Consider the following 72,089-nt stretch of genomic DNA (forward strand, 5'->3'; position numbering starts at 1 on the left):
CTTTGACGTCTTAATAGCTATTTTTATCGGGTAATGACCAGATCCAATATGTTTCATATGATAAAATATCAAATATTTCAAAACCAAAAAGTGACCTAGGAATTTGTTAGAGACAGTTTCTTAAACGGTCATATTATATATATATATATATATATATATATATACAGAAGAGTGAGAGATATATATAGATATATATATATATAGAGAGAGAGAGAGAGAGAGAAAGAGAGAGGGATTGATCATTCACTTGAAACATATTCAGTAATCCAGAAAACATAGTTTTTTATTAAGATGCGGCAACATACTATAACACACGATATGTCATTAAGCAACAATATTATTATGGATGAGAAAGACTTTCTCATAAATACTGCTGTTATAATGAAAATATTTTTAATATAAGTTTTTTTTTAATTCAAGCTCAATGAATGCTTTTAGAATGGGTTTAGAGTATATATAGTATAATATAATAATTTTCCAACTTCCAAATATCAGGTTTTCTTAGTTGGTCATTCATTACTTTTCAAAATGCTGTCATTACCAGATTGATTCGTACTGCGACTAACAAGTCTGTAAAATTATTTTATTGCTGGATATTTAATCACGTAATCATCCGATGTTTACCTTAAAAAAACTTGGAATGAAAACACCATTATGGATAATTTACGTGGTTCATGCAACCGATACCTCATGCCGTCCTTTTTTTTTTGTTTATTTCGAAGTATATGATTGTGCTGTATTATATTCAGTTATATCATCTATTTTCGTATGTTTGTGCATTATTATTGCTATATTGTTATTTTCAATTCATCTAATTAATTAATATAAGTGTATCTAATTACTTATCTATCTAGCGAAGTAAATAGCAGAGTATTATCGTAGGGAAAGAATGAGTTGAGCGAGCATGCAGTTGAAGAAACGGTCAAAGGGTAATGTGACAGGTATCAACTGGGTGACAGTCAAGTTGCACCGGAAGGTATGCAAACGGAAACCGGATCTGCCTTGCCAAGAGTTCTAGTTTGAATAAGCAGAGTTTTTGTTTTGTGGCTTGCTTTTGACACGTCCAAGAGTAAACATGGGTTAAACAGGTCTCCCTATAAGGGGACGACCGTTTCCAAATGAATGCATAGAAACCATAAGCTAAAGATCATCATTAACCCCAGTTCTGCCGTGATACAATACATAGGAGTGAATAAAGACTATATATAAAAACATACAGCGTCCTGTGTCTACCTTGTATGCAGTTTGTTATAACAGAACAAACTCCTCCAAGGCGTTGCCTAATTTCCTCAGTAGGAGCAGCAGATAGCCATGTCTGTGTGATGTAAATGTACTGTAGACTATACGTTCTGACACACACACTCACGACCACTAAATGAGTCACAAGCCGTTAATACATTCTGGATACGAGAAGAACAGTTAAATAGACGAGTAAGATATACAAATAGATACATACGAAATATACAATATAAGAGAAGACGAGTAAGATATACAAATAGATACATACGACAATAAAAAACAAAAGGAGATAAGACGAGAGACATTGTATAAAACACCGAGCTTAATAGAATTATCAGTGTATCGCAGTTATCCCATACGCATATAAAATAACGTGTTCATTATATTTGTGTATTTAATTATAGAAATTGTTTTTCAACCTTAATTCTAAATGGACGAAAAAATATAATGTACTTCCATATAATAATAATATAAATCTGTTCTATTATTTATTTCATTGCGTGTTCTATTATGATATAGCAAGCTCTGATTGTAATACTTTATTTATATTATTTAAGCGCTATTTCGAACTGTGTATGCTAGCTAATTTCTCTGTGCAAATTGTAGTATCTGTTCTGGTTCTAAATTCTATCATTTCCGTCAACGATTAATGATGGAGAACCCTTTTAAGTTGAGGCATGTTTTATTTCCGTACTGATATAAAAAGATACTTTGAAAAGATAGATTTCCCCACTTTCCAAACTGACGTTGTTCTTAGATTTGGCACGTCAAGTGCATAGATACTAAAGTCTATGTTTCGTGTAGGAGTATCATGATTGTAGAAAAAGGGAGTAAATCAAACTGAACTTCAGTTCAACTAAATTTGCAAATATTTCCAAGCAGCATAAAATCATTTTCATATGTCGAGTATATTTGAGAAATTGCACAAAAAAGAGATGAGACGTCGATAGCGTACAAGCATGGTCATAATAGGGTGACCCGGTGCACAACTACGCACAATGATTTTTTATAGAGAACACGATGTTTTTTCTTCTCGCATGGCAAGGAAGAAAAAGAAATATAAACAAGCCTGAGTCACGTTTTATAAAGCCACCAACAGTTTCAGACTTTCCAAAGTATAATCTTGCTCTCACGCACATTGGAAGCAGGAGGTTAAAGAAAGAATATTATAAACAATAAGACAAGATAATTACTATTTCAGAAAGACTTAGCAGGTTTTGAAGATGTCAAAACTATCTTCAAAAACGTGTCTGTTTATGTGTATGTATGTATACATACATACATATGATGTATATGTATATATATATATATAACATATAAACGCTTTTAAAGAGTGATATATATAAATAAAGCTATATATGTATATATATATATATATATATATATATATATCAGACATTAATATAGTTTTAAAATATATCTAAATTCAATTTATATATTTAAAGATATATATATATATATATATATATATATATATATATATATATCAGGATTTCTAGGCGATGGTTGTACAGGAAGACGGTCATATATCACATGTGAAAGAGAAGTTCAGTTCTCTGTCTGTTCTGGAAAGAAAAAAAAATTCATCGTGAATTTTTTTTTCTCTCCAGAAGAGAAAGAGAACTGATCTTCTCCTCTTTCGCATGTGATATATATATATATATATATATATATATATATATATATATATATATATATATATATATATATATAACTACTTCATTTACTCACATAAAATTACGATACGAAAGTACAAATTTATGCGTAAACTTGAGGTATTTACTTCAAAAGTGCTCAATAAATAGGTAGAGCTAGTTAGTAATGTAGAAAATATATATGGCGATTAAGCTACTCTGAATATTCCGCGTTTCATCCACTGTAGGACTCTTCAGGCTTATGCACGAATTTTGTGGTTGTCTGTCGTTTATATACGCACCTGATTGGCTAACTAGTCCTAGAGTGGATGAAACGCGGAATATTCAGTGTAGCCTCATCTCCATGTATATTTTACCTTAAGCAAAATATGATGAAAGTAAAGATAATTTTCGCGAAAATATATTTTTTATATCAACTTTCTTTCCATTCGTAGCCAAGAGTGACCTACAAAATGATGTTTCCTTACAAAGAGAAATTTATATATATATATATATATATTATACATATACAAGAAATAAATGTTACCATAGGAAAAGTTCATTGGTTTGTATTTTTAAGTAACAATTTTTTTTTATTCACGAACCGGTTTTAAAAAATCAAAATTGCAGCGACTTTGAAATGGGGAGCCCCGTTTTTAATTTGAAACAGGGGCACCTGAGCATTCTGTGTTAACAATTTGAGAGAGTTCCGTCAACGTAAGGAATATTTATAAACATATTTTAATGTTTCTCGTAATTTTGTGCTTGAAGAATATTCGATTATGGCATGTGTAGTTTGTATAAACATTCATTTAAGTAGTTATCGCCTCAAATTTCGTTTTAATTTCGCGTCGCTGAAATTATTTCAAGTAAAAAGCATTAAAATCTATTTCAAAACAAAAAAAAACATGAACTGAACTTTTATTGACTATGGTAACATTTATTTCTTGTATATTCATTTTTCAGGTAGTCGTTTGTTGGCTTTTCTGCTAAACACTCTTACTAAATAATATCGACGAAATATCGAAAAAAAATAACAACAAAAACAGTTTGGAAAAATAATGAAGCTTTATTTACGTTAGTAAAATAATCCGAAACAGCAAAATGGGATATTAAAATAGTAAGCACGTAATTACTTTAGTTTTTTAAAGCAAAGAATCGATATAAATATGAATAAGAAGAAAATGGCGCCCTTTTCTAGCAGAACAGCTTCGTTTTAGTTTTACAATATTGAACGGTGTAGTATTGGGCCGTCGGATTCAGGGTTGTACTATTGTAATGTAAAAAACACGCAGAAAGGGTTGTAATCAACTGAATCCCTTCTAGTACACTGACAAAAAGCTTAAACAGATATATAAATAAAAATAAAAAGTTTATGTAAATGTTTTAAAAAGATGCGCAATCACGTGAGCAGTATTTTTTCCTTCTTTGGACACGACACCAAGAAGCGTACTAATTTTTTATTATTTATCTATTTATCTATTTTCAAAAGAGTGCCCCGATCAAGTGGAGTAGGAAGAAAACAGAGTTATGCAAAATTTGTGTCGAGAATTGTCTAAAGTTCCGACTTATTTTTTGGCTTTCACTTTAATAAGAACGTGAATTTATGAATTTAATTAATTCGACACAATATGATTCGACTAAAAAAATAAATAAAAGCTAACCTGAATCAAGATTAAAGCTTAAGTGTTATTGTTGACCCTCACCTCTTTTATAAAACCTTGTTAAACTTTGTTACATATTTACATTCTATGGAGGTCAAGCGCGAACGAACACCCAATAATTTTATTATACCATATTTCTTCAAACTGAAAAATAATTATCAAAGTATACTTACGCAAATAGATATGAAAATCTTTGTTAATGTTTGTGCAATATTTCTTTGGAGTACAGGCGCGAACGCAGACACCACAATGTTATTATACCATCCCTATATAATTTGAAACATACTTATCAAAGTATTATTATGTACATCTTTATCAAAAACACTTGTAAACGTTTTTTTTATTTTTTATTTCCATACTTTGGGGGCCAGGCGCGAACTCAGACCCCACCATTATTATGTACCTCCGTTCTGCCAGATCAAAAATACCCATTACTGATCCTCGATACACCTTCTATCATTATATTTAATCAGTTTTTTAAAATAGTCAACCATATAGTTGCTTATTCGTGACCAGACACACACACATACGTTCAGCTTTATATATATATATATATATATATATATATATACACTATCATCGATATATATATATATATATATATATACACTTTTCATCGATCTTATACTTATAATAGATGATACTATTTTGTCTGCGACTTCAGTGATGATAAATATATTCCAAACATAACAGTCACCGAACTACTAATCAATCAACGGACCGACTGACAGAACCTCACACAAATCGGTTAGGATGCGATTTTCTTTAGTTATTCAATTGGTAAGAAATAAATTAGAAATGACTTATTTTTCTAAATTTTGTCATAATAAACAGGTGTTCGTTGGCCTGTGGTCCACGGCGCAGCAGAGCGCCTGCAGACGTAATTATACGTGTCACGAATTTATCAGATTTTATTGCAGGTTGTATACTTACGCAATTAGTTATGAAACTTCTTTGTTAAAGTTTGTACCATATTTCCATGGAGTACAGGCGCGAACGCAGACCCCTCAATTTTATTATACCATCCGTATTTAAGTTGAAACATACTTATCAAAGTATTCTTATGTACATCTATATCAAAAACCCTTGCAAACGTTTTTTTTTACATTTTTTTGTTTCCATACTTTGGGGGCCAGGCGCGAACGCAGACCCTCACAATTTTTATGAACCACCGTTCTGCCAGATCAAACATACTCATTCCTGATCCTCGATACATCCTCTATGATTATATGTAATCAGTTTTTTTTTTAAATAGTCACCTATATAGGAGCCTATACTCACTTCAGCAGACACTCACACATACGTTCAGCGTTATATATATATATATATATATATATATATATATATATATATATATATATATGAAATAAGAATTACACTTAAGTTTACAAAGTTGTTCCAAGCTAGCAAACTTAAAATAGATTATGCATATTAAATACTTAACATTATAAAACATATCTAACCAGATGTAAAAGCTCATTAACACCTAATAGGAAATAGGGCTTATAATTAAAACAAAGAATTAATAAAACATGTTTTAACTTGTCTTAAAGTGTTTTAATATGTTTTATTTATTCTTTAGCCTTATATATATATATATATATATATATATATATATATATATACATATATATACATATACATATATATATACATATATATGTGTGTGTATATATATATACATATATATGTGTGTATATATATATATATATATATATATATATATATATATATATATACAGTGCCCCGCAAAAGTTTACAATACACATTTAAAACTGTCAGTTTATTATGAATTTCTAGCTTCCAAATGGTAGTGAAACTTTTTATAAACATAGAAAATGTATTGAAACTAAGATAGGAATAGTGAGAAAAATAAAACAGTAATAATTTTACACAACGCAAAAGAAAACTCAATAATTAGCAACGCAGAAGTTTACAACACATTTACAAAATAATACCTTGTATTTTGTAGAATAACCACTATTTTCTAAGTCCTTCTGCAGCTCTCCAAGAGTAACTGTAGGGGACTTCATAACCTTCCTTGTTTATAGCCTTTCAGAACGTTTGTTATTTTTTAAGGATGACCTGATCTGGCCAAGGGAAGGGTTGATTTGTTAGACTTCCATTGCCGAATTATTGTCCGACAGAATTCAATAGAACAATCAAAAGTTTAGATATTGCTTTATATCCTAATCCACTTTGATTAAGACGTCCAATTGGTTTTCTGAGCGTCTTTTCCAATCTGTCTATTTTTTCCCATTATGCGGTTGCTTACAATACGGTTATTAAATAAAGAATGACGCAATACTTTTACTAATTGCTTACTTCGACGTCTATTTATTGTAGGGCTCAGCTGGGTCCATAAGAACAACGCGGGAAACCAAGTAGTAGGTGGTTAACAAGTGTATTAAGGAAAGGTACAAGGACATACAGAAAAATAAAGAGAATATTATTAGTTGCAGGTATCAGTAACATCTCGCACGCCGAGATACAGTATTTGTTGAGATCTCGCCCCACCGTACCATCCTTCGGAGCTAATTATATAGGATCTGGACGAGTCCATGATGAGGTGAGGACCAGTCTCACAACACTATCGCATATTCCTGAACAGTCGAGAAGCTTCTAAGCATTTTACTATGATAAACCGTCTTAAAATTATTGAGGAATCTTATGGATTTGATATGTGTTGTCAACTTTTGCGGTGCTCATTATTGAGTTTTCTCTTCGCGTTGTGTTAAATTGTTATCTATTTATATTTTCCCACTGTTCCTATCTTAGTTTCAATATATTTTCTATGTTTGTGAAACGATTCATTACCATTTGGAAGCTATAAATACAAAAACTGACAGTTTCAAAGGGGTACATTAAACTTTTGCGAGGAACTGTATATACTAACAGTAGCTTGGCGTTTTCCGTCGTAAAATACGTTTAAATATGATATTTTAATTCATTAATATATAGTATTATATCATTAGAGAACATTTTCCTCATTGAGTATTATGCTGTACCCAACATATTGTAATGGTTAAAAACTATTAAACAAATATTAGTGAGGTTCTCTCAATAAAATTGAAAGCGAAATATATGTTTATTAAGTTCTAGCCTTTCTATTATATAAGAACTTTTAAATTTGTAAAATGTATGAATATATATTTGCGCGTGCGTAGAAGAGAACTTTATTAGATTTTAACCTAGCAAGTTCTATTTTTTAATTAGTTGATAAAAGATTAAACTAAACCAAGATCAAACAAATATTAACCAAGTAAATAATTCCAACACCATTAATATATTCTATTGCTACCAGGTACACCAAAACTTTAAATCAGATGAAAAGGTACTGAAGAATAAAATACAACGATATACATCCCTAGTGATAATAATAAGATCAAATTTACAACAAGAAATTAACTGCCTTATAATAAAAAATAACACTTCCCGGACAAGAAAATAAGTTGAGGAAACCGATGTAGTCTACAAATTCAAATATCTCCAACAAAGGAATCACCAATAGCTACATTGGACACACAACTAACACGTGGTCGAAACGCCTTTCATATAAAAGCTCCATTTGGCAAGACTTAAAAAATATGGCTGCCCACATTCCCAATCGAGAAAAATTCTAGTTGAAAACACAAAAATCATTACATCCAAACGTAAAAAAGACTACAATTACTGGAAGCAGTGTATATAAGAGCTAAACAATCAAAACTTAGCAATGTACGATAATATATATATATATATATATATATATATATATATATATAGATAGATAGATAGATAGATAGATAGATACTCGGGGTTTTTTTATATTCAAAAGTAATGGACTAATGAATTCAACGAGGTTGTTTGATAGTGCTCAATAAAAAGAGCTGATAATACTTGTTTATTGTTATATAAACATGCTCACATCCCGCTGCTACAAATAGCCACTTGTTTCAATCAAACAGCAGATATCATCAGGCAGCGACTTGACTATTCAAAAGTTTAATGAATAATGAATTCATTGAACTTTTGAATAGTCAAGTCGCTGCCTGATGATATCTGTTGTTTGATTGAAACAAGTGGCTATTTGTAGCAGCGGGATGTGAGCATGTTTATATAACAATAAACAAATATATATATATATATATATATATATATATATATATATATATATATATATACATATATGCGTTCGTGTTTTTGTGTTTGTGCATATATAGTAACATGTGTATATCTATATCTATATATATGTTTTAAACTAAATTCATGAATTAATGAAATAAAAAGCTGTAAATTCAATACCATTTTGTAAATCAGACTTGTAAACCATTCTACATTTACTTTAACCATGATCTGTATAAGTTAAAACATATTTTTGCACACGAAACGCCTCACTAGTTCAAGTAATTTAAATGTAATAGGAATTAAGCATATAAAAGCATAAACGATAAGTAATAAAAAAAAAACTGCCCGAAGAAAATAATTTGCAACTATTGCAAAAAAAACAAAAAAAAAAAAACACGAAACCACTACGGAACGTTCTTTTACAAATTCGACCGATAAATAAGAATGGCCATTCGAAAAATTACAAAAAAAGATCATTAAGCAAGAGTGCTTCAGCCATTTAACACTCCCTGCCTGAATGAAAACATGCTGCTTAAATACACAATATATATATATATATATATATATATATATATGAAATATGCCTTACATATATATGCGTATATATACCCTGTATATATATACATCATGTATATATATATATATATACATATATATATATATATATATATATATATATATATATACAGGCTATATTTCATATATATATATATGCATATATATGCATATATAGAGAGAGATAGATAACTATTTTTTATTAAAAAAGTAATGTAGATAGCGTCGTCTTGTACGAAGTCATTCTTGAAATCTGCTGTAAAGATTCCTCATTGACTGCTGCAACATCTCAGATAGGTTACTGTGAAGTGCATCTTGAATTCTCTGTTTTAACGCATCTAGTGTTTGGTCGAGTTGTAAATAATGTTTTCCTGGAATAGCTTCATGAGAAAAAAATCAAAAACGGATAAATCTGGTGATCTAGAAGGTCAGCTCAAGTCTTGGGATTACACGGTTACCGAACAATTCTTGGATAGCCTCCATTGATTGTCGGGCATTGTGTGGTGTCTCTCAATTCTGTAGAAACCAGATGTCTTGAACATGTCGACAATGTTTGAATTTAGCTGTAACTAATGATTGTTACATCCCCATGTAACAATTCGCATTGGCATTGACTGGAATCTCCCATTCATATTTTTTTAAGATAAGTTTCTATTATCCCATTCAACGAAACAGCACATTATACTGTCACCTAACTAGCGTGAAAAATGGCGCTAATAAACTTCCTTGGGATTTTGTCTGCCTGGTAACGGTAGTTTTGCTTATTCACATAACCTGTGAAATGTCAATGGGGCTGATCTCAGATCCAAAAATTTCTTAGAAATTCATCATAATTGTTTACTCTTGTTATAATTTACTTGCATATATGGATTCCTTTCTGGTAATTGACATCTTTCAGTCGCTGTACTATCTGCAGCTTGTATGGTTGAAATTTCAAATCTAAAATAAGAATTCTACGACCATTCACTTAGATCATTCCAACAAACGCCGTGGTCTTCATAAGAAACACTCGAGTACAACATTAATTTTCTGTGGAGTACAAGTTTTCTGGGTCGTGCAGTTGGTTTTTATTATTTTTATTTTTTTCTTAGGAACAAATCGAATCTCTTCCAAGTTATTAATCCAACGTTTTACTACGTGTTTTCATAGAACAACACCATTACTGTCTAGGTTATAAAAACGCCGGAACTTCCTCTGCGCAGCTGTCAAACTCTCATCGTTTTTATAAAACGGTTGTATGAGAAACGCACACTGTTGTCCGTATTTATGAATACTAAAATAGCGAAATATTTATTTGTTCAAGGTCATTTCTTGCAGTGTTGCGACTTTCGCATGTCTAGCAATACGCCATTCAAATATTCCCGTTATTTTGGTACCTCTCTCTCTCTATATATATATATATATACGCACACATATACGTACACACATATATATACGAATAAATATACAAATATATATACATATAGATACACATGTATGTATACAAATGTATATACATATATATATATCCTCACACATATATACATACACACATATGTACGTACAGATATATGCATATCTATACATATATATATATATATATTTCTGTAGAAAAAATATTTTCTTATTATATATCAATCCTTATATGAGAAGCTCAATGTAGTTACAGAGAATAAATGACAAAATGTTATATTCCAAAATTAATGATGTTGACTATCTTATAGTTTATTCCTTTAATTAAATTGGCTCATACAATTCAGGACAGTATTTGTTTCGTAGCGAAAAATCAGATAGATAGATATACATATATATGCAAATGTTAATATAGAAATATGTATGCATATATATATATATTAATACATATATACAAGCATATATAAACACATATATACATCCACAGATATATAGACATCTATATATCTGTGGAAGTGTATGTCTCTCTGTCTGTCTGTGTGTGACTGCCTGTGTACATTTCCCTACCAAATAACTCTTTAAACTTTCAGTCTACGGACTCGAAATTTGATATACATGGTTTTGATATTTGGGAAAATCTTAGCAATCAGTTTTCAGCCAGAGATGTGACTGTTAAAGGGTCAAAGTTCAACGATTTGACCATTGAGAACTCTACCAAAATCCTCCGGCAATTTTTGGTATAAACAATTGTAATTTTTTGATATAGGTTCCTTGGACATGGATCTAACTTAATCACTGGATTTCAGCCCAAAACAATAAATATTAAGGGATCATAATAGGTGTCAAATTAAAAAAAAAAATTGACCTCTGCGGTCTCTACCAAATTACTCAAACAAATTCTGGTCTAAACATTTGAAATTTTACATAATGGGTATTCAGAGATAGGGCAAGCTTTTTAATCCGTTTGGGTAGAAAATTTGAGCTACCAATATATAAATGTATGTATGTTTGCATGTCTGCCTAAAACTTTCGACAGATGCTACGGGTTTTTTTAAGTTCGACCCTTTAGACGACAAATACCGAAAAATTGGCTAAAAACATTAATTTCTTTACCTTCAACCGGGTACTTTTCTATCAGGAGGAGTCGCTTTTTGCACCGATATTTTCGAAATTCATCCCCTTTTGTCGATTGTGTAGCCTTAATTTAAACCTATGTCACTTCTGGTTTTCTAGTGGTCGTAACAGCATAGATGTCATATTTTCCCGTTCTTTTCCTCCTTTGCAGCACGGGTTCGAGCTGCCTTCCTGCTACCACTTTTTTTGCTCAACACGCACCTCACGACAACCGTGAAACGCTGGACACCCATGCTAGTATATATATATATATATATATATATATATATATATATATATATATATAGATAGATAGATAGATAGATAGATAGAGAGATAGATAGATAGAGCTTAAAGTAAAGAGAATGCTCAATTCCACAAAGGAATATATACACATACGATCTCTCGTTGCAAGATTTACAAAAACCAACGTCATTATATTCGCTTTCGGAGATATATATGTTTCCACGAAACGTATTACCTCGGATAAAGGCGGTTAAACTAGCATTAGATCTAGTGCTACATTTTCTTTTTATTTCATTCATTCATGGATGTACATAAGATCAAAATTGCCTTATTGAATCCACATATACAGAAAAATGTTTCAACAGATCAACATTGGTATCTGTTAGTATTTCCCTGGAGCCAGACTACAACATGTTCAATATCATAAATAGAACAGTTAATAATCCAATAAGGAAAATCCAAAATATCTTCTAGAGTGGTAACTTGTTTGTTTTTTATTAGTGCTCTTGAGTGCTCCTCAATTTTATATATTCTTAATATATTATGTAAAACGGGTAGTAAACCAAGCGTTAGTAAATTTAGATTGAGTACTGCTCGGGATCTTTATAGACGAAGATTGTTTAAATACAACACCCTAAAATAAGTGTCTACCGTTCTGTTGCTGTTGTCCAGGAAGCTATAATCAATAGTTCTTCATTCCATCAGCGACCACGTATAAATGCAAAATTGCAATAAAAAAAATATATACATTTATTTTATACAAAAGGGATGATTTTTTTAGTTTATTTGTGTCACACATATTACACGCACTATTTAACATCTTTGATTCATAAACGAATGCCTGGAAGACCTGCTATTTATAAAGTTTAATAAACTTTGATCGGGTTTCAATTTCAGTCTTTTATTGTTTATTTATTTACATAACACAATGCATATGTCTCTAATATATAACACTTAGTATGTTTCTACGTTGTAATCTCCAATATTCAAACTGCATCTCGCCAGAGATACAAGATCGCAGAGTAGCGCGAGGCGAATCAAATAATAAAATAATATATATTTTATAAAACAGAGTAAAATGTCTTCAAGAAAGTGTTAGTATGATTTATTTATATATAAACTCTTAATATATATTATACATCTATAAATATAAAAGCGAAAATCTATGTATGTGTGTATGTGTGTTCGCTTTTTCTGTATGTCTGCAAAAGGCTTTTTTCAGAGAAGCAGTCGGTCGCCTAACAACTTTTTAAAACTTTTTATATCACATGTAAATCGTAATATCTCAGAGTTAACAACGGAGCTCGCCTGTCTATTTAATTTGCCCGACTTCGGGAACATAAATATACAACAGTTTTCTCTCGCTGCATGTAGGTTAGGCCTTTTCCTATAATAAAAGCGACACTAATTATCTAGGTATTTTTCCGGTCTCGATCGCCGGAAATGTCCGAAAGCAATCAGCTTTACTCAATGTGGAAATATTATTTCCTTATACCAGAAGACAATTGCTATTCAATTTGGACAAGTGGAGCTGTTTCCCCCTACCCCCACCATCTTGGAAAAAGCGTTCCGCACTAAATGATACCCTGCAGTCAAAAGTTGACCTCTTAAAGTCATTAAAACCTGCACCTGCTAATTTAAGTAATTAAATAAATTCAAACGTCTTTCCGTTAGCATCTCGCGGTGGCTCAATGGTTAACGTCGCACTCTTTTTTTTTCACACTTTAATTTCCAAATTTGCCTCAAGGGTTCGGGTTCGATCCTCATACTTACCTACCAAAACATTTTTTATTTTAACCCCCCCCCCGTAGTTTTGATTTACCCAAAACCACACACACCTCCAAACACCCGGGCAATTCCGGGTACCTCTCGCTAGTCCATTAATAAAGGCAAGTTAATGCATGCTGAAATACATAAAATTGTTGAATGACGGCTACAAACTCGTTCTAACACGCTAAAAATTTCCACAACATATATTATGCATGACTTTTTTAAGCAAAGGTTTTGGATACAAAATGACATGAATTAATTTTTTACAAATTTGTTTCATTAGGGCTTAATATAGCGTGGTATTTTATCCCCATATCATCTACTAAAGTATATTGTAACATCCATAGGATGCTTATCTAAACATCTAGCTTTAACTGAAATAGGTTTCTTGCGGGTTTACTTGTTTTCTTTTAAAATTTTTCATGTGTAAACTTTTATGTCACAATTTTCTAAAATTGCACTCATCGAGTTTTTAATTCTAATCTCTGAAATATTTCTCAGATTTTGAGTTCTTCTTACGGTTTTACACGTTTTCTTTAAAAAAATTTCATGCGTAAACTTTTATTTCACAATTTTCTAAAATTTGCACTCATCGAGTTTTGAATTCTAATCTCTGAAATATTTCTCAGATTTTGAGTTCTTTAGAATATTTTAGACGTTGAGACGGAGTATAGGCACAAGCTAAAAGTAAAAAAAAAATTCGAAGATTTGACAATTGAATTAAATTTAATCCAAAATGGTTGTGTAAGTTTTAATTTCTTAAGGATCTCCACATTTAATACGTAAATTTGACACAATTATATGATCAAAATCACGTAAAGGTTTTAATAAAATTTAGAATATTGTTTCAAGATTTAGAGTTTCGTGATTATAACTTCTATAAGGTAATACAAACTTCTGCAAAAGTTCTCTTATTACACACCAACATTCTCACTTTTATAGATAGATATCGTTTTAACCATGTTACTAGCAATATAATAACACACTAAGCTACAATGTCTTTAGAATTTTCACATTTATTCTGCTTCATTTGCTTAGTCTTTGATTACTCGTCGGTCAATTAGTCTTTATCAATGCGCTGGTCAAATATATCCTTATTACACTTTCAATTCAAGTAGGATTTGTTTCCAATAACTGCAGGCCATAGTATTCCGTCCTTGAATTTGCATTGTAGTTACCATATATTATTTAAAGCCAGCAGCATAAAATACCATATTATACCGTAAATACGATTTAAAGACGACATTTTTTCTTTATTAAATCTTAAGAAGTTTTCTCCGATGATGGTATTAATTAAGTCAGTATAAGGTATTATTGAAATACTCAAGTAGAAAACAACATTTTTTCATGTAACGTGGGGTGTGTTTTGCTGAAATCCAATTAATAAAGAAATCTTATTGTGTACAAAGAATTTCAAAAGAAGAGAAACTTCAGTGTTATACTCAGTGAACTAGTGACCTACAATCAGTGTTGCGTTCTTCTCGGACTGTTCGACTTATTTGTAGATGAGAAAACACCGAAATCTCATCTACATCAAAGGGGAATAATTTGCAGCAATCCAATTTCCGGCATGAAAGGTCATTGGGTGTAAAATAGGCGACAATCGAATACAATGTATACATAAATTGATTATTGACAAGACTTTATAACTTATTTTTTGTATTGTCCGGTTTAAATACTTTAGTTCAATGCCTTTACGATTTCTTTGAAGTGATCATAATTGGCTCCCTTTCCATTTCGAGAGACAATAGATAGCCAATGTAAGGGTGACTACGAAAAGGGACTTGACTAAATGAAATGTTAAAACCGTATCCTGTCTGAAAGGATATTGTATGAATCTAGTGACGGGGAGTCAGAGACAACTGGAAATAATACCGAACTAAGCTTGGTAAAACTTCACATATTTTCTACAGGTAAGTCTTATGAGGCAAAATATAGGGATTCATACACGCCCAAGAGTATTTCTACTATCATATAAAAGATAATTTGTCCGTGTTTGTTTGTTTGTGTGTGTGAGTTCGTTTCCTATGGAGATGAAAACGGTTGAAGTTATTTTTATGAAATGTCACACGTAGATATTTTCTTTGCTTGGAAGTGTTTTATATAGGTTTTGTATGAGAATGTCTTCAATAAGGGTCGATCATGGAAACAATCGGATGAGAGAAGGAACAGGCAATTATGAAAAATTTAATACCACACAAAGTGAATTTCTGAAAATGTATTACCACACAAGCTGAAACACTTCGACATATTAAATCAACAGTAGGCTCTTCAATGAGATAGGAGACCATTCGAAATTAATGTTTCTGTTCTGTTTAAAGCACACTTTCATGTTGATACTTGACTTTTTATTTCAACTTAAACCAAAGCTATTATATCCGCACAAGCAGTAAGGCATAAATATTCAACAATTACTTTTTAGGGACGCGTCTGAAACTGTTTAGAACACAATTGAAGTATGATATCTGCATTTTGCATTTTTAAAGTTATTTAAAATCATTATATATATATGTATGTATATATGTATATATATGTATGTATATATATGTATGTATATATATGTATATATATATGTATATATATGTATGCATATATATGCATGTATATATATGTATGTATATGTATGTATGTATATATATATGTATGTATATATGTATGCATATATATATGCATATATATGTATATATATGTATGTATATATATGTATATATATGTATATATATATATATATGTAGATATATATATACTAGCATTTTGGCCAGGCGTTGCCCGGGTATTTGGATATGTCTATTGAGCAAAAAAATGTGATAGTAGAAAGGCAGGCTCGAACCCGTACCGCAAAAGAGGAAAAGAACGGGGAAAACTCTGACGTCTATGCTATTACGCCAAACCGGAAATGACATTTTTTTTAAATTAAGGCTATACAATCCAAAGGAGAGGATTACTTTAAAAATATCGACGAATAAATCGCCCCCCCCCTTGTATAAAAGAGCCCAATTGAAGGTGAACATATTAATGTTTTAGCCAATTTTTTCGATATTTGTCGTCTTAAGGCCGACCTTCAAAACGATACTGATCTTGTGAAAATCCGTAGCTTCTCTCGAAAGTTTTACGTAGACATGCAAACATACATACATACACACATTTATATATTGGTAACTAAAAGTTTTCGACCCAAACCGATGAAAAAGCGTGCCCTATCTCTGAATACTCTTTATTGTAAAATTTCAAATGTTTAGACCAGAAATTGTCTGAATAATTTGGTAGAGACAGCATTGGTCAATTTTGTTTAAATTTTACCCCTATTATGTCCCCTAAACATTTATTGTTTTGGACACACATCAACTTATTAAGTTAGATCCATGTCCAAGGAACCTATATCTAAAATTTCAAGTGTTTAGAAATATATATATATATATATATATATATATATATATATATATATATATACTAGCATTTTGGCCCGGCGTTGCCCGGGTGTTTGGATGTGTATGCTGACCAAAAAGAAAAAGCGGTTATTTTTTTTAACGTTGGCCCCTATTATGACCTAACATTTATTGTTTTGGGCTCAACTGAAGTTATTGAGTTAGAGCCATGTACAAGGAACCTATATCTAAAATTTCAAGTGTTTAGACCAACAATTATCGGAGGAGTTTGGTAGAGTTCTCAAAAATCAAATCGTTGAACTTTGACGCCTTATCGCAAAATTTCTGGCCGAAATCCGGTCACATCGATTTTCCCTAATCTTACTACCTGCATATAATATTTCGAGTCTGTAGACTTAAAATTGAGAGAGTTATTACGTAGGGAAATGTATACAGACACACCCACACACAGACACACAGACAGACAGACAGACAGACACGTTCACTTTTATAGATATATAGATAGATATAATATATATATATATATATATATATATATATATATATATATTAAATTGTAATTCAATGAATTTCAAAAAACTCTCATTGAAATGAAATGAAGTGGTTGAGTTTCATATCCAAGAATTTTTATTATTCTAAGCAAGACAAAGAATGCTTTAGAAAATTAATCTCCTTAACCTATAGGGTTTCGATGTCTACCATCTCATCAGAGGAGAGAAAATATTAGCAAATAGCTATAAAGGTATGCACCCTATTTGCTAAAGTCAGTGAGACATGGAAAACTGACTTTAGCAAATAGGGTGCATACCTTTATAGCTATTTGCTAATATTTTCTCTCCTTTGATGAGATGGTAGCCATCGAAACCCTATAGGTTAAGGAGATTAATTTTCTAAAGCATTCTTTGTCTTGCTTAGAATAATAAAAATTCTTGGATATGAAACTCAACCACTTCATTTCATTTCAATGAGAGTTTTTTGAAATTCATTGAATTACAATTTAATTTATTTGCTCTGTCTTGCATATCGAGCAATTTTTGATTTAGATGGGGTAAATTATAGAATATTACTGCCAGTAATATTTTGTAAACCTACAATCTCACGTTTACATAACCACAGATTGTTAAATAAAAACTGTTCCGAAGTATATATATATATATATACATATATATATGTATATATATATATATATATATATATATAATGTTAAAAGTCAACGTATGCTTCAAGGATAGTGATTTAAAGTATATGAGGGGTTTTTGAAGCATGAAAAATGATGTTACTTTTTATATTTTATATTTTTATTGTTATTTTTTATATTTCAAGCGGACCTCCGCCGTTGTTCACAAACAAAGTATCGAAATGCAAAAGAAAAAGAAAAAGAAAGCATTGAAAAAACTGAAATTTGTAGTGTGGATAGCGTTCATCCCTCGCAGTCATGTCAGAAAAAGTTAACGTTGATTATTTTAGCTATTTGTGGAAGAAGATTGTATTTTAATTTATTTTTTATTTTCATTTTTTTTTAAACTATGCAACGTAATAGCTTCAATCCAAACGGCAAGAGTGAGACGCAGTTGGTCTCAATATGTATATTGGAATTGAAATGAAACTGTTAAACGGTAAAAATAATGTAATACATACTTTTGATAATGAGAGTATAGTAAAATATTAATATCACACGTCATAGTTTTAAATAATAATAATAATAATAATAATAATAATAATAATAATAATAATAATAATAATAATAATAATAATAATAATAATAATGAAACTCCCGAAGAGGGCAGAGTTAGAAACAATGTCGGCTTTTTTAATCTCCCCTCTGTAAAGATGTCAGACAGGATAGGTACGAAAATAAATAATAATAATAATAATAATAATAATAATAATAATAATAATAATAATATTTAATAATCAAATGAGAATAAAAATAGTCTTGCTGCTGAAGGAAAATTTTCTCAGTCCCGAAGGAATTCTCATACATAGACCGAGGATAGTATCATATATATTAGTCCTCGCGTTTTAAATAATATTAATAATAATAATAGAATAACAATAACAAAGACTTTCGCTGGCGAGGACAACTATTTACCGTAACCAGTTACACAGTCCTTTTGAAATTTTCGTCTCTATTTTTCTCGTTATGTACTGAATATTTGGAAATGAAACCTATATGAAATATGTTCCTTATTCAATTTTTAAGATTTTCTATTCTGAAAGTAGTTTTTAAAATTTAATCTCAAAAAGTTCTTTTAAAGTTTTTGTTAAAAAAGCATTAGATTTTCTCATTATTCAGACCTGTATTACAAAGAAATCGTTGCAAAAAATGAGTTGTTGTGTAAAGAGAAATACAAAGTGAAACAGAGAGAATATTCAGACCTGTAACAATACAAATATTGGGTTGCAAAAATGAGTTGTGGTGTGAGGAGAAATACAATCTGAAATAGAGAGGAGAGTTTTAAAATATAATCTTCAAAAGATAAGATACAAGTTAGAAAAGCACTTCATCATGCATGAAAATTGTTAAGGCTTTAAAAATAAAGGTACAAAATTCAGTTTGAAATCTATTTATCTTCAAAGTTTAATTTTATAAATTTTACAAAATAAGGTATAAAAATTGAATTTAAATTGAATAAAAACATTACCTGGGATTTATTTTATGTAATGCACATTTTGTTGCAATTTAAAAACGTTATCTTTCATCTAGCAATTTAAGGTATAGATATAAAAAGTTCAATCATTTTTTTAAAGTGCAACAGAATGTACATTACATAATATAAATCCAAGGTAATGTTTCGATTCAATTTCAATTAAATTTTTATACCTCACTGTAAAATTTTAAAAAGTGCACTTTTAAGATAAATAAATTTCAAATTGAATATTGGACCTTTATTTTTAAAGCTTATCGTAATAACATTTTGTTTAACAATTTTTATGCCTTGGAGGAAATGCTTTTCTAACTTGTGTATATATATATATATATATACATATATATATATATATATTTCTGTAGAAATATATTTTCTTATAATATATACCAATCCTTTTTTAAGAAGCTCAATGTAATTGGAGAGCAATATAGAGAAGAAATTACAAAAAGTTATATTCAAAAATTCTTGATGTTGACCATCTTATAATTTATTCCTTTAATTCAGTTAACTTATACAATTTTTTATAGTATCTGTTTCGTAGCGCAAAACTAATCACTTAATTATTATAGCAATTAGTGAATCTATTAACCCCTTAATTCATCAGAAAAAATAGCAACAATCAATCCGTCAAAAGGAAATGAAGTGTGATTTGACATGATTAAAATCCGAAAATTGGAAGAGAAGCTGCATATACCTTTTTTTTATTTTTCCATTACGCCATTTTGAATTTTATCAAACAATGTTATTAAACCCAACTATTCGTACTAGCAATCTACATTAATTTATGAATATTTTTGGCAGAAGATTCATAAATTAATCAAGCACTGCCTCGATACGAGTCCGAAACTAGGAGCTTGCCTTTTCTACAAGCTCCGGCGTGAGCTCAGCGAATACTCGACGGATGCCAGGCATTAGGCTGGCTTAGGTGTTATTGGAGGTTTTGTTGGTGATCTTCCGACGTATGACCAAACGAAGTAGTCTAGCGAGTTAAAGTCGGAGGAAGATAGGGCAGTGAGAGAAGGGTAAAAAGTTGTAACACTTTTTATTAAACCTGGGTCGCTTTGTACTTGGGGGTCTGCGCAGCGTCCTGTTGCCACACTCAAAGTCTACTAGTGGCGATCTGATTGCACCAGTGGATCACTGCACTCTTCAACACATCCCGGTACACTTCAGTGTTAACTTGCAAGACGACTTCGAAGATGATAAGTGACCTCATGGTGTCCTCACTTCAAACCACACCAAAGATCAACACTCTGGCCGGATACTACGTTGAGATGTGCCCTCAAACGTTGAACCGTCAAGATTTACATTTTAAGGGTCCTGAAAATGGACGTGTTGTCGAAAATTTATTCGGGAGAGAGCATAAGTTGTACAGCAGCGTATTTATGATCTCGCTCGTTAAACACTGTGTCTTTTTCAGACATGATAGAGTGCTCCTATCGCTCTTGGGATTTGTAAACTGGGTAGTAGTAGATGGTTTGCAACAATAAAAAACGGTTTTCAAAAAAGGGAAATGGAATCATGTCGTCTTTTCTAGAGCGAAAATGATATTGTTCCATACTATATATATATATATATATATATATATATATATATATATATATATATATATATATATATATATATACTAGCAGTTCAGCCCAGCGTTGCCCGGGTGTTTGGAGGTGTATGCTGAGCAAAAAAAAAAACAGTGATTTTTTTAAAATTTGACCCCTGTTATAACCCCTTAAAATGAATTGTTTTGGGCTCAAATAAAGTTATTTATTAAGTTAGATCAATGTTTAAGGAACCTATATCTAAACTTTCAAGTGTTTAGACCCAAAATTGTCGGAAAAGTTCGTTGAACTTTGACCCCTTAAAAGCGAAATTTCTGGCCGAAAACCGATCACATATATTTTCCCAAATCTCAGTACCCTGTATATAATTTCGAATATGTAGACTTAAAATTAACAGAGTTATTTCGATTGAAAATATGCACACACACACACGTTCACTTATATATATATATATATATATATATATATATATATATATATATATATATATATATATATATAATTTTTTTTTAGAAAGTATATTCTGTTCCTGGATTCATATATACATATATATATATATATATATATATATATATATAAGTGAATATACATATATATTATTATTTTTTTTTAGAAAGTATACCCTGTTCCTGGATTCATATATATATATATATATATATATATATATATATATATATATATATATATATATATATATATATATGTATATATATATATATATATATACATTGAAATCTAAAAATCAAATTGTAACTGAAAAAAGTTTATTTATAACATATACATACAATAAACTTCCACATCTAATTTAGAAACAACTCTATTTCTCTTTCGTTATATATATATATATATATATATATATATATATATATATATATATATATGTATATATATGTATGTATATATATGTATATATGCATATATACATGTTTATATATGTATATATACATATGTATATATGTATATACATGTATATATATATATATATATATATATAAGTTGTGAAAATATATTTCCATAAATCAATCACACAAAAGGGCTCGCATTCCATTACAGTATCGAATCCTCTGCAAATGTGCATTGAATAAAGTTACTAGTTGGTTATAGATATCCACGTGCTGTTTAGTCAAGTAAGCTAACAAATCCGATTCGTTGTTATTGTAAGGGGAAGCATTACCATAATACAAAACAAAAAGTAAAAGAAGAATACCTCAAGTAAATCTTAGTTGACATTTTGTTTAAGAGAAATCAGTCATTGACTAATGATAATATTAACTCGTAAGATGGAAAAGCAGCGAATCTAATTAGTTCACTACTTTAACTAATGTTTACGCTGGTACATAAAGATAAACAAGTAATACGAATTTCTTGTACATAGTATAATAATTGAATAACTGCTAGAACATATACACATCCATACAGTTTACTTGCCATAATTATATTTTCATTACGTCATTCCTTACTGTACTGACGCATCGAGCATTATTGAAGTAAAAACTGAAACTATACAGAAAACTTTATGTTTACTTATAAGTGTATAGTTGAAACAATATAATGCATATAGATAAAATAATATATGTCCGTGTATGCCTAACATTTTTTCGATAACATTTCTGCACAAATATAAGAATGCATGGTTTTCAAATACATATCTTCCATATTTTCTTTTGACACACGATGTCATTTTGAAATCAGAAACATCGATTGCCTCGGTCGTGTTCTTGATTTGTCACATAAATGAAGCTGTTTAATTTTTATTTTTATTTTATGAGTGTCTCGAAGATGCCATTTCTAAGTTGTAAATGGGAACATCGTTCATTTCTATATGTTGAAGTATTTGTTAATTTTGTAAAAAAGAATCCACATTTTTAAATTGAATGAGTTTTAAATTGTTTGATCCGGATTTTGTGTTTGTGCCACGTTAACGAACTGGTTTATGTCAGAAAGAAAGCCAAAAAACGGAGTTATGTACCTCTGTCAGGTTGATAGTGAGACCAACCTCGCGAGGAATGCAGACGAAATATTGGATTTGGGCATAATTTAAGTATTTAAGATAACATTATTCTTAGCAATGATCATTATGTATTCGAGTAAGAACTAGTCAACTTCTACAAACTCCTGCAGTAGAAGAGTCTCCATAGTTTTAATTAATGATAGCGACTCTGGTGGATAATATAATTTTGAAAGATATAAATAAGACTGATATAGATAGAGGTAAAATAGAAATCTCTATTATCATATAAAAAAAAAAATTTATGTGTTCGTTTCTTATGGACTCAGAACAGCTGGGCCCATGTTCTGGAATTTCATACATAGTTACTGGGTGGATCTGGGAGTGTACTTACATAGGTTTTGTATCGGAATGCGTCTGATATTAATGATCGAAAAATCGATTATGGAATTAAGTCTCATTTTGACCCACGTTAACACTTTTACACAACATAACATTACAGGTGTATGAGAAGTTTCATTACTGTCCAAGCAGAAAAGATCAGTCTATAATAGCAGGTGTAGATTCTTTTGTAAGATAGGGGCGCGTTTGAAATGAATCTCTTTTTAGAGCACAATTGAAACATGATGCTTGCTTATTTTACATTTAACGTTATATTCAGTTAAATAATTAAAAAAACAAGAGACAGTCGGTTCTTGGATAAGACAGGAGTGCGAAATGAGTGGAAATCGTTGTTTCTTGTTAAATAACAAACATACTATGATATTTGCCTTTTGCATTTTAAACTTTACGCAAAACTTTTATTTACAGGTAATTTTATGAATTCAACAGTAGTTTCTGTACAGCACAATATAGACTAAAATTTAATGTGGAAGAAGGCATGTACGAGGGCCGTGCAATAATGAATGCCCCTGACCAACTTCTCATAGGAGTAGAGCAATGAAACCTGGCACAGTTATTAGTCTTTCTCTACATAGGAACCACCCAGAGTTATGCATTTCTCTTTTCGTTTGATGCAGCTCTGGAGACCGTTTTTGTAGAACACCCCAGGTTGGTCCTCCAACCACGACGTGACTTCAGAAATCAAGGCTGTATCATCTGGGAAACGCTTTCCTTTCAAAAACAACTTCATGGCTGGGAAGAGGTGAAAGTCAGAGGGTGTAAGGTACGGAGAGTAGGTAGGATGGGGAAGGATTTCATAACCACACGCCCGTGCCTCTGATCTGGCGACATACGAGTTGTGGACCGGAGTGTTGTCTTGCAGGAGAAGGGTACCTTTGCTGATCTTGCCCTGCCTCTTGATTTTGATGGTTTTCCTCAAAAGTGAAGCATAATAAGCTCCTGTAATTGCGGTACCCTTTGCCAGAAAATCTGTCATCAATACTCCCAGAAGACTGTCAGCATGACCTTGCCAGCGGAAGGCTGAACCCTTGCCTTCTTGGGAAGTGGTGAGTCCAAGTGCTTCCACTGCATTGACTGGGATTTTGTCTCTAGATCATAGTGATGGACCCAGGTTTCATTCTGTGTGATCAGTCTTTTGAAAAACTTTTACTTATCTTCTTGGCACATCTCCAAATTCATCCTCGAGTACTCGACGCGTTCTCGCTTCTGGAATGGTGTGAGCAACCTGGGAATCCATCTGGCAGACACCTTATGTATATGCAAATGGTCATGAGTGATAGTTTCCACAGACCCTGTACTAATCTTGACATCTTGAGCTATTTGACGAATAGTAATGCGCCGATCTTCCAAAATGGAAGCCTCAACTTGACGGACAGATGCTTCATCAACGGTAGAAGGGGGGCGACCAGGTCTAGGAGCTGTTTCCACAGACTTCCGGCTATGTTTGAATTCACGATGCCAAGGCCAAGGTCATATGATGGGGTATCATCACCATCAGTTTCTCTCGTTTCATCAAAAGTCTCCTGTGGTGTGCGTCTTTTCAAATACAAAAACCGGATCACTGCTCGACATTTAACAGGCTCCATTTCACATCTGACTCAGTTCAAACACCTGTAAAACAGAAACCACAATTAGTTCATAGCAGTAATTTGCCACATAACCCGTAGAGATAGAAATCATTGCACATGTAAAATTTCAGCTAGATCAGACAACTGAAAGTGGGTCAGGGGCATTACTTATTGCACGCCCCTCGTACAGCTTCCTTCCGGTAGACTGCAGAAGAGGGATCCATGGCTAGTTTAGACAATCACTCGATTTGCTTACAAAATGAGCGTATTGACCGATTCCGTCGATAATCAAATTTTGGAGAAGTTGAACATTTATTGCCGGATTACGTTGGGTGTCCCACTTAGTAATTCGTACGTGATATAATTATGTACATCCCATCGCCGATGATCGTATGTATTAAAACAAGAGTTTAAAGCATCGATATTCCATAAGTAGCTTTATTTGTGCTTTAGATCACAATGTATTTATCGTATATTTCTGTTTAAGTGTAGTATAATTTTAAGAAATTTCAAAATTCTCATGGTTGGTTGTTTTTGTTTTACGGCATATCAACCTATTCCAGGTTATTTTATGCCGAATCTAGTTATTTTGAGGAACGATTTCTAATGGAGTATATTTGTTTTTTAAGTCGGACTCTATTTAACCCATAGTTGGGACCCTAACAGATACTACCACTCCGGGTCAGAGTGGACCTGGGAGCAATGGCAATTAAAGGGTGGCTCCACACTACCCAAGGCCCGCAAGGTGGGGCCTCACCATCGGATATAGTTTTAGGTCATATCCAGAACCTCAACATTCTCAGTCTTTGAATAGCCAACTTCAAGTATTAGCCGAGGGTAAATGATCATTGCGCTTTTGCATAAACGAACCACGGCTCTTTAATAGCAGTCCAAGTTATTAATTGGAATAATTGTTTTTAATATATATATATATATATATATATATATATATATATATATAAAGTAAAATTAGTTTAATTAAATAGTGAAAATATTGTACTTTTTCAAAGACCTGCAGAAAAATTATGAACCCTAAGTTTCTTTGTTTTCCAAGTAGACCACATTTCGTTTTTACGTTTTTAGTTGTGTCTTGGCTTCTCTTCGAGACCGTTCGCGATCTGTACGGCTGCCAAGCTTTAGTTCAAAAGATTATTTCAATCAATATATACTAAAATTAAGCACACACATGTGGATGCACTTACACATCACCGTTAGGTAATATGTTCGTCAAACCATCTTTTACACTTAAGCTGAAATAAAATTTATATTTATATGTTTTGTCTTCTTAAAATTGTATTAGCATTATCAGGCTTGTTCATATTTCAAATAGGTCTATCATTTCATCTAATATCAAAGTATAATACCTGTTCTGACACTTCATTTTATGTCTTCTTACATAGGTGGGAAAAATCCTTTTTGCCTACAGTAATTGTTTGTTTCATCTCTATATACAGTGTTTCGTTTTAAAAATTAATTTTTTGCTACATTACCAACCGATATTGTCTCTAAATGTGTCCTTGTAGGAAGGCAAGTAAAAAGTGACTAAAAATAGTATGGTGCCTAATTTGTTTATTTTTTGTTTATAATCTTAAGAAACAAAAAATGCAATCATTGTACCTGCCCTTACACAATAATAGAAATATCGTTTAAGGTTTAAGCGATGTTTATATCTGTTACAATTCAGGGAGAAACTCAGTTTTCTTCACATTAAAAACGCGAAATTATGTCTAACTGTGACACCGTTTAAAGGCAGATAACTATAGACGAAACACGACCGCTAACATAATAACTTTATTCTTACTTTTTAAGACAGGAATACCGCAGTGTGTACTATCTGTTCTGACATTATAGTTATTTTTTTCTGTCTTCAGTCAATGAAAAGAAATCGTTCTCGACTTAGGCAATGTTTATATCTCTTTAAATTCAGAGTGCCTAATTTTGGAGAAGCTGCTTTTCCTTCTCAATGAAAAATAAGTGTTTTCTTTCTTTGAAAAAATAAAGACCAAATCAAAAATGTTGAGGAATTCTTTTTTCTTTCTTTTACATTTATTTTTCTTAGCATCGTGTTTGAAGGATTTTTTTTTCTTTTTTCTTTATATAACAGAAATATGCACACACACACACATATATATATATATATATATATTTAGAGAGAGAGAGAGAGAGAGAGAGAGAGAGAGACGGAGACATATTTCTTTGCATTTACTAGAGAGACGTTTCCTTTCGCAGAGTAAACGGGTGTACAGGAGATGCCAAGGTAATTATTTAAAATAGCATTTTTAAATGCTTTCACGCACCTCTTTTAAACACCCCCCTTTCTCTCTCCCTCTCCTCCGACATCTCACGCTGAAGTTGAATGTAGTATTTTCGTCCATAAACGTGTAAAAATGATGGATGCATCTTAATTATTTGTGCTTTCGTTATAATCTTTAATGTAGTTTTCGATGCATTTTATTTATTGATTGCGCATATCATGTTTTACTCGATAATCAAAAGTTCATATCATTAAATTTGTTTGTTTGTTTTTTTTTCTTACTGCGTCTGCATTATTATTAATTCTGATTATTTCCTCGGGGGGTGTCATAACATTTGTCGCATGTTTCTTTTTATGACATCCGTTCCGATTGCTGCTCAGCGAAGTTGTATCTCCACATAATTATGCATTTCAGATGAAACATTTTTATGAACACACACGTGCGGCAGAATGCAAGCTACTTGCAGAATTTGATTTTATTTCTTGGCTTTCTAGCAACATAGTGTTGGGACGATTAATCGGAATCGGAATCGGGAATCGGAAAAACAGGAATGTTTGGGCGTATCGGAATCGGTGTCGGAATCGGAAAAGCTGATGTCTATTTTCCGATGCCAAAACGATTCTTTTAATTGTCATTTTTTATTCGATTTTGTTTAAAGTAAAATCTTCCAATGCTGGTAATAATGATAAAATAATGAATATTCATTGATTTTAAAATACCAGTAAAGCTAAAATCGATAGATCATTCTCCACAAGTGTATTTTGATGCTCAGGAAAATATCTGCATATTTAATATGTATTTTTATAATGATCGGGGCAATTAACAATCTTATAGTTAAATAATTAGAGATATATAAAGAATCGGAATCGGTAATTTTATTGAAATCGGGAATTTAGCACGGAATCTGTAATTGTATCGGAATCGGAAATAAATATTGGAATCGTCCCATCACTATAAATATACATAATATTTATATTTGTATATTTTTTAAGTGTCGTGATTTAGATATAATTTTTGAGGAACATGCACCTGCTCGTATAAAATGTAAAATTTAAAGAAAAATAAAATATTGGTTGTTTAATTTACTCTAAAAAAAAAAATAAATGTAGTTTATTTTTTTTTTGTTTTATAAATTTCCATAGAATTTTGATCGGCTTTAATGCGAAAACTTATAATGAAGAGTTCATATAGATGCTTTTGAAGAAACCATTTCCGAGAATTACGTAATTCGTATGAAATACCTGCGATGCAGAAAGATGAACGTGTGTCAGTCTAGAAGTGTTGAACCTTTGCTCTCAAAGAATAGAGTAGATATACGATCAAACTTCAATATCATCAAAAAACAGCTGAGGTTCAATAGCTGTGAACACAGTAAAATCACATTATTCTCTTAAATAAATTTGTTAATGTTAAATTTTTTCTAATATCTTCATTTATGCTTAATAACATGTATCACGTGCCCTATTACAGCTTCAAATGATCTAGTATTGAGTTTTGACTCTCAGTCGAAACGTTAACTTATAATAGCATGTCAACTCAGCTGTCGACAGAGGAATATATATATATATATATATATATATATATATATATATATATATACTACAAGTAAATAAATGCAGCATTATCTGTGTGAGTTCGTTCCTTATACACCCTGAAACGGCTGAACAGATATTTATTTTTAATTTACAGAACGTAGGTGTCTAAGTCTAGTTAAGTTATAAATAAGTTGTTTACTCTAAGTTATAAATAAGTTATAAATAAGTTGTGTTTCAGAATACCCGCGCTAGCTAATTACCGATAATTGATCATCGAAACCGTTATTTTAATTTATCTATCATCGGCAAGGTTATGTTTCCATGTCGTCACTTAGCAACAATTATAGAACCACGGGCTGTGAAAATTCTGTTGTGGATAAGTTGATAACATGTTTTGAGGTTTTGAGGTTTGTTTGTTTTTTTGGTGTGTGTGTGTGTTTGTGTGCTTTTTGTTTATTTTTTTTTTTTTTTTGCATGATGTGGTCTGTAGGTTAAAACTCCGCACGCAAATGTCTACTTTTTTTCATTAACTGCAAAGAATTTATAAGACTGGAAAATTTACATGTTTTTGTTTTTGTTGTTGTTGTTGTTGTTTTTGCATGATGCATTCAGAAGGTTCAAACCCAGCACGTAAATTAGGTTATGTTTTCTTTTTCGTTAACTGGAAAGAAGTTTATATGAAGTAATTTTAAAAAAGAAAAAGTAGGTTCTCTAAGGTGCAATGTGGAATAACATATATTTTGGACGAAGTTACTGCAAGGAGGCATGGGAAGCTTCTTCCCGGGCGTTTCCGCGGATTTCGGTGACAATAAAAATATAGGTGTGCGATATTTGTTGATCAACATTTATACTGAGCAACGTCGGGTCCCCCTGCAAGTATATATATATATATATATATATATATATATGTATGTGTGTGGGTGTGTGGGTGTGTGTGTGTATTAAAAGAAATATGAGGAATATAAGTTATTTTTAACTTTATTAAGTTTTCATAAACATTTAATGAAAAGTAACGGGGACATTAAGAAAATACCTTTTCAGGCAATCATATTTCGAAGCTGAATGATTCTCAGAACAGCGTCGAAATGTCATGGCCTAAAGAGAGTTTTTTTTAAATTAATTTTCTATTTTACTTTTCCTTATTGTTCTAATGATATAAGAAAGATATTATAACTTGTATTTCTCATTATTAATTTAATATATGTGTTTCTCTTTATATTGTTAAGCTTTTCTTATCTTAATAAGTTTTGCTTTCTTTCTTTCTTTATTATTTATTCTTCGATAACATTATATATGTATACATATAGATAACCACACACACACGCCCAAACACACACACACACACACACACACACACACACACACACACATATATATATATATATATATATATATATATATATATATATATATATATGAGATGACAATAAATAAAAATAATATTCCGACAAGATGGAGAGATGGAAATGGCATCATATTTTTTTTTAACTGTTTAAACAGGTATATGACCTTAAAAGAATCTCATTCATTCTACAACGCTATAAACTGATTGAAAGGCCAACAACTTTTTCTTTCTGAAATGGAACAAAGACTTCTTTTTTTTGTAGTGGTATTAATCACCCTAGGTATCTTGAAATAAAGGCAAAAAGTGGATTAAAATATAACCTGGTTTGTTACATTTATATATATATATATAATATATAATAATTTTTCATAATTTAAAAAAAGAATTTGCTACAATTTAACTCAATTACACAACGTCACTTGCCAAATAAACACACACTCACACACTTATATACATTTATATAAATATGATATATATTTATATTCGTATTTATATATATATATATATATATATAAATATTTATATAAATATAATATATATTTATATTTATATATATTATTATATATATAAATATATATTTATATATATACATATATATAAATATATATATATATATATATATATATATATATATATATATATATATTACCAGTTATACATACTAGTTGTGGATCAGTTGATTAAGTACCTGGTGAAATTCAGGTGTAAAAGTTAAATACCTGAAGATTGAAGGTTTGCATTTCAGTGCAGACGACCCCAAAATACAATCTTGAATTACTTTGCAGCTTTATCGAGTCATTTCCGACGGGACGAAAGCATACTGTTTATTATATAAAGGGTCCTGTTCGAAATTCTCTGAATATTTCAAGTTTTACATAAAAATTTCCGAGTTCGACAGAAACAGTCGCCACTTAAGCAAAATACACCTGAAGAAGGTCAGACGTTACATCGATTGAAACGCTGGGCAAATAAAACTCGAGATGAGAACAGTAGTCTGAAGAATATAAATAATTCGAGCATTAGCTTATGTATCTCAGTATTCTGCGCAAGTTAATACCTACTGGTACATAAGAATATATCAATTTTTAACATTTATACATCAATTTTTCAGAACCCATCACGTCATTATAAGAATTTAGTAGTTTTGTCTGTCACGGTTCAGTTTAGAATAGTGTTTTTGACAGAATAGTACCAGTTTAAAATAGTGTTTTTGACAGAATAGTACCATTTCATCCTTACCGTATGTCTTACTCGGAAATTGCGAACCAGTGTTAATCTAGGAAAAGTTTGCAATTATATTGAGCCGGGGAGTTTGGCACAATGTTTTTCATTCATCATTTATTAATATGAATTATGCGTTTGTTACATTGTAATATGAGTATATTTGTCTAAAAATTAATAATTACCCTATTAAAAACATTATTCATAACAAAAATATTTCCATTACAAAAAAAAGTTTTATTCGATTATTTATAAAAGATATTTTAAAAATCATTTCAATCATAAAATTATTTTTATTTGCTCATTTGTGAATAATCAAAATAATTGTTGAAATCAAATCATTGTTTGGCGTAAAACATATCGTTCACATTTATTTGAAATTTATTTTGTTTAGAACCGGTTCGCAGTTTTTATTTTACTGCGTTTTTATTATTAAAAAGCTGCAAGGACTTCCAAAGCGCATATTAAATTAGAAGGCGGGAAAAGTACATGTGTTCACTTGATTTAATCAAAAATTGTAGATTGACAAGGATTTCAAGCAGAGAAAATGAGCTGATAAAACGAACAAAATAGTCCAAATAACTGTTACCGAAGGCAATAATATTGTGATACGGTTAAAAACGTTTTGGTATTTTTGTGGTTTTGGGTTTTGGGTGAGTTATATCATTATCGATGTTTTTAAACAAAAAATTATATATATTATTTAATTGGAATTCCTTGATTTATTAATGTTATTCATTGCGAACAATTATCCTCGTCTTTTTTTTATTAGTTGCTTCGGCCAGAGGAAAAGTTGGTCGAAACGTTGTGAAACAAAAGATAATTGTCCGCAATAAATGAAATTAAAACAATTCTATTCCCTGAAAAGAATTATACCAGCTGCTTATTTTTTTTAAATTAATTCCCCCCCCCAAAAAAAAATTATTTTCCATGTGGGAGTATTTTTCTCGTTTTAAATGTTGATTATTTATTTTTCCAATTAAAATACCATTTCGTTTTCATTTTGCCATCTGTTTATTATCATTTTCTGGCTGTGGATATAATTCTGCGTCGGTAACAATCGGTTTTATATCGTTCAAAGATTTCGTCCAGTATTTTATATAATTCCTTATTATAATTATTCAATTGATTTATTAGCAAGTTTTATAATAGAGGTAAACGTTTAGTGGATTGAACGTTTCAACGGAGGAAGAGAGAGCTACTGTTTATTTAAACATATCTATTCATTATTAACGTTTTGATCGATCAATTAAAACATTAGATTTTATCGATGATTTACTGTTTGCATTTTTTTTACATGGTGGTCAGCACTTATCAAGGCCCGGATGCCACTCGGGGATAAGGGCTATTGTGTGTGCAGTAATCAATGGGACAATATCGTAGTAATCGTTAGTAATGGAGATCTGATAAAGTGCCTTACTTAAGGGGGCGGTTCATCAGGAATTTGTTTATGTTGGACTTGAAAACATCCAAGTTGTAGTCAGGGGTGAAACAGGCTAACGGAAGAGAGTTGCACAGGCGTGCACTTCTAAGAAAGAAGCTTTGTTCATGGAATCAACGTTTTGATTTAGGCACAGATAAAGAGTGGGGAAAATTACTGACAATGGTCTCAGCTAGACGGATGTTTTTCACGAACGATTGGCGAGCGGGACCAGAAATTAGAGCTTAAATGAACACTTCCCATGGAAATAACAATAAAATAATGACAGGCTCGCAACGTCCTTTCTGTGGGAGAGAAGTTGCAGGGAAGAGAAAATGGCACCTCCCAAATACGGAATATATATCAGCCGCTCCGCGTGTCAGCCATTGTATTATTTGGATCCTTTGAAGTAAGGTTCTCACCTTCTGCGTAATTTTCAAAACGTTTAGGCTGATGTAACCTGCGATTTGTTCTGCAGTCCGAAGAATCCTCATCTAGAGGAATCTGAAACGTAAGATGGCATCTTCACTGCCCACATCATTTCTGATTAAAAATAACCGTGTTTTCTGTGTCTCAGAGTAGAATGGGCGATTACATTCGTATCAGTAACGATACAGGCTGTAATGCATATCTTTATTTCGTTTATTTTAATTTAGTAATGTATATTTAAAGTGATCATATGCGATCATTTTTTTAATTACATTTTCACCCCAAACAAGGCGATTGCCACTTTGATGTAGGGGTTACTATCCGGGACATAAGCTACAGGGGTACTATGTAGGGAGTTGGGCAGCAAGATGTCGGTTCACGTTACACTTGAACTTCTGCATGTCAGTACAGTTGGGGAAGCAGAACCCGGAAGGAATTCCAAAATCTAGCGGTTCAAAGGAAGAAACTACTGGAGTAGATGGCTCTCGTACATCTAGGGATCTCTATTGTGAAGGGGTGGGATTTTGCTGCTTGTCGACTTTGTCGGGGGTATTTACGTCGAGGGGATACAAGTGCGTGCAGTTTATTTCTAAAAAAGTTATTTAGTCATTAACACCCATGTTCTGATTTTCGTCTAAGTGCGTAATATTTTTCATTAGCTGCAACTAAAAGTCAAATGATTTTCTTTTCTTTACATAATAATCTAATTCATATAACATGTGCTTAGAAGAATAATACAATTACCAGAAGAGAGTTGCTAACTTTTGAAGAGCATATCTTTATTTTATAAACGTTTTTTCTGGATATTTTAAAAATATTTTCACTGCTGAGTTTCCATCCCGGAACTAGTATCATTTCGCTTGTAACATCGTCAGACTGCAGTCAGTGTTAGTTCATTAGCTGACAGTTAAGAAGGGAAATTGTATTTTGTTTTAAGTGCATAGTTTTATTAGTATTGTTTTGTTTTATCGTTTTAAAATAAAACGTAACAAGACCTGCTATTTACTTTCGACATAAATCTGTCTTAAAACCAATCCTATTGGTTCTGCCTACAGTATTTAATATTTTAAATAACCAAGTGTCCGATGTTACATGACAAAGTTTCTGATAGCGTTCTCATTGCTAACCGCACATATTGAATAGCCGTATCATAAGAAACTCAGTTATTGTTTATTCTCTCTCGATAAGTCAATTGTAGAATATTTTTCTTCCATTTTGAATTTTCTCTGTTAAAAATCATTTGGCCTTGCGCAATGACGCATGCGCCGTTGGCGTCTTCTAGTTCAATGCAGGAGCAAGAAGTGAAGTAAAAGAAAGACATTTTTTTTAAGTTGAACGTCGGAAGACAAATGTACAGACACGTAAAGAGAAGAGAAAGAAACAATCAAGTAATAAAATTATAGACCATCGATATTTGTTTTGCGCTGTATAAAGAATTCAAAATTACTCGATTCTAACTCCGCTTTCTGCGTTTCTGTCGCCAGCTAAACGCAGCTACACGTATGGACAATTTATGTATTTATGTATGAGTTTTTAAATATACTTCAAAATAAGCCTATAACCGAATGACAGAGACAGCAGAAATGTATAGATTCAGCTTCAACTTGGAAATGAAATAAAGTAATGAAGAAATACAATAGTTATTGTTTCTTGTCTTTTTTTTTTAGAAAAAAAAGAACATTAAACCGAATAAAACTAAATAAAACTGAAATAAGAAAACACTACAAATCAATTGTGGCTTATACCAATTCACTGGGGAATATATGAGCAATGGAAGCAAAGAATCGAACATTGTCCAGAATCAATAGATATATCAAACAACAGAAAACCAGAGAAAGTAATAACTCTGCAAACAAATAATTTCGTTTAAAGAAAATATATTTAAAACATAATTGACTTACCAAAGTATATATATATATACGATTTTTTCTGGAAAACAAAGCGTTTACATGCTGATAGTTGCGACGTGAACCGTGTACGGTGTATGCACTGAAGCGAGCGGTGTCTAATTCTTTATTTTTTCGTTTCATTGTTTTTAGTTTCTGTTGTTCTCATAAATCAAGAGGCCCCATCCCTGGGGCTTTATCTTTATTTCTATAGAACATATATAGATATCGGTATATTCCATTATAGTTCTTTACAACTCTAACACTTATTGTAGAACATAATTTCCTTCTTTCAAACTGAGCATAGAAATATAGTCTGTCTTTCTTATTTTGTAGTTTTACTGGATTCCAGGACAAGAATTTATCTTGTCTGATTGAGTAGCATTCTACATGATGTTACATGAGACAACATCACTTGTGAAGTATGTGCATTATTCCTCGACGAAGCTAGTGTGGGTTTGCCATACAGAGAAGATCTTATGTAGGCCGTGATTACTATGTGATTTTGAATATGAGGTCAGAGTTTGCTTGTAGAGAACACTACCCCCATGCCAGATTGTCCTACCACACCACTGCATAGATATACCTTAGGCATCCGAGAATAGTGTTTAGAAGGCTTTCAAGTTCGTTCCAGTAGGCAATCAAGTTTTCTCCAGTAGACATTTAAGTTCTATTCTGTAGGTATTCAAGTTATATCTAGTAGACATTTAACTTCATTTGTTTACGTCAGTCAAAGTTTTCAGAAATCAAGAGGCACACTACCTGAGGCTAAATCTTGAGCTCTATATCAGATATATAGATATTCGAATGTTCCATTTAATTTATTTATCTCTCAAGCACTGAGTTAGTAAAGAAATTGAGAACATAAATTTCCTCCTCCCAATTAACCATTTTCATATGTTGTAGTATATCTTCCGTTTTGGTCTACTGGGCTTACTAGGTTTCAAGACAAGAATTCATCTAGTATAGTGGAGTATCCTGATTCGTGCTGCTACTTCAGGTAACATCACTTAAAGAAGGTGCACCATTCCTTGTATTAGCTTATATAAGTTAGCCATAGCGAGATCTTATTTAGGCAGCGAATACTATATGATTTTGAATATTTTCTCAGGGTTTACTTCTAGGGAAAAGTACCCTAATGTCTGGTTATTCTGGCAAATCCCTGTACAGAGAGACTTTAGGAACTTAACGACAGTGTCTAGTAGGCATGATGACGTTATATCTCCTACAAAACGAATTCTAATAATTATTCGGAGTCACTACCAAGCTATATCCATAAATCTACCTAGCTAAAAGTAATAAAAATCTTGTCAGCGCTACAACTAGAAATATTTAACACATTTTGTATCATAAATCTGTATTTTACCCCAAAATATAGAACATATTATAAAATAGAAAATATAAAAATGTATATGTATTCACCAAATTATAAATAAGTATTTTATTGAGTAGTATATAACAAATACAGTAGAAAATTCTAATTGATTTATAGATTTTGTTAGCCTATTTCTATTGTATTCATAATATCCGTAATTGCTCCAATCATTGCTCTTCGTCCTAAACATTCACAATAAACGCTCGACTGCTTCAACAATAAAAAAGATGTTTCGCTTTCCTAATTCCTTCCCCCCTCTCTCTCTCTTCTTTTCTGTTTTTATTTTTCTCATTGTATCAAGAACGAAACGGAACTTTCAAAAACAAAGTACTATATTTTAATTTCATCAAAAATTTGGCCAGCATATATGTATTGTATCCTAGTATTCGTGGAAGGTTCGTAAGTCGGCTTTAATCATTGCACACGTTTGCAGAACGTCTGGCTATATACAATAATAAAAAATCATACCGTCCCGCTTCTCTCTCTCTCTCTCTCTCTCTCTTTATATCTCTCTCTCCAATGACTATATAGAGTTTCCTTAAATACATTTTATATTTTAGAAAATGAAATTAGTGAAACAAAACTGAACCAGACAGTCCCTAACTATCTACAAAATACTTCTCTTCAAGTCCAATGTATATAAATACTTACCACTTGGCATTCTAAGAAAATAACGTCTTCTTAAGAACTTTGCCCACACACTAATGTCGACCCTCCTATGTCGGCGACCAACATCCAACGAGCAATTTAATGGCCATAATGTAATTGTTTGTGCGATAGCACTTAAAATGATGCTGAGTTGGGGCAGGCCCTTACCAGGAACTCACGTTTATGACGATGTTAAAGTAAACTAAGATACGCATGTATATAAAATGTCGTGTTTATTTTACTTCTGTACACGAATATGCAGATTTAAGGAAAGTAATAATATTATTAAAATTCAATAAGGAACAGGTAACTTTATTATAAAAGAATAAGCTAACCATTCGGCATAAGTATCCATTTAAATGAAATAAGAGTTATTGACCTTTAACTGATAACATTAAAATTCTTTCAATCAAGAGATCATTTCAGAAAATAATAAAAATTGAAAATAAGTATAAAGTAATCAGAAGCACATTACAAATAAATGTAATTTTGAAAAAAAGTTAAAAACATATTTAATTTTAAAAAAGAAACACAAAATAAGTGGATAGTCCTTAATCCGCGGAGTTTCGAAGAAATACTTTCCTTCTCATCACAGGGTAGGATTTAGCAAAATGCGGGATCGGGTGTTGCTTGCAAAAGTATTTCATGAAACTAAAAGTAAGTCATAGATCTTACTTGGTAACAAACAGTGAAGCAGAGGGAATAGGGCGAAGAAAAAGATGATTTCACGTGAATGGATAGTTTGGTGAAGGGTAAAATATCCAATAGCGGTAAAATTCAAAAATCCCAAAAAAAGTTGGTTAAATTTCCATTTCCACAAGTAAAATCCAAGGGAATAACGTAATTGGAAGATGGTCCAAAGTAAGGCAAGAGGCAGAAATCGGTGGAATGGTTCACAAATGTGAACAAGGAAAAGGGAATGAGTTCAAATAATATTATTTAAAGAAAGATAAGATGCATGTAGAAAAACAATATATATATATATATATATATATAGAGAGAGAGAGAGACAGAGATAGATAGAGAGAGAGAGAGAGAGAGAGAGAGAAGCAAGGAGACCAACTTGCCCTGTATTGAATAATGATCAACAAATGTTTTACACTGCTATGTTTTAATTGTCTTCAAAAATCGTAAATACTGCTTTTTAATTGGGGACCTAGTTCAATGTAAGGAAACTTTACATGCCTCCTCGCAGTGATGTAGTCCAAAATACAATGTAGTCTATATTGAACGGTAGAGAACCTATTGTTAATTTTATAAAATTATTTTATATATAACTGCTTAAATAAAAGATTAAAATACAAAAAAACTAAGTGTCATGCTTTAATACGTTTAAAATCATCTTGTTTAATCTTATTTAGTCATAGCAAATAGCTGCCATCCAGTATTCCATTTTTACAGCCATGTTGATGCTGCTGAGTCTTGGTTAAACTAAAAACGTCTTATATACGTACTATATAAATCTATAGTTTAGCACTATTCAGAACCTACATGTAAGGAGCGGTATATACTTGAATACCTGGTAGGTTCTAAACTGTGATTACTTTATATTATTTAATTGGAATTCATTATTGAGATAAGTACTATTTATTAATTTTTATTTATTGCGGACTATTAATAACTGGCGCTTTTAAGTAAGTTAACAGTGAATGTAATTCGATTACCTAATTCCTTACATTCCGACCAACCTAAGATTCACAAACAATTAATGCGTAAGCCGAAAGGTTGTTTAATATCTTTAAATATATTTAAAGAATAATAATATATATATATTTGGTGTTCTAAAAAATTAAATATATATATATATGTTGTTTTGAAAAAAGAAAAACTGAATGTAATATATATATATATATATATATATATATATATATATATATATATATGGGCGTGTGTGTGTGTGTGTGTGTGTGTGGATGTGTGTGTGTACTTATACTGGCACTCACAAGATAATACATTCGACGGTATAACATCAAGCTCCCAATTTCGATATACGATTTGAATATGTATATGTATGTATATGGAGAGGGACAGAGAGCCGTACAGAAAAACAGACAGCCAGATAGAGAGAAGGTGAGATAGTATGTACGTAATATCGTAATTGCAAGAGAAAGTTTCTTACAGAGGAAATCAGTTTAAAATAAGGAAAGTTTTTATATCGTTTCAAATGTTGACAAACCTCGAAGATTATGTATATAACTATATCTATCTATATATATATATATATATAACTATTTCTTTTACTCACATAAAATTAATATACGACAGTATAGATTTATGCGTAAACTTTAAGTGTTTACTTCGAAAGTGCTCAATACGTAGGTAGAGCTAGTTAGTAATTTATAAAATATATATGGCCATATATATTTTATAAATTACTCTATATACATATATATATATAAACACTGTATTTTGTATACATGACTATATATATATATATATAAACGCACTTACAATTAACTATATTCACACACACACACACACATATATATATATATATATGATGTACTGGAATAACCTAACATTTATTCATAAATGAAATGAACTATACCCTCTCACGTGACTGAGAGAAAAAGAAAAAAACAGGAAGAGACGGAGAAAATATGTCGAGTAACCCCTATGTCACCTGTATTCCCTTGTAAATAAAGCCTTTCACCCATAACCCCGTGTTTTTTGCTGTATTCTTATTTAAAGTAATGATATAACAAATGGCGACAGGATTCGAATCCACAAAAAGGAAATTTAAGGCCAAAAACATATTGGAAAACGAAGAGAAAAAATCCTGCACGTAAAAATTCAACTACTGAAAAAAAAGCTAAGACACACACTTAAAGTAAATTATTTTTTTATTTCACGAAGCATTGAAAGAAACACTTTTTAAAGTGTCCATTTTAGATTTATTTTGTTTCATAAGAAAAAAATACATCGGAAAAGAACGCGTGTATGCTGTGTTTCAGTGTCAATTTCGTGTGCGTTGCAAGAACCTTGTCTACAAAAGAATGTTTTTTTGCGGGAAAAAAACAAACTATTCAATGAATTTATTTAATACTTTGTGCAGGTACTGTTAAGCTTGTGTTTTATTACTGTGTTTTTTTAAAAAAATCTTCAACATAGAACAATTAGCCGAGTTTGCAAAAACGATACAATTAGCACTGGCAGCTCAGCAAAGCCAGATTGAATTTTTACAAAAAGAGCAATTAAAACAAAATGTAGTATTAAAAACAATATTAATGAAACATAAAGTAAAAAAGGGTTGTCGTTTCACTCCGGAGGGAATTGCAAATTCGCTGACAGAAGTTTTACATGAACCAACTAATGGCTTAACGTTTCCAGCATATCGTAAATACGAAAATATTTTTTTCCAAACGATGTCAGGCCTGGTCGGATGAAGAAAAAATATTTTACTGTTGCAAACACTGGGTTCCCATGAAAATACCAAGTATACCAATTTTATATTCCCAAGGAAACCCGAAGATATTTCTTTTAAAGAGACTATAGAAATTTTATCGAACATTTTCGGGGAACGCGATATCTTATTTTATACTCGTTGTAGGTGTTTAAATATTTTGTAACAAGATGATGAAGACTTTATCGCCTATGCTGGGAGAGTAAATGCCCAATGCGAGTTATTTAAGTTGAAAGACCTAAAAGAGGACATGTTTAAATGCCTGATTTTTATGCAAGGGTTAATATCCTCGAAGCATAAAGAGATTCGTTCTAGGATATTATCCATCATGAACCAAGACATAGAAATAACCTTACAGAAAGTTACTGAGGAAAAACAGAAACTGTTAAATTTAAAACAGGATAATACTAGTATTGAAGAAAAAATGTTGACAAAATACAAAGGGTAAAGCAGGTGACCACTATGTAAAAAAATACTGTAAGACGTGTGGAGGAAAGGATCACTTCACAGAAGAGTGCTACTTCAAAAGCAAAATATGCTATAAGTGCGGGCGTAAAGGACTCAAGTCAAAAGTATGCAAAAAGGAGAAATACTGTAAGCCTGAAATAAAGACTATTGATTCTAAAAAAGAGTCCACATATGGTAAAAAAGGAAATATATTGAAGTTAGATTGAATGGCCGGAAACTAAATTGTCTTTTGGATACTGGAAATAACGTATCCTTAATTGATGAAAAAACATGGAAGAAAATTGGTTCTCCAAAGCTGCAAAACACAAAGAAAATTGCCAGAGGAATGTCTGGAAATAGATTAAAATTTGAGGGTGAATTTTATACTAATGTGACTCTGAATGAAAAGACGTTAAAAACTAAAATGTATGTGATACCTGAAAAAATTCTAATCTATTCGGTATAGATTTGATAATACTTTTCACTTTATGGGGAAAACCAATAAACTCATTTTGCAAAAGAGTAAATATGACAGTATCTGAAAGTCATAATCTGCCAGGAAGATTTGGTGGGGATTTGAAGAAGGATTTTAAAAATGTATTTTCTAAAGGTCTGGGTTGCTGCACTAAAACGGAAGTGAAGTTTGAAACCACGCGAGATCGCAGAAATACCTGGATTAGAACTCAGGCGCGGAGCAAACCCTCGCAGTGGTGACGGACCCAGTAGATCTTTCCAGATCATCCGTCTAGGAGAAGGAAAACTCTGAAACTAAACCAAAGAGGAGGAAGGCCTCTTCAGTCTTGGATGACAACCTTCCTAGAGCTGGTGACTCAAACAAATTATCGGTTTGCAAACCTAAATTGCTTAAGGAGTAGATAGGTCCTGCCTATCGCCCGGCTTCCATACTCCTTCTTTGCCTATTAGTCAGGCGCGGAGATACTATCACAGTGATTCGACAGAAACACCCATTGGTAGATCTTGTTTCTTGTCTAGGGCAATGAACGCCATTTCCCCACTCCCGACACACCCCACCCCTAAAGCTGGCTGCTGTTTCCGACTGGTAGTACAGGTGCCCTAACTCTTTGGTAGCGCTTAGAGCGGCTGCTCCATCAACAGTTGTATAATATCGGGATGTTTGCAGTGCCATGGCGCGCATGGAAATGGCCCCTGCACTCATCCCCGGTGGGCTTTCCTGAGGCCACAGTCCTAGTTGATGGAGGTTCAGCTGATGGTCTACTTGCGATGCATGTGTGATATTCTGCATAACCTCCTGTTCGGCTTCCCCTAACCTAACTGAAATTCGTTAAAAAATATGATGACAGTACAATCTAAAAATAAGCTTAAACCAGGCTTAGGGTCAAACAAATCCAACTTGCCTCCTCCCTTCAGGCTTGCATTCACAAATATCCGTGGGCTTAGAATTAATTTAGCTGATGTTGAAGCATTTCTCCTAACAAATACCCCGGATATCTTAGCACTAAGTGAGACTAACCTACACTCCTCCATCCCCTCTAACTACTTTAACATGCCTGGATATCTCCCACTCTGCCGTAAGGACTCTGACAGACATATGCACGGACTTGGAGTTTACATTCGTAATACCCTTCCCTTGACTAGAGAAACAAACCTAGAAACGGATGATCAAGCCTTTATGTGCTTTAGACTAATCATGCAACACAACATTAGCTACTTTTACTTTCTCTACCGCTCTCCCTCGACCCAAGACTGCACCATAATAAACAAAGTATCTGACAGCATAGACACAGCACTCTCCTTCGACACTAGCGCCCAAGTACATGTATTTGGTGACTTTAATGTCCATCACAAAAACTGGCTTGGATTCTCTACTTACACAGATGCATCAGGCAGCGCAACACATAGCTTCTCTGTATCTCACTCCCTATCGCAAATTGTTACTTTTCCAACCCATTTCCCTGATCAGGAAGAACAACACGCATCACTGTTAGATCTGTTTTTGACCACAGTTCCTTATGAGTGTGTAACAAAAGCCGACAGCCCACTTGGGAACGCTGATCATGCAGTGATAATGTTTGGAATCGCCCTAAACTCTAGACCCAAAACTGAAGAGCCAGTGCTCAAAACAACGAGATATTATAAAAAGGCTGACTGGGAAGTCATCAGAGATCTTATCAGAGACGCCCCATGGGGAAATATTTTTTCTCTTCCTCCTGAACAGTGTGCAACCGAGACCACTGAATGGTTCAAAACTGCAATCGAAGCGCATGTTCCCATGCGGAAATTCTATAGCAAGCCCCACTCTCCCCAATGGTTTACTTCGACTTGCGCAACTGCCATTGCTCAAAGGCAGCATGCATTCCGCAGGTTTAACCGACATAAGTCCAGTTCGAACAGACAGAAGTACATAGAAGCTAGAAATAACGTTAAGAAAGAAATAGAGACAGCTAAGAGGGAATTTACGGAAACCACTAAAAAACGCATCGAAGCACAAAAACTAGGAACTCGTGACTTCTGGAAAATATACAACAGTGTAGTAAATAATGGGCAATCAACAATTCCCCCGCTAACCAACAATCACGAGGTTCTTTGCTCAGCAACCGAGAAGGCTAACATGCTTGCCAGTCGGTTTGTCTCAAACTCCACACTGGACCCTCTAAACCACCCCCTACCTCAATTTCCTATGCGGACAGACGCCACGCTAGACGATCTGATAATCACCCCTGCTCAGGTGCATGCTATCATAAAAAACCTTGACACTTCAAAAGCATGTGGACCCGACCTTATCCCAGCTGTGCTATTAAAAAAGTGCTCAGCCGAAGTAGCTCCAGTTCTCTCAAAACTCTACAACAAATGCCTTAATGAATCTTGCTTTCCAGGCTGTTGGAAAACTGCTTCTGTGGTACCAGTATTCAATAATTCTGGTGAAAGAACTGACCCATTAAATTATCGCCCTATTAGCCTCCTCCCACTTTTTGCCAAATATTTGAGACCTTAATTAACCATGCTCTAGTCCAGCACCTTACAGATGCTAAACTTCTGACCGACCAACAATATGGATTTAGACAAGCCCGTTCCACGGCAGACATCCTCACTGTAATCTCTGAACGCATATACCATTCACTGGACAAAGCGGGAGAGAGCAGAGCGGTAGCTCTAGATATATCTAGGGCTTTTGGCAGGGTATGGCATGAGGGTCTCCTCAGGAAGATTAGATCATACGGTATCACTGGTAGAATACTTAACATAATTAAATCCTTCTTAGATGAGAGAAAAATCTAGGTTGTCCTCGATGGTTGTACATCTAAACAATATTATATAAATGCGGGAGTGCCTCAGGGATCTATCCTTGGACCTCTGCTGTTCCTGATATTCATAAATGACCTCCCCGACAAAATTGCCTCTGAGATGGGTATATATGCTGATGACACCACACTCTATAGCATGTACGACAGGAAAACAAATGAACATATATCTAAAGTAATGGCAGAAACACTAGAGGATGACCTCCAATCAGTAGTGGAATGGGGACAAAAATGGATGGTCACGTTCAATGCCGCCAAGACAAAACTGGTTTCATTCAATAATTACAAGAAACCCTCTCTACCACCTATAGCAATGGCCAACGACTCTTTATCTGAGAGTACGTCTCTCAAGCTCCTTGGCCTAATGTTCACAGGAAACATGAGTTGGAACAATTACATCGAAGGCATTGCCAGGGCCGCTGCGAGGAAGGTGGGCTCTCTCTACCGTGCTAGAAAACTTCTAACACCCGAAAGTATCCTGTACCTCTATAAGGCCACTATTCGCCCATGTATGGAGTATTGCTGTCATATTTGGGCTGGTGTATCTGCTACTAGTTTCTCGCTCCTTGACAGGGTTCAAAAGAGAGTTGCAAATCTGATAGGCCCTAAACTGGCATCTAAGCTTCAGACCCTGTCCCATCGTCGAAACGTTGCAACCCTCTGCCTGTTCTACAAGTATTATAATGGTGAATGCTCTTATGAAATGCAAGCACTTGTGCCCCCACGACGTGAACACCCTCGACAGACCTGACAAGCTGCAAAATCCCACCCCACACTGTAGAGATCCCTAGATGTAAAAGATCTTTCTACTCCAGTAGTTTCTTCCCCAGAACTGCTAGACATTGGAATTCTATTCCAGGTCACTGCTTCCCCAACTGTATTGACATGCATAAGTTCAAGTGCAACGTGAACCAACATCTCGCTGCCCTAATCCCTACATAGTACCCCAGTAGATGTTTCCCCTGATAGTAGCCCCCTACACTAAAGTGGCAATGTGCCTTGTTTGGGGTGAAAATATAATTTTAAACAAATTTAAAAAAGCGAAACTGATGTTTAAACCCAAAAGAGAGGTTCTGTATTCGGCATTAGAAACAATCGAGAAAGAATTAAATAGACTCAAAGAAATCGGAGTATTAAAAAAGTGGACTACTCTGAATGGGCATCAGCTACAGTTTATGTGAAAAATAAAAAATAAAAAATTCAGGATATGCGTAGATTTTTCGACGGGACTTAATGATTCCTTAATGAATCATAACTATCCACTTCCTACCCCTGAGGAAATATTTTCTAAGTTAAATGGAGGTAAAATTTTCACAAAAAATTGATTTGTAAGAAGTATATTTGCAGGTCAAAGTCCACAAAGATTGTTCTAAATATCTGACAACGAATACTCATAAAGGATTATTTTCCTTAAAACGATTGCCGTTTGGGTTGAAAGTAGCACAAAATTTATTCCAACAAATTATGGATGCCATGTAAGCAGGCTTGGTTTTGCAATGGCTTATTTAGACGATATTTTTATAAGTAGCAAGATGTTGAAGAACATAAAAACCATATTCGGAAGTTATTCGAGAAAATATAAGACTACGGATTTAAAGTGGCTCTCGAAAAATGTAATTTTGGTATGGACAAGATTGAATATTTGGGACAAATAATTGATTGGAAAGGTAGAAGACCTAACCCAAATAGGGCAGAAGCAATTAGAGGCATGACAAGGCTAGACAATGTAATGAAGTTACAGTCATTCTTGGGTCTAGCAAACTACTATAATTCTTATATCCCAAATATTCACGAATTAAGAGTACCATTATTGAAGAAGAATAAAAAAAAAATTTTTAAATGGATCTTGACAAAAGAATGTAAGGAAGCTTTCCAAAAAAATAAAAGATGTTTGTTATCGGATCTAGCGTTAGCATATTACGATCCGAAAAAGATTTAATCGTAGCGGCAGATGCGAGCGAATAAGGTTTAGGAGTGGTGCTTCTACGCAGAATAGAAGATGGATCTACTAAACCAATTTCTCATGCCGTGAGAGTTTTAGTACCCGCTGAAAGAAAGTACAGTCAGATCGAAAAAGAGTGTTTTGCGGTCGTGTATGCCGTGAGAAAGTGTCATAGATTCATTCATGGAGGATCTTTTGTCTTGGAAAGGAGCCATAAACCATTACTATCGATTTTCGGTTCGAAAAAGGGGATTCCTGCTCATACGGTAAATAGATTACAGTGATGGAGTATTATTTTGCTCAATTACGATTTCAAAATGAAACAAGTAGCATCTAGTAAAATTGCACATGCAGATGGTTTGTCGAGGTTGATCCCCAGTAAAACTGAATTTGAAGAAACTGTTATGGCTGCACTAAAAGAATAAAATGACCTAACAGATATATTAATAAATATTGTTGGGGAACTTCCTGTTACACTTGAGGAAATAAAGAAAGCAGTGAAAACAGATAAATATATTAATAAGATTAAAAAAATGGGACAAGACGAAAAGAATAGAAAAGAATTAAAAGTGTTTCCATTTTCTATGTGTGATGAAACTCTGATGTACGTGATAATACCGCAAGTATTACAAAAGAAAACCCTAAAGGAATTCCACATGGGACATCCTGGAATCTCCAGAATGACGGTTCTAATGAGAGGATTCACATACTGGCCTGTAATGGCTCAGGTCATTGAGAAAATGGGGAAATTATGTAGAGGTTGTCAACTAGCCACAAGATCCCCCCCATACGGACGCAACCTTGGCCTAAAACAGATGTACCCTGGACACGCATCCATATTGATTACGCAGGACCTCTGAAGGGATATTATTACCTAGTAATCGTAGATAGTATGTCAAAATGGCCAGAAATTTTTTAAATACAAACACCTTACCGTAACAAACACAATAAAAGCGCTGGACGAGGTATTTAGTTGTTTCGGAGTTCAGAACACAATTTTTAGTGATAATGGCACTATGTTCACAGGTGAGGTACTGGCCATTGAACACATTACAATACCAAATTTTAACCCTCGATCAAACAGAAAAGCAGAAAGATTTGTCGATACTTTTAAACGAGCTTTAAAAAAGAATAATAACATCGACACGGAAGAAAAAGCATTCAAAAATTCTTAGCAATATATAGTATAACACCAAATCCAAATATAAATGCTAAATTATCCCCAGTCGAAATTATGTTTGTCAGGAAGGTACGTTCGGTGTTCGACCGGTTAATCCCAAGAGAAAAAAATTTAAAAATGTATCAATGGGAATGTAAGGTACAAAATTTACAATGAAGGGGATAAAGTTTTCTTTAAAAATTATCAAGTAGGGAAAAGTTTTGGGGAAGAAGGCATAATCTCAAGAAAAAATGGGAGAATGGTTTACATTATAAAAGGGCAGACTTTTTTCCACAAAAAAAAATATTAACCAACTGAGACCGCGATACATAGAAACAGTCAGAAACCAAGAGTTACCGATGGGAGTGCTATATGACACCTTCCATATTCAACCTACAAACAAGAAAGTACTAGTAACTCAGAAATCCAGTCACTCTCCAAAAGTAAAAAGTCGGCAAACACAAATGGTGAGGAGAAGTGAAAGGACAAGGAAAAGGACCGAATCATTTTGAACAAAGTCTAAAAATGAAAAAATGATAGAAGCAAAATTCTATGGAAGAATTTAGCTTGGGAGGAAGATGATGTAATGGAATAACCTAACATCCCTTCAGAGATTAAATGAACTATACCCTCTCACGTGACTGAGAGAGAAGGAAAGCGGACAGGAAGAGACGAAGAAAATATGTCGAGTAACTCTTATGTCACATTTATTCCCTTGTAAACAAACCCCTTTGTCTTTCACTCACAACCCCGTGCTTCTTGCTGTATTCTTATTTAAAGTAAGGATATAAAAATATATACATATATATATGTGTGTATGTGTGTCTATGTGTGCGTGTGTCTGTGTGTGTGTATGTGTATGAACAATAAATGCAATGAACTAAGTACAACATCATGAATAAACTAGTGCTATAGAAATTCCGCGATTCCCCATGGATTTTCGAAGCGTAGGAAACGATAAAAAATATTGACTGCTGACCCGGATAACAATAAATAAATCAGCAACTTACACAACAAAGACTTGTTCACTAAATACTCCGACCATTTCTCAACAGAGAACAAAAGAAGGATCTCTTATATTATACAAATGAATAACTCTCTTACCAATAGTGGATGACGAAGTATCAAATCAATTATGTAGTTTATTTTAAGCATGTCAGGCGTTTTATATCCATTGCAGTATATGCAAAGCATAATGGCTGTTCTTTGTTAAGAAATGATTCATTACTTAGAAAGGCCTGCATGCCACTCAAGGATATAGGTGTATGCATGTTAGACGGTCAGTGAGATAATAGCATAGAGCCTGATAGTGATGGAAAGATTTTGAGTATTGAAGAGGATGGTTCAGCAAGACCTTTTTAATAAAATACTTAAATTAAAAGTCAAATATGAAAAAGTAGAATAATAAAAAAAATAAAGGACAAATCAAATGAGGTATAGGTTGTTTAAGCATTCAACATTGCAAAAATTTGCAGTTTTTTGCACAAATTACAAATGCGGACTTGTTTTGCCGCTATATATATATATATATATATATATATATATATATATATATATATATATATATGAGAGAGAGAGGGAGAGAGCAAAAATGGTAATTAGTAAAACCCTGAAGAGAGTGCTCAGTAATATTGCAGAGACAAATATATATATATATATATATATATATTTTTTATTACCGTTTTATTTGCTTAGATACACGTATTTCGAAAAGAACTTCAATTAGACATCAGCAGCAGTTAAGATTTTTTTTTTTTTAATTTTAAGGTGGTAAAGGGCGAGGGGAGTTTAAAATATAAAACCAGACACGGATAGGAATAGAAGGGTGGAAGAGAGAGAAAAAGGGAGGAAAAAAGAGCATGAGACGGGTAAAATTTGGGCAATCATAATAATTATTTCTGTAAAGTCTGATGAAATTATAGGATCGTTGATACGATTCGGTAATCAAAACATGTGTAACTAAGTAGATAAAACGGTAATAATATATAAAACCCCTGGCCTTGGGTGGGAGACTAAAACTTTCTACTAATGTTTCAAATGATGTGTCATAACAGCAACGAGATACTTGATTCCAAGTATTTCTAATATGTTATATCATCCCTATTTTGGATCAGGTTACGATTATGAATATCTCCAGTACCTTCATAATAATCCTTAGGCGCTGTGAAATTTACTTTATGCATGAAAACCAAAAAAAAAAAAAGAAGATATAACATATGAGAAATATTTAGAATCAAGTCTCCTCTTGCTTATTTTTCAAATCATTTGAAACCATTGCAGTTTTAGTCTCCTCTCCATCAAGACCAGATGTTTTCGGGGAATATCAGATAATCTGTAATCCATATGCAAAACTAGGAAAACGAAACATGATTGACACATTTGTAAAGGTGCAGTATTTTTCTACTATTCAAAAAAAAACCCTTTAAAATCACCACTGTAAAAGGTTTTCGATGGTGCTGAAAACGAAAATAGCGTTTAAAATGCAAGGAAACGAATTAGTTTCTAAAACATAAAGACATTATTATTTTTTTTAAATTAGAGGATCACTTTTCTATATTAATTTAATGTAAAATGAACACTTACTTTATAGCCACCTTTTTGACGGGGTCGTCTGATTTTTTTAAGGGTGATGTTTATTTGGTTATTGTGTCATGGTAGACCAGCGGAAAGCCTACATTAAAAAATTTTGTTTTTATTCAGGTTTCTAGGGTATACTGAAAACGAATATGCCATTTACATTTTCTGCAAATAAGTATTTTTCTGAGTATTAAGCAATGTAATTCTTTATTTTATAAGTGGTAGTCATTGTTTTAAACGCAAGGGCGCAAATTTTTTGCTTAATACCTGGAAAAATACTTATATGTGAAAAATGTACATCCGATATTTGTTTTAAGCACACCCAAAGACCTCTGGGAAACATTATTTAAAGGTAAGTCTTGTGTTGGTCTACGAGGCAAGCATATACGTCACACCTTAATAAAACAAAATAAAAACAGAACCTTAAAAAAATGGGCATATATTGAGTGGTAATTTTACGTAAAAATAATAAAGAAAAGTGAACCATCAATTTTTTTAAACAATAATTTCTTCATATATTTGAAGCTACAATTTTATTGGAATTTTAAGTGTAATCTTGTGCTAAGTACTCTCAAAAACCTATAAAAGGATAATTTTAGAGATTTCTGCAGTATGGAAAGATAGTACAGCTTTATGTATGTATGTATGCGTTTGTATATATGTATGTGTATATATTAGTGATGGGGCGATTCCAGTATTTTTTCCGATTCCGATACAATTACCGATTCCATACTTAATTCTCGATTCCACTGTAATTATCGATTCCGATTCTAAATATATGACTAAAAATAGTTATTTTGCATTGATTACCGTAAAATAACATCTTAAATTTGCATATATTTTCTCAAACGAAAAACACGTGCGGGAGGTAATCTATACATTTTTGTTTTAATAAATGTTTAAATTAATAAATATTGATTATTCTATTATTATTGCCAGCAATTGAAGTTTTTTTTAAAAACAAAATCAAATAAATGGAAGATAATTAAAGGAATCGGTTTTGGCATCGAAAAATAGGCAGAATTTCTTCCGATGCAGATAGACCCCTCAAATTTTCGAATTTTTTCCGATTCCCGATTTCGATTTACATAAATCGTCCAAACACTAATATATATATATATATATATATATATATATATATATATATATATATATATATATATATATATATATATATATATATATATATATATATATATAATACTTTGGTAGAGGAAAACGTGTCTTCACAAATTTCTGCAACGCTTGTGAAAATTATGCAAAATTTGTTAGCTCCTTAAAATTAGCCATTCATGGAAAAGCTGGAAAAGACAAATCATTTAGCTAAATAAAAAGAAGAATTTTTTTTAGTTATTGCTAAATGAGCATGACGAAAAGTTTCTCATAAGAATTTCAGTCTGTTTCCTTTTATTTTACTTAATGTAATACAAAACCACAACGTATCTAGATAAAGATTTATATACCTAAAAAGTACTACATAGAAACGAAAGTATTAAGCGATTAATTCCCATCAAATTAAGATCATGATTTAAACATTAAAATAAATCGCTCATTTAAGAGAATAGAACAAAAGAAATAATGAAGTTACTTTCTTCAGTTCATGAAATATGTATAATAGAATGACAGTTTCTTTCTTACGTTGTCCTGATCTTTTTTTGTTTTTTTTACTTGCAATGTTCCCATTTTGCAATAAAATCTGATAAATTCGTGACACGTATAATTACGTCTGCAGGCGCTTTGCTGCGCCGTGGACCACAGGCCAACGAACACCTGTTTATTATGACAAAATTTAGAAAAAATAAGTCATTTCTAATTTATTTCTTACCAATTGAATAAATAAAGAAAATCGCATCCTAACCGATTTGTGCGAGGTTCTGTCAGTCGGTCCGTTGATTGATTAGTAGTTCGGTGACTGTTATGTTTGGAATATATTTATCATACCTAAAGTCGCAGATAAAATAGTATCCTCTATTATAAGTATAAGTTTCCAGTAAATACTGATGAAAGTGTATATATATATATATATATATATATATATATATATATATATATATAAAGCTGAACGTATGTGTGTGTGTCTGGTCACGAATAAGCAACTATATGGTTGACTATTTTGAAAAACTGATTAAATATAATGGTAGAAGGTGTATCGAGGATCAGTAATGGGTATTTTTGATCTGGCAAAACGGAGGTGCATAATAATTGTGGGGTTTCAGTTCGCGCCTGGCCCCCAAAGTATGGAAATAAAAATAAAAAAAACGTTTACAAGTGTTTTTGATAAAGATGTACATAAGAATACTTTGATAAGTATGTTTCAAATTATATAGGGATGGTATAATAACATTGTGGTGTCTGCGTTCGCGCCTGTACTCCATAGAAATATTGCACAAACATTAACAAAGATTTTCATATCTATTTGCGTAAGTATACTTTGATAATTATTTTTCAGTTTGAAGAAATATGGTATAATAAAATTATTGGGTGTTCGTTCGCGCTTGACCTCCATAGAATGTAAATATGTAACAAAGTTTAACAAGGTTTTTTAAAAGAGGTGAGGGTCAACAATAACACTTAAGCTTTAATCTTGATTCAGGTTAGCTTTTATTTATTTTTTTAGTGGAATCATATTGTGTCGAATAAATTCAATTCATAAATTCACGTTCTTATTAAAGTGAAAGCCAAAAACAAAGTCGGAACTTTAGACAATTCTCGACACAAATTTTGCATAACTCTGTTTTCTTCCTTCTCCACTTGAACGGGGCACTCTTTTGAAAATAGATAAATAGATAAATAATAAAAAATAAGAATGTTACTTGTTATCGTGTCAAAAGAAGTAAAAATTCTGCTCACTTGATTATGTGTCTTTTTAAAAACATTTACATAACCTTTTTATTTTTATTTATATATCTGTTTAAGCATTTTTGTCAGTATACTAGAAGGAATGCAGTTGATTACAACCCTTTTTGCGATTCTATACATTACAATAGTACAACCCTGAATCCCACGGCGCAATACTACACCGTTCAACACTGTAAAACTGAGATGAAGCTGTACTGCTTGAAAAGGGCGCCATTGTCTTCGTATTCATATTTATATAGATTCTTTGCTTTAAAAAACCAAAAGTAATTACGTGTTTACTTTTTTAATATCCCATTTTGCTGTTTCGGATTATTTTACTAAAGTAAGTAAAGCTTCATTATTTTTCAAATCTGTTTTTGTTTCTTTGTTTTTCGATAGTTCGTCGATATTATTTAGTAAGAGTGTTTAGCAGAAAAGCCAACAAACGACTACCCGAAAAAATAAATATACAAGAAATTAATGTTAACATAGTCACTAAAAGTACAGTTCATGTTTTTGTTTGTTTTGAAATAGATTTTAATGCTCCTTACTTGAAATAATTTCAACGAGCCGAAATTAAAACGAAATTTGAGGCGATAACTAATTAAATTAATTTTTATATACACTACCCATGCCATAATCGAATATTCCTTCAGCACAAAATAAGGGAAAACATTAAAATATGTTTATAAATAGTCCTTACGTTGACGGAACTCTCTTAAATTGTTAACACAGAATGCTCAGATGCCCCTCTTTCAAATTGAAAACGGGGCCCTCCATTTTAAAGTCGCTGCCTTTTTGATTTTTTAAAACTCGTTCGTGAACCAAAAAGAAAATTATTTTATAAACTACTTAAAATACAAACCAATTAACTTTTCTACCATAAAAGTAACTTTTATTGACTATAGTAACATTCATTTCTTGTATATTTATATTATTATATATATATATAACCTTTTCTCTTTTTAAGGAAACATTATTTTGTTGGGCACTCTTGGTTACGAATGGAAAGAAAGTTGATATAAAAAATATATTTTCACGAAAATTATCTTTACTTTCATCATATTCTCCTTAGAATAAAATTTTGGAGTATCTCTTTACAACCCCCTCCTTTTCATGATCTATCATACTTTCATCAATCGCAGTCCATTTTCTGTGGGCTGTTTTTGAACCCAGTTAACGATGGCACTCGGAAACAACACGTTGTAGAACTAGTCTCAAGGAACATGACACAAAGAATAACTCTCGACTCTTTTATTCTAATTGGACAATAGACCGTTTATTTCGTCCTCATCATCCCTGGGTTCATTTTTTACAACACAGTAGAACACCGGAGTTCAGTTGCCCTAGGATACCGTTTTCCTTAGGTTTCAATGTGGAATATGATGTTTTTCAGCCCCTAGTTGCGGTATTTGCCTCGCATTACGGTGTTATTCATAATCTTATTTGATTATATACATGTGTATTATATACTGTACTGTATCGTGTAACTCATTTTAAATGCTCGGAGTTCTAACCTAGATACCTTTTATTTTTGTCTGTCACGCCTCTTTTTATAAGATTCCTTAATTGTCAAACGTATTCATTAATCAGACGTATGTTATAAGATCCCCGTAATATCAGCTTAATTTATTTGAGAGTGACCATAATATTATGATTATACAAAGTAAATATAAAATATACAATAAATGTTAAATTATACAAATCATTGCTCGATTTCTTACGTTTTTCTCTTTCAATTTATTTTCGATCAAAACGATAGGAACTTTGATTGTTTATTTTAGTCTATATTGACAAGCATTCAGTCATAATCTCAGAAAGAAAAAAACTACGCCATTGCAATCAATGGTGAGTTACTACGTTTAATTTTATGTAAGCATGTGTATACGCGTTTATATGCGAACGTTTTTTTCTACTTTTATAGATGTGTATATCGTTGTGTCTGTGTTGAGGTTAATGGAGAGGGTTCCTCGATTTTTCATTGTTTTTCTTAGTAAGACAGGCTCTAGGGAAAATGTTTTTATTTCTTAAGTAGAAAATAGAAAAATAATTTAAGGGATACAATTTGTTTCAATGAAGACAATTATGAAAGAAGAAAGAGAAAAAGAACGGTAGAAATAACGAAGTTAAAAAAAAAGAACAGCTGGAAAAAGTATCGTTGTGAAAAATGAGGAAAATAAAGTTGGTGTGATTGTGATGGAAAGAAAGAAGGAAGAAAATAAAGAACGGATTATTAGAATAAAAAATATTTTAGACGCAAAAATAACAAGTGTATAATAAGAGAGGGCTTCGTTGGGCGGACACAAAGAGAAATAAGAGAGGAAGGTAAAAAGAAAGAGAAAATCAATGAAAAGAATGAGATAAAAAAGAAAGAAAACAGACTGACGTTTGGAGAAGATAAAGAAAAAAAGGGAGAGGAAAAAATGAGACAGGATTGATATGAACTAAGGAAAGTAGGTATGCATTAATGGTGGTAGAAATAATTAAGTATGGGATAAAAAGATATAGAGAAAAGCAAAGTAGAAAGGAGGAGAAACGAAAGAATACCGAAAATCAAGGAAAGGTGATAAGCTTTAAAAAAGACGCAAAGAAATGTAAAAGAATTAATTTGTGGGTAAATAAATGAGATAAATAAATAAAAATGGGGATAAAAAGAAAATGATGAGAGAAATAAGAAAGACAGAATGGTAAAGAATAGGGACTCCCAAATTGGAAAAAAGGGTGATGGGAGGAGAAATCGTTATATAATTATTTACATAACAGGAACAAAAAAATAAGATAAATAAAGAAAAGAATTACAAAAAAAGAGAGAAAACAATAGCGAAAAAAAAATTTTTAATAAAAGAACAGTAGCAACAAATACTGCATCCAAGATGGAAGGAGGTAATGAATAGCGACAACGATGCAACATTGCAACGATGGAGTTAGAACTTGGCTGAGTGCGGGACCAATTAGATTAAGACATGGACCCTATTTGAAAGGGAAAAGACTAGCTCAGGTTTAACATGAATACTTGGTAGGTTTGTAGACATACAGGATATTCCGAGAGATGAATACTTGGTAGGTTTGTAGAGATACAGGATATTCCGAGAGATGAATACTTGGTAAGTTTGTAGAGATACAGGATATTCCGAGAGATGAATACTTGGTAGGTTTGTAGAGATACAGGATATTCCGAGAGATGAATACTTGGTAGGTTTGTAGAGATACAGGATATTCCGAGAGATGAATACATGGTAGGTTTGTAGAAATACAGGATATTCCGAGAGATGAATACTTGGTAGGTTTGTAGAGATACAGGATATTCCGAGAGATGAATACTTGGTAGGTTTGTAGAGATACAGGATATTCCGAGAGATGAATACTTGGTAGGTTTGTAGAGATACAGCATATTCCGATAGATGAATACATGGTAGGTTTGTAGAGATACAGGATATTCCGAGAGATGAATACTTGGTAGGTTTGTAGAGATACAGGATATTCCGAGAGATGAATACTTGGTAGGTTTGTAGAGATACAGGATATTCCGAGAGATGAATACTTGGTAGGTTTGTAGAGATACAGGATATTCTGAGAGATGAATACTTGGTAGGTTTGTAGAGATACAGGATATTCCGAGAGATGAATACTTGGTAGGTTTGTAGAGATACAGCATATTCCGAGAGATGAATACTTTTCGAGCATGGTAGATGTACCCCACCTTGCAGCAGCCTAGCAATGTTTTAAATGTATTTGCTGAGTTATCAAAAGAAAAAAATAAGTGGAAAATAAAGAAAAACAGATAACAAAACAGGCGATAGAAATGTCAATAAAATTTTTGCCATAGCACGAAATTAATTTAACTGCCATGAAAAGCTAGAATGGCCTCGGAGTGGCATAATTTTACATTAAATTTTCTCCGCTGAGCAAAGTTGGTAAATTTATTTCAATTTCAGCTTTTTTGTTTCATTGCCCATTTACGGTTCCATGATTTTTTAAAAACATAATATCAATTTTATCCAGTGCAGGGATCTTTAAATTTGTCACTGAATACTTTATTTTTATCATTGCAAATTGCATTTTCACGGACCCTCCCCACGCAAAAATCATGATCCCCCAGATTTTCAACATCAATAATATGCTCGCATTTGAATGAGGAATGTTCTGTTTAACGAATGAAACTTAAAGATTGTATTTCTCTTCATATTAAAAAATCATGCTCTTCTGAATCAGTGATGTTCGACCCGAATAAGTCGACAATCTGTTTCTACTTTTAAAGATCAACAAACGGCTCATTTAAAAGAAAAATTTTCTCAACTTACGTTTATGATTTTTTAAGTGAGAATCGTTTATCCAGATTATTTGGAGTCTTCGGGCTACTGTTCTTATATTGACTTTTGTTCTGACAATGTTACAGGGGATGTAACCTCCGAACTGCTTCATACGTATATTTTCAATAAGGATCTGTGACGCAGTAGTAACCACAGTAAAGTACTTGGAAAAAATCAGTTGCAAATTTAGTATTCTTCTCAGGGTTCATTTGTCAGTACGGGTGATCGAAAAAATGCGGTTACATAAGATACATAAGATCTCTATCGACTTATGTATAAAGAAAAGCAAAGCAGAAAGGAGGAGAAACGAAAGAATACCAAAAATCAAAGAAAAATTATGAGCTTAAAAAAAGACGAAAAGAAATGTTAAAGAATTAATTTGTGGGTAAATCAATGAGATAAATAAATAAAAATGGGGATAAAAAAGAAAATGCTGAGAGAAATAAGAACGACAGAATGGTTTAGAATAGGGAATCCCGGTATGGAAAAAAGGGTGATGGGAGGAGAAATTGTTACTTATTAATGTACAGTATAGGGGGAAAATGAGATAAATAAAGAGAAGAATTTAAAAAAAAGGAAAGAAAACAATAGTGAAAAAAATGTTTAATAAAAGAAAAGTAGCAACAAATACTACATCTAAGACGAAAGGAGGTAATGTATAGTGACAACGATGCAACATTGCAGCGATGGAGTTAGAACTTGGCTGAGTGCGGGACCAATTAGATTAAGATGTGGACATTATTTGAAAGGGAAAAGACTAGTCATATATACGCCATATCCGGTTAAACATAACTACTCAATACATGATGGATTTGTAGAGATACAGGATATACCGGGAGACAAATACTTTTTTGAGCATGGTAGATGTATCCCACCTTGCAGCAGCCTAGCAATGTCCCAAATGTATTTGTTAAGTTATCAAAAGAAAAAAAATAAGTAAAAGATAAAGAAGAAAAACAGATAACAAAACAGTGGATAGAAATATCAATCCCCCCCATATCAGGAAATTAATTTAACTGCCATGGAAAGCTAGAATTGCATCAGAGTGGCATAATTTTACATTATCTCCACTGAGCCAAGTTGGTAAATTTATTTCAATTTCAGCTTTTTTTTTCATTGCCTATTTACGGTTCTACCATTATTTAAAAACATAATAAGTTTATCCAGTGCAGCGATCTCTCAATTTGTCACTGAATCCTTTATTTTTATCATTGCAAATTGTATTTTTACGGATGCCCACACGCCAAAATCATGATCCCCCAGATTTTCAACATCAGTAAATATGCTCGCATTCGAATGAGGTGTATTCTTATTAACGAATAGACATAAAGATTGTATTTCTCTTCATATAAAAAAATAATGCTCTTCTGGATTAGTGCAGTTCGACCCGATTAGGTTGACAATCTGTTTCTACTTCTAAAGATTAACAAACGGCTCATTTAAAAGAAAACTTTTCTCAACTTACGTTTCAGATTTTTTTTAAGTGAGGATCGGTTATCCGTATTATTTGGAGTCTTCGGACTACTGTTCTTATATTGACTTTCATTCTGACAATGTTACAGGCCATGCAACCTACGAACAGCTTCATATGTATATTTTCAACAAGGATCCCTGACGCACAGATTAGATTACTTAGAAAAAATCGGTTGCAAATTAAAAATTCTTCTGAAGGTTCATTTATCAGTACGGTTGATCGAAAAAATACAGTTAAATAAGATACTTAAGATCTCTATCGACTTATAGCTTACAGATTAACAGCACGCTACCACCCTGAAGTAAATAAAGTGTTCCGTTAAAAATATTGTCTAGATCCGCGAGTTAGACAGAAAAATTCCCGAGTTTACAAGATACACTTGAAGAAGGTCGGAAGTTACATCTATTGAAATGTTGTGAAAAATGACATTCAATATGAGTATAGAAATACATAAGAAGGTAAGGGTCTGAGAAGGGAAGAGATTTTTTAAAAAGAATCAAAAGTTATAAAGTCAGTAAATACTGTGTAGAGGAAAAGACGAATTAATGAGTGAAGGAAGGAAGACGCAGATAAAAGATCAAGAAAGAAAAAAGAATTTTTAGTATAAGTTGAAGATTGTCGTCGAATTTGCTGAAATCTAAATATATCATAAACAATTCAAATGAACTCTACCTCATTTTGTTGTATAGCAGAGAATGATATACAGAAGAAGATGCTTCATACCTTTCTGTCCGGAGGTCCTTTGTCTTCCTGATGCTGGGCACTGTGATGAATGTCCACCACACTGACACAATAAGACGATTGAGACATACCTGACTTTTCTTCTTTGTTAACCATAGGACAACGACTTTATATTTTATAAATATAAATTTATTTCGGATATCTCAGTGTTCATACGTGTCTGCTACCTATCTACATGGTGTGTTTTTCTGATCTCGCTTCCCGGCCTTTGGAGTAAGTCTTCACACCAAATCAAAACTATCTGTTCTAACGTTTTTGCCTTTCAGTTCTGGTGACATAACAGATTAAAGGGCACGTCTCTTTATCTTGACCGCAGGTACCCCTTTCTAAATTTGGCGTGATAAATAGTATGTATTAATAATTGTTTGGTATTTCTAAATTCTTATATCTATAGCTAAATCTAAAAATATATCACTTAACTATTTACATAATTAACTTTGAGCTAAACCTATTTTACCAAAACAATATTTCTATTATTAGCCTAGCAAGGTCACTGGTTTTGTCCACTTACCACTAGATAGATAGATAGATAGATAGAATTGTCGATAACAGATGATTAATACTTATAATCCTAGTATTATCTGTCTATTATCTCGGAATAAATAACCTTTTTTTTTTAAATACGAAGCCTTTCATTTGCATAGCAGGTGACAAGATAGCAAACATATAAATAGAGGATGCTACCATTTTGTTTTGTGTTCTTTTATCTTCTTTTTACCTGATAACGAACATTGCATAATGCATAAAAAACAGGTTTGTATCAATTCTCTTTTAAATCGTTAAATCACACTTTTAATGATTTTTTCTAAATGTTATAATTATCTTTTCTCTCCAAGTCATCGTTTTTCTTTATTATCACATATTTTATTTACAACTTCATAACTTCTTCTAAGCTAGTTAGAAGTTAATAACCTTCCTTGACCTGACTGCCCTCCAAATGCATCACGTCATACTCAAGCAGTGAACACATACTCAGACTTTTTCCGCCGGTTTGCAGACAAGCACACAAGTCCCTTCAAATGTTTAGTTTACTTACATGTGTATACTTATCTACTATTGCATATGATTTTCTTTAATTTGTATTAATCTCATTTTTGCAAAGAAAATCAGGTCCTATGGATATACATATTAAACCAAGTCTCCTCAAAGGCGATTCCACACAACCATGCTCCTCATTATCATAATCGCAAGAAACGTCTTCCTTTTGCTACGATAACGAAGACGAAATCATCGTCAAAACATCGAAAAAAAACCTGAATTATTTTACCATTAAACACCCTGCATATACGTTGGTAATGTTTGAAAACCATGCATTACTTATGAATTGATATTGAACATTTTAGCTCCGAAGTATTTGCTGCTTTTATATTCAGATATGCCATAAAATAAAATGACGCCGTCGTTTTTGTCGTCGTTGTCGTTGTCGAAGACGACGCCTTCGTAAAAACATCCACAAAACTGATTTCTTATACCATATACACGCAGCATGTACAATGGTGATGTTTCAAATTCATTCATTACATATGTATTTATACATTAAAGAGATTAATTTCCAAATATTTGTGAAATTTCTATAAGAGTTTTCGAAATAACTTTAAATAAACAAACGCAGATCTTTGTCGACAACAACAACGACGATCATGTCTTCGACAAAACATCAACAAAACTGAGTTTTTTTTTACAATAGAACATACTGCGTGTACATTGGTAATGTTTAAGAACTACGCATTGCATATGTATTGATATATTGCAGACTTTATCTACAAAATATTTGCGACTTTTATATTAAGATTTTTCCTAAAAGCTTAAAAAATAACAGCGACGGGTTCGTCATAACTAAATTGAAGAGATTAGCTCCCAAATAGTTGAGTTTATATGTCGAAAGATAAATCCGGAAATTTATTCAACGAAATAAAAACAAATTTATTGTTGCCAACTAAATTGAAGAGGTTAGCTTCCAAATATTTGCGATTTTTTTATTATTCCAAAAGATAAATACGGCAATTTATTCAATGAAATAAAACAAAATTATTTTTTGCTAATAATTATATTTACGCTAAATATTTTGCTAAATAATATTCCGTAAGTTTTTATCGGAATAAATCATTAGAAAATATACTCGATTATTTCCAAGCTAAACTCTTCAATATATATATATATATATATATATATATATATATATATATATATATATATATATATATATATATATATATATATATGGAATACGTCGGTATTTCGCTAAGGTACATTCATTTTGGACACGTGCGCTAGTGTCCACTATTATACTGGGCCGGCAGTGGCTCCCACTAACAATCGTAATTTAATTGCTTTTTTACAGGAAGGGCGGTAGGCATACTTCCACCGTGAAACCGTGGTACGCGATTCCTGCTAGTATATATATATATATATATATATATATATATATATATATATATATATATATATATATGTAAGAATAAACTGAGTTTATTTTACTAGCTGAGTTTATTTTACTTGTAAATATTAACTCTTTAATATTCATAATTATATATATATATATATATATATATATATATATATATATTTATATATTTAAAAGAGTGTAGCCATCAACAATTGTGGGTTTTTTTAAGGTTTTCATCCTATTTTTATTTTAAAATATTTTTATAACGCGTTTCGAGCTTAGGGTGTGCTCTCTTCAGATGTTTTCGTAAAAAGTTTTTCTTTAAAATAGGAGTCTGTAGAGTTATTTTTCCTCCGCTGATACTAAATGTGTTTTTCAGAGCGATGTGTGGTCTCAGACATTCTGACTCCAACTGTAAGTGTTCAAAGTGTCCGGTCAAAGTTAGATTCAAAGAAGGGTTTATTTGGTGAAGGTTTTTATGGCTTTTTTAGGGTTCTTCTTAAAGACTTTCTTTCCCCATGTATAGCATACACTCACACACAATCACACACGCATACATATATATTCATGTACATGTACACATGCATACGCACACGCACACAGACACACACACATACACACACGCACATACATAGAAATATATGTAGGAGCATACATATATACATACCCACCTACACACTCACACACGTACTCACACACATCCACCACTAACAGGTCAATTATTTTTATTTTTTTATTTTTTTATTTATATATATATATATATATATATATATATATATATTTACCTTCTTTTTTTTTCCAACCAAAACACGCATGTATATATGCGCTTAATCATTCAGACATAAGTACACGCACCCCTACACACACAAGTAAGATGGAGAATAGGTAGGAGAAGATATATATATATACACACATATACACGCACATACACACATATATACACACACATATATGTATGTGCATATACACTCACAAACATCCACATACTATGTAGGCACATACACATACACACACACACACATGCACACACACAGACATATGTAGGGGCTACACATACGTGTATATCCATATCCATACGAACATATTTACCCACTCACATGTGCATACATATGTAATATATATACACACACACATACGGATGCGTATACATTCATCCACCCATATATATATATATGGGCACATGCACTCACAATCACACATACACATACATATTCATATATCCCACCTTATGTATATATTGGTTGAAGTTCCCTTTCTTTTCTAATCCAAGCACATACGCATACATGGATTCGGTCACCCAAACATAAGTGCACGTATGCACACAAACAAGATGTAGCATAGATAACAGATGATATATATATACACACACACGTAACTTGGTGAATATATATATATATATATATATATATATATATATATATATATATATATTCACCAAGTTACGAATATCTTTCATGGGTAACAAAAACTATAATATTTAAATCTAAAAATCAGTTTGATTCGTTATACCAACATTTTTGTTCATGCTGTTATTTTCATGAATTGAAACTGTAATCGTATTTTATAAGTATCGCGAATTCCATAAGCCCCACATACCAAAAAACACATTAAAAGTTATGCGCAATTGCTGAAAATACCTTCTTTTTATATTAGCAAATTAAGTGTAAGTTTCCTTCTCATATCTAATTTCCTAATAATATTTTTGATACTTTTGATAAGCAGTTTGTCGTATCTCTGACCATTATGGTGCTGTTAATGCAAATCTTGGTAGAAATTTTAATGAAAGTGTCGTGTTAGTATTCTAATAATTTTATTGAAAATAATTTCCCAGAACTGTTCATTTTCAGCAGGTCTCATGATTTCTCCCGTTTTCATATGGCCCCAACGACAACTTCTGCGTATTCTTTCGCACGTTGTTATTTTTATCCTATATGAACCTCCAGAAGTTCATTATCATTCAACCCTACCAACGCCTTAAATCATATCTGATAAAATAACCATCTATTTGAAATGTATTGCACGTATCATTCAAAAATCCTCAATATGATTCTTCTTAAAGAGCAACGCCCAAACCACTAGAGTGCTTGTATTCTCGACTTAACGAAAGTCTTTCCCAAAATTAAGCTTTCTAGTTTTGATTCAAAAACTAAAATGTTGAAGAGCTACAAAGACTGGAGTGATAACATTGAAATGATTGACCTTTTGTGTTCAGTATATAATTTTCTTACACAGACAATACGATTCTCACTCCAGCGATGAGCGATCCCCTGGCTTTAAAAGTCCAGAACGCACTTTATCACTAACATCTCTTTTGACACTTTGAAATCGACAAATCGATCCCTCCAACTTTAATAAGATAACATTTAACTATTTTGAAATGTAAATTTTGGTATTACTTATAAAATATACTTATTCAGATGTAACGATTTATTTATAGGACGGTCTATATCGATGATAAATCTTGCAATCTGCTTGACCATATTAATATGTAGATAACAATACCGTGTGATTTTATGTTGAAATATTATTATGTTTGTAGTTTTCGAATAGTCTGTTCATTCTTATGATAGGATTTAATCTATAAAAATACTCTCTGTGGCAATCATATCGGTGCTGTTATCATTATCATTTATAATTTTCCACCATCATTACCACTAAAAAAATTATTTTGAGGAAAGCTAACCATTTCCTCCATGTTATTTTTACAGGGAAATGCTGCATATTTTTGATAGACATGTCGTCTAAAGTGTGTAGATTTTATAATACACAATGCAGCTGGTGTTCCCGTTATCATCGTAGTTTCTATTAGTACACATGGATGCATGCATCTGCATTTACATGACTGATTTATTAACTATGATTTTTTTTTAACTATACAATTATCGAAATCAGAACTAGAAGAAAATTTAACGTAACACTATAGAAGAGAGATAAATCAAACCGTTCCTCGGTGTTCCAAAAGAAAAAGAGAAATGGGGTGCAGAAACGGTATCTAGGTTCATCTTCTCCATTTACCGCAGTCCATTGTGCTTTGTGGCAGCTAAATTCACGGTTTGGAAAAAAAGGCTAAAATTTCCCTTTTCGTAAATGAATCCAACTCCCTAACTTCCGGTTACCCGTTAGGGGTCATCTTTTTACCTAGGAGCCCTCAACCGTTGCAACGACTATATTGTTCATTTTCTCATCCGAATGATAGTCATCATTACATAACACATACATCTGGACACTTTTTCTTAACGTTTCATAATGTGCAACGCATTAAAGCTTCGATATGTGTTAGCGGTATCATTTATTATTGGGCGCACAGATTCAGTATGAATACTCTTTTATTAGGCTTCGTACTTTGAAGAAAATTGCCATTTCGTCCCTGGTCGATTTGATCTTTGGAAATCACAAATAGAGTCCGATTACAATTTGAAAGTCATCGTCGCTATTAAGTAGACAGGAAAATCATTGAAACACACAATGAATATTATTGTATTGGTTCCATGTACTTTACACTTTGATTGCAATGCCTATGTATGTCTTCTGATGTGTCCGTGATGAAAATGTAATTCGCTTATCTGAACGAATTCACTACCACGATAGCGCGTGAGAGGCGCTGAAATTTGATAGGAAAAAGTGTGATAATAATACATTGATGCCCGTCGTGATTATTTTATTGTAAGTTGAATGAGCGAATAAATGAGACTTAGAGAGGAAGAGCGATAAAGAGAAAAGCGTAGGCGACTTAGAGATTTGAATTAGATATACATATACGTATTGCGAGATTGTGAAAAATGCATAGGGTTTAACTGCCATAGAAAAGTAAATAGGTATCTAGTTACATAATAAACTAGATAGACACTAAAATAATTTTAATATATATATATATATGAATTTCTGTAAAAATATGTATTTTTCAATTATATTTCGCATTTTATTCTTACTAATCCTGAATTAATGAAGCTCAATGTAATTACAGAGCATATCACAAATACATGACATAATCTGTTCTCCAAGTTTCATGATGTTGATTATTTTACAATTTGTTATGTAAGAACGCTTTATATATATATATATATATATATATATATATATATATATATATATATATTAATATATATATATATATATATATATATATATATATATATATATATATATATATATATATATATAAGTTTTGGGACGATTAAACGAAATCAAAATCGGGCATCGCTAAAATCAACAAATTTAGGGGGTTTCGGTATCGGAATCGAAGAAATTGGTGCCTATTTTCCGATGTAAAAACGATTCTTTTAACTTCTTTTTTCATTCGATTTAGTTTAAATCAAAATCTTTAATCGCTGGTAACAATAATAAAATAATAAATATTTATTGATTTTAATCTACCAGTAAAGTTAAAATCTATAAATCATCTTCCACGAGTGTAATTTTACGTTTAGGAAAATATCCGCATATTTTACATTTTTTTTCTTAGAGAAATCGGGGGAAAGTGCAACTCTATAGTTTAATATTTAAAGACTTATAAAGAATCAGAATCAGTATCGGGATCGGTAATTGTATCGGAATCGGGGATTTAGTACGAAATTGGTTAGTATATCGGATCGGGAAAAATTCATGGTGCAGTTGTTAGAGTACTTAGAAAAATTCTAATCAAAAGTGATATTCTCTTGAAGGTTTAAGGTTCAATCTTTAGTGTGGGTGACCATGAAATACAATTGCAAATTATTTGGGACGTCTATGTAGTCATAGCTGACGGAAAAGGAGTATGCTACTCTTGTGAAATAAATAAAAGTGTTCCACTCGAAATTTTCGGTAGATTCTCGAGTTCGACTGACAAATCCCCGAGCTTTACATGATACATCTATAAAATATCGGGGATTACGTCGATTGAAACGTGAAAATTAAACTTAGGATGTGAACTGAAATCCCCAGAATCCAAGTAATACAAAAATAATGCATAATACTTTAATATATTTAACTATTATTAGCTAATAATTAGACCTAAGATATTAGAAATTACAACAATTATTTGGTTTACACCTCAATTTTATCAAACTGTGTAAAAGAGTTTTAAGCAGGGTTGCGGAGTCGGATAGTAAAAGTCCGACTCCGACTCCTAGAATTCCTAGAATGCTGACTCCGACTCCTTTGATATCTCCGACTCCGACTCCGATTCCCGACTCCGACTCCCGACTCCCGATTCTGACTCCGACTCCGACTCCCGACTTCGACTCCGACTCCTTTACTCCTATATGGAAATCTATTCATCTATTCTGCTGATCCATTTACGAGCCTACCACATCTCTTCAGCATGCATTTTATAATTAATTTTCATCTATATCAATTTTTACGTTTAACATTAACTTGTATGATAAGTATACTCGCATATACACTATACCAGCTTCATTTTTTTTTACTCCCGTCTACTCCTAACAAGGCATATTACCTCTTGGACGTAAAAGGGACTATGTCTAGGAAAGATTAAAAAGATGTTGGTCTATGTAACATTTTAACTTCTGCATATCAGTACGACCAGGGAATCAGGTAGCAAGAAGGGAATTCCAAAGTCTAGCTGCTCGAGGGAAGAAACTCTTAGAATAGAAACCTTTCTGGCATCTAGGGATCTCAACAGTGAAGGAGTGAGATGTTATTGCTAAGCGGATACTCTATGCATGGGCGAATTGTGGCCTTGTAGAGGTACAGAATACTCTCAGGTGTGAATAGTCTTCTAGCTCGATAGAGGAAACTCACCTTCTTTGCAGCAGTCTTTGCAATGCCTTTTATGTATTTGTTCCAGTTTATATTGCCTGCAAATGTTAAATTGAAAAGTTTGAAGGTAGACATTGTCAAAGGCTTTGGATATATCAAGGACTACAGCTATAGCTTCGCCCGCCTTATGCAGTACGTGGAATATGCGTTCAGAGATGAATGTTAAAATATCCGCAGTAGAACGACTTTGCCTGAATCCATAATGTTTGTCAGAGAGAAGGTTTGCTTTTGCGAGGTGGAGAAATAGTGCTTGATTAATTAAGATCTCAAAGATTTTAGCGAAGAGGGGAAGAGACCAATGGGACGATAATTGAGAGGTCATCTTCCAGCTATTAGGGAAGCAATATTCAGCAAGGCATTTATTGTAGAGCTTGGAAAGTATGGGGCTAGCTCAGATGCACATTTCTTAATTAGTATAGCAGGGATGAGATTAGGCCGTCCAGGTGTCTAACTTTTTATGATATTACGGACATGAGAAGGGGTGATTTTTACATCATCTTATGTGGCTTCAGTCTGCATAGGGACATTTGGGAGAGAGTTGTTTGTTGGCTCTAAGGTGGAGTTGGAGGCGAATCGCTGGGCAAGTAGTTCCGGCTTCTTCATTGCATGCAACCTCCTGGTTGTTGGTCAGTGACGGAATTACTGATCGCCCTTTATTCACTTCATTATTTTAGATTTTTCAGAAATAAGTTCTTATCTTTTTCGATTCTATGCGTTCCCTGATTATTTCAGCATGCTTTCTTTTGGTTGTTGCTATTTTACTCTTACAATGATTTCTAGCATCTATGAATTTTTGCCTATTTTTATTTGACTTATGATGTACAAACCGGCGGAATGCATGTTGTCCTTGTGCAATGGCAGCTGCAGAATCTGTAGTCAACCATGGAGGTGAGTAGCGCTTGCTATAATATTTTCGTGTCGGAACATGTGCTTCAATGCCCGCTTTGCACCATTCAGTTTTCTCATTGGCACACTGTTCAGCAGAAAGCGAGAAAATATTGGTCCATGGAGCATCTTGGATGTATTCTCTAATGGTTTCCCAGTCAGGTGTGTTGTAGAACCTTGTTGTTTTTAGCAATGATTCCTCACCTGGAGGTTGGGATTTAAGTGTGATGCCAACTGATACCACTAGGTGGTCTGTATTTCCAAGTGGATTGCGGGCATTAGTCACATAAGCCTCGGATACTGTAGTTAAGGAATAGGTCTGGAAGTGAAACCTGCTGAAGTTCGCGATCTGGTAGGCAAGTTGGAAACATTACTGTCTGTGTGAGGGAATGGGCTATAGACAAGCTATAAGTAAAGCGTCCAGCTGCATCTGTGTAACCTGAGAAACCAAACCAATTTTATGGTGGACATTAAAGTCATCAAGCACATGTATTTTGGTGTTACTATCCAAGGAGAGTGCTGCATATATACTATCAAAGATATGATTGATTAGGGTACAATCCTGACGTGAGGAAAAACAGCAGAGAAAATATAAGTAACTAACGCAGTGATGAAATGTTAGTCGAAAGCACATAAAAGCCAGGTCATCTGATTCAAGATTTTTCTATCTAGTTTAAGAAAGGGGGCTACAGATATAAACTCCAAACCCCTGGATATATCCATCCGAGTCCTTACAGCAAAGAGCGGGTATCCTGCCATGTTAAAATAGTTAGAGGGGGTTGAAGAGTGTAAGTTTGTTTCACTTAATGCTAAGATATCCGCGGAGTTTACTAAAAAGTAAGACTCTACATCATCTAAGCCGAGGGATATTTGTGAAAGGGAGCCTCAAGGGCAGAGACGAATTAGTTTTGTTTGCGTGGTTGTCTGGTTTTATCGTGATATTTGTTTGGGCTGTCATTTCCTTACGTTTTTGTTTAATGTTAGGTTAGGGGAAAAGGGTTGAGTAAAGTTGGACGGTTTTGACATCAAGTATACACACAATGGCCCATTAGCTAAACTTTGTCTAGAAGTTGTGGTCTCGTGAAAGCCCACCAGATATAGAAGCAGGGTCCCTTTCTATGCGCAACATGGCACTACAACTAACCTGATATTATACAACTGATGACAGAGTAGTCGGTCTAAGCATTACCAAAGAGTTAGGGTTCCTGTACTATCAGTCGGAAACAGCAGCCAGACAAAATGTTAGTCAATTACCCTCAACCCCTCACACAAGTCCGGCCCAAATAAGTCATGTGAGCACAAGTGGCATGCAAGCAAACCCAATTTTCTCTGTTTCTGAGAGAATGAAATTTAAAATAGGGAATAGGGGAACGGCGTTCAATGTCCTAGTCAGAAAACAAGGGCAAGCACAAAGTGGCTCTGGTGACTCCCTTATATTGTACCTCTGGTCTGGCTAATAGACAAAGAAAAAGTGTGAAAGCCGACGATAGGCAGAGCTTATTTACTCCTTAAGCTAGTTAGGTTTACATACCAGGAATTTTTTCGAGTCACCAACTCCAGGAAGGTTGTCGACAAATTACCGAGGAGGCCTCCCTCCACCAGTTTTATTATCAGTTTTTCTTCGTTAGATGGATGATCTAACAAGATCTACGGGTCCGTCACACCGGGAGGAGTAACCTCTGCGCCTGGTTTTTTACACCAAGTATTTTTGTGGCCCCGCATGAATGAAGATATTGAGTATCTTACTTTAAAGTTTTTCTCTATTTTACATAGATAAGCGTAGGATAAGAGATAGATTCGCCTCTTATATTTACAAGAAATTGTATCTTTCCAGTACTGTGAGAGAATCAATCTGTTCTAGCAACTTATTTGTTTTAAAATAAATAAGATATTAATGATAATTATTTTAATATGTAAGGGAATATAATATAAAGCAAAAAAAGCAAAATAAATGGTGGGACTAGATCTACATAAAGCGGTTACACACCACGTGGATAGATAGATGCACTTAACTTGGTGTTCTTCAAGCGACCCATGCTGATCTAGCTAAAAGACCAGTGTCTCCACGTGGAATGAATGGGGGTGCAAATATTAGCGTTTATTTGAGAGCAGTAGGAGGGAGGAACGAATGATCTGCCTTAAGAGCCAAATATGTGCTTTGATTTTAATACTTTCCTTCTTTTATTTAAGTGAACGGTATAATTTTCGATTTCTGTATTAATTATTTGAAACTTACAAACTCATTTATCAAAGGTGATGAATGCTAGAAAAGAGATGCATATTTCTAATTTTTCTATTGTGTATCTACATATACTGCTAACTATTATAAATATATTACAAACAAGACGGCATACGAGAAAAATCTGAGAAAATAGAGTTTCAAGCATGTAAATAGCACTGAAATGGAATAAAATAATACAATAAAATAAATTTCATTTTAAGTATATTTTAAAGGCAGATTAAGGGTTGGTTAAAATTTTAAATAGATTAAAAGTTTTTTTTTTTAATATCTTTAAAGTCTCCATAATAAAATTTGATTATCGTATTTTATTGTATAACAAAGGAAATAGACCAGCCAGTAAAAATCAATTCAGATAAGATAAGATGGAAGTTTGGAAATCTGGTTAAAAATACATTATAAATACATTTAAAAATACAAACTAATTTTATAGAATAAGTTAACAAAAGGATAAAAAAAATAACAATTAAATGTTATTATGCTATCAGTTCAAAAGGGACTACAATAATTCGGGATAAGGAACCCTCTTTAAGCCACGACATTTCGAATCCAAACGCTTCTCACCAGAAGAGGGGAGTAAAGACACATCTTATACAGAGAAGACATTTTTTAAAAGATATTATTGCCTTTATGGAAAGAGGATCAAAGAAAAACAGGAAGCTGTGCTGAGACTGAAGCCGATTCAAGGATTACCAGCAACCACCGTAAAAGAGTAATAAAGAATGCGAGAGGGTTGTATGCTCAGTTTGTTAAGTCAAAAGTAGCTGAGCAGTGGCTTGGTTCCCACCAGTTTTGGCAAATAGCAAACAGGATCCTGACCAGAAGCATGTACTCAATCCCAACCATCATCAATCTCATCTGAGGTAATCTCGTCAGCATCAGACAAAGCCAGGCTTTTTGCCAAGAACTTTGCAACTAATTATATCAAGGCGGCCAATCCCCAGTATTTCCTCTTGCATCAAAAAACACACTATACGACATACAAATATCTGTGTGTGATGTTGCCAAGCTAATCAAAAACTTTGATTCCAGTAAAGCAACTGGCCCTGATAACATTCCAATTATAGTGCTGAAAAAGCTTCAACCAGAACAAGTTCCCCCACTTACAAGGCTGTTTCAGCGTTGTCCATAGGAGAACTGTTTACCAACACCCCGGAAAACCCCATCAGTATGCTCTGTATTTAAGAATGCAGGTGATCGAGCAGCTTCCTCATACTCATAGATACCTCCTTTCAAAACATAACCACATCTTCCAATTTTAATCCTATTCTGAGGAGTGTAACTTCAAAGCAGATACTAACTCTA

The sequence above is a fragment of the Euprymna scolopes genome, chromosome 22, assembly GCF_053919585.1.
Source record: "Euprymna scolopes isolate OS-2025 chromosome 22, ASM5391958v1, whole genome shotgun sequence".
In the NCBI taxonomy this organism is placed as follows: Eukaryota; Metazoa; Mollusca; class Cephalopoda; order Sepiida; family Sepiolidae; genus Euprymna; species Euprymna scolopes.